This window comes from Phyllostomus hastatus, unplaced genomic scaffold (genome assembly GCF_019186645.2).
Source record: "Phyllostomus hastatus isolate PE091 unplaced genomic scaffold, TTU_PhHast_1.1 phas_contig_254, whole genome shotgun sequence".
NCBI classification, from domain to species: Eukaryota; Metazoa; Chordata; class Mammalia; order Chiroptera; family Phyllostomidae; genus Phyllostomus; species Phyllostomus hastatus.
This window is the reverse complement of record NW_025333810.1, coordinates 10,109,241-10,181,329: the sequence shown is the minus strand read 5'-3', so window position 1 is coordinate 10,181,329 and position 72,089 is coordinate 10,109,241. Positions and strand designations below refer to the sequence as shown.

The 72,089-nt window shown below is 39.2% G+C and overlaps 1 protein-coding gene across 4 annotated transcripts; it reads left to right on the top strand.

Moving 5' to 3' along the window:
* The first annotated feature begins 19,155 nt into the window (after positions 1–19,155).
* TRIM36 (tripartite motif containing 36) lies at positions 19,156–59,654 on the top strand. 4 transcript variants are annotated; one of them, XM_045838000.1, is made up of 11 exons: positions 19,156–19,485; positions 30,623–30,857; positions 39,360–39,380; positions 40,345–40,670; positions 42,735–42,881; positions 48,024–48,119; positions 50,816–51,069; positions 51,299–51,423; positions 54,271–54,561; positions 56,863–57,160; positions 58,756–59,654. In XM_045838000.1, exons 1-11 carry the CDS (start codon positions 19,423–19,425, stop codon positions 59,108–59,110), a joined length of 2,211 nt encoding a protein of 736 aa, XP_045693956.1. In that variant the 5' UTR covers positions 19,156–19,422; the 3' UTR covers positions 59,111–59,654. The 4 variants fall into 4 exon arrangements, with proteins under 4 accessions (XP_045693956.1, XP_045693957.1, XP_045693958.1 ...); XM_045838002.1 differs by lacking the exon at positions 19,156–19,485 and adding an exon at positions 28,408–28,680; XM_045838001.1 differs by lacking the exon at positions 39,360–39,380 and having other exon boundaries at positions 19,157–19,485.
* Positions 59,655–72,089: the final 12,435 nt, after the last annotated feature.

The following is a 72,089-nucleotide window of genomic DNA, read 5'->3' as shown; positions in this document are numbered from 1 at the left end:
TTCTTCCTATCCGGCCTCAGTGCTGGGAAAGGCAAACAGACAGGGCTCCCTACCCAGCAAAGTCCGGTTCCAGTGACCTTTAACGAGCCATTCCCTATGCCAGATCTCATTCCGGTGTACCGCAGGAACCATAAAATGTGCTGCCTGGATCGTCAGGAACAGGAACAAGGGGCGTGTTCCCGTCTGCAAAGCGCCCGAAGCTCTTCGGAGGAGAGGAGAGGCTGTTCGGTTCCGAGTTCCTATCCCTGAGGCAGCAGTAGGTCGGAGACCCCAATAGAATCTCACATATATGGTAGCACTTTTACTACCTTGCCCCTGTTTGTTTTGTTTTGTTTTAGTACATTTTGTATTTTACAGGTTTTAGATTTACAGGACAATTGCAAAGATAAGACAGAGAATTCCTAAGTACTCAGCACCAGTTTCCCCTATTATTCACATCTTATATTCGTCTGATACATTTGCTACAGCTAACTAATATCAATGCATTATTAACTATATGCAGGTTTCCTTAGGTTTTACGTCGTGTCCTTTTCTGTCCCAGGATCCCATCCGGAACGCCACATTACATTCAGTCATCGTGTCTCCTGGCGGTGACAGCTTCTTGACTCCCCTTGTTGACGACTCTAACAGCCTTGAGGAGGACTGGCCAGGTATGTTTTCCAATGTATCTGTTATTTTTCTCATTATTACACTGGGATTATGGGTTTTGGGGAGGAAGACAGAAGTGCATTTTTATACCTTTTTACTTTTAAAAATCCTGTGTCAATTCCTCCCTATCTCCTTTACCTCCAAAAGCTGTTATCATATTGTTAGTGCCTTTTAGGGTCAAGGAAATGGGGCTTGATCTGAAATACATACCTTATTCTGGTATGTGTTACAGGAAGCCATTCTTACCTGACTGGATATCACTAGTAGGAATGGACTCTTTAGAGAGCATTTCCTGAGAGGAGTTTCTTAGAGCCACAGACTTGCTAGAGAGCCAGCTGAAAAGGGGGACCAACCAAAGGCAGCAGGCGGGGCTTAGAAAACAGAGCAATCCTGGCGGTTGACCTGTGAAAAGACACTGTCAGGGATTTTTTAATCCTTCATGCACAATGAAAGATTGGAATGTGGAATGACAAGGGATAAAAATATGGCCACCATCAAAGGCACCTGATCAAAAAAACACACCCATATTCTGTCCAGTGGAGTAAAGGCAGAAAGGGGAGAGTTTGTGAATATGTCAGGTATCAGGCGGTAACAGGGCTTGCCTCCCTCCTGGCTCTGCCTCTGCCTCTGCCTCTGCCTCCGCCGGAGACTTTGGGCAAGTCACTCCACTGTCTGTGCCTCAGGGTGATCATCTCTGAGGGGTGGACAGGACAGTGCTTGCCTCAGAGTTTTGTGGGGCTCTGATGGGACAATATGAGTAAGCGCTTACAGAAGTGCCTAACCAGTAGTGAGATTTTAATACTTATTAGCTATTATCATCATTATTATATTAAGATTGAAATGGTCCTAATCTGAGAAGTATCCTAAAGTTACAATCCTTAGGCTCAGGCTCAGAAGCTTTCTAAATAAGCTATCTGAAAAAAAAAAAAAAAGTGTTCTGGAAAAGATCAGGAAATCCCTGTCTTAAAAAAAAAAAAAGCCTTAATTACCATTCACATGCACCTGCTGGCAAGTGGAGACGGCAGACCCTTAGAGTTTCTCAAGGCCGTGTCTGAGCTCTACTTCTTCGTGTCTTCTCCCACACAGTTTAAACTTGGAATCATGTTCAGAGGGCAGTTAACCAAGGCTAAGTATGCTTTACTGCCTGGGGCCATGGAGATGGAACCAAGCCAACTGGCTCTTACTGGCACAATGAACTTGGACTCTGGCCACTCAGCCAGCCAGCTAATGACCTGCCAACACAAATAAGCTTCAACATGCACCCTTGTTTTAGAACTCTGGTGAGGATTAGAGGAACTCAGTTATCTGACAGTGTTTGGTAATCTGTAAAGTGCTTTTAATTGAGAAGCATTATCAGTGTTCCATTAAGCTCTTTGCCCAGGTCTCTGTGTCTGAAAAATGTGGCATGAGAGCAATGCGGTGATTTCTCCCCTTCATACACCCTTTTCTCTCACAGTCATAATCCAGGTATTATATTATAGATGGTGCAAGTGAATAATAATAACAGACAGGATTCATTGAGCCCTCAGTGTACTGGTTACAATTCTAAGCTCTTTACATGTATTAATTCATTTAATCCTTTAACAACTCTCTGTTAATTGTGTTCATTATTACAGATGAGTAAACTAAGATACAGAGGAGTTAAATGAATTGCTAAAGGTCAAATAGCTACAATGTGGCTATATCAGTTGAGACTGGGTTTGGTTGTATAACAGATAACTCAAATAACAAGATTTAAACAAATCAGAATTTAATTTTCTCTTGAGTAAAAGAAGATGGGAGGCAGGTAGTCAAAGGCTGGAATGGCAGTCTCACCATTCTTAGGGACTCAGGCTCGTCTTTCTTCTCTAGACATCTTGGCACATGACTTCTATACTCAGGCCCTCCTCAGTAGTCCCAGGCGGGCTTGTAATGCCAGGCATCAGAACTATGTTTCACTTAGAAAGGAAGGAGAGGGCCAAAGGGCTTTCCCAGAAGCCCCCTTACAACTTCTGCTGACATGTATTGGTTACCTCCAGCTGCCAAGCTGGGAAGTTTTCTTTCTTTCTTTCTTTCTTTCTTTCTTTCTTTCTTTCTTTCTTTCTTTCTTTCTTTCTTTCTTTCTTTCTTTCTTTCTTTCTTTCTTTCTTTCTTTCTTTCTTTCTCTCTCTCTCTCTCTCTCTCTCTCTCTCTCTCTCTCTCTCTCTCCCTCCCTCCCTCCCTCCCTCCCTCCCTCCCTCCCTCCCTCTCTCTCTCTCTTTCTTTCTTTCTTTCTTTCTTTCTTTCTTTCTTTCTTTCTTTCCTCCCTCCCTCCCTCCCTCCCTCCCTTCCTTTCTTCCTTCCTTCCTTCCTTTCTCTCTCTCTTTCTCTCTCCCTCCCTCCCTTCCTCCTTCCTTCCCTCCGTCCCTTCTCCCTTTCTTCCTTCCTTCCTCTCTCTCTCTCTTTCTCTCTCTTTCCCTTCCTCCCTCCCTTCCTTCCTTCCTCTCTCTCTCTCTTTCTCTCTCTCTCTCTTTCTCTTTCTTTCCCTCCCTCCCTCCCTTCCTCTTCCTTCCTTTCTTCCTTTCTTTTTTAAAGTTGGGCACATTTCTTAAGGTTCTATAAAACAAAAAAGAGAAAATAAATTTTAGACTCATGCAACATACATTACAGTTTCTCCGAATAGAATTGTGGGTTTTGTTGGCAGGTGTAGATAAGGCTGTATTATTGTTTTTATTTTCTGCTTTCAATAGTCATTTGAAAAACAAAAACAAGGTGATGTGTACAATTTTTAAAAAAATTGAACTATACTTAGATTTTCAATTTTCCCTTACCCACAAATTTAGTTACAATCGATGAGATTCTGTAACTTCATAGTGTTCCAGTTATTATTTTAGACTCTTACAATGAAGAAGGAAAGAAAGAGGGAGGAAGAGAGGGAGGAAGAAAGGAAGAGAAGAAGAAAGAAATGGTATTTAGATGCAATACCTTTCTTCCTCATTTTTATCTGAAGACTTTTTCTGCAAGACATGACTCTCAGATTTCCCTTTCAAAGCATAAGTGTCCTATATTAAAGCTTTCATTTGTCTTTTAAGGAAAGAAAGGAAAAGACATTTGAATGAGATATTTAGAGAATTTCTTACTTGAGTTATACTGTACTCGATTTATGGCTAAAATTTTTCTTTTGATCTCAGTTTCTCCAGTTATGTAATCATTCATTTATTCATTCATTCACTAAATACTTGTGAACTGAAAAGATGTTGGATGCTTTATATGTGATAGTCATTTCTGTCTCATTGCTAACAAAATAATTGTGCAGTGTAATTATTTAAAGTTTGTACCTCAATGAATACTTTTACAGTTAAATAGAAAGTATTTCTTTTCATACAGGCAAACCAAATTTGGTATATTTAAAAAAAACTGAAACCTTTTGGAATCATGAGATATGAACATTTCAACTATGTACACATTACACATAGAAAAACATATTATGAATCTTTACATATAAGGATACTAAGAGACAAATATTAACAATTTTCCTTTTAAGAGTAAACAGTGTATTGTGAAATGTGTTTGTGAAATATAGTGCTCTTCCCTAGAGCTGATACAACTCTGAAGTAAATATATTTGCAGAAATATTCTTCTCATTTATACTAATGTAGCCATATTGCTTCTCTAGGGGAATATTTATAAATATTGCTACTGTGTTTCAGAAATGTGTTAGGAAGAAAATCATTGTAGATGAATCTTCTACAATGGAAAATGTTATAATAACGTTTCCCCTGGTAGAATTCAAAATTGTGCATGTCACAGGAAACAAAGAGATGTGAGTTCTGCATCAGAGCCTGAGCCTACGAGGGGTGTCCCAGTTTATTTTCAGCTTGTCCTTAGTCCTGATTGCCTTCTGACACTAGATAAGCCATTCAAACTATTGAATTCTTCACCTTTTGTTTGTCAGAGTACACAGCCAACAATGGCTGCGGGAGAAACCTTAGAGCACCTAGAAGCTTTGGTATGCAGGTTGGAGACCTGTCTAAATGTGTGGCTATGGGGGGAAAAGGGCCATAAAAATCGCTTGAGTCCTTAAAATAAAAAGTATTCACTTCAAATTACAAAAGACAGAGAACCCTCCATTTTAATTACAGATTCACATAAGATGCAGATGAAGTAGAGCAGAACCAGTGGGGAGAAGAACAGCAAGAACAAGTTAAGTCTTACAGGAACAGCAAGACTTTGAAGGAGTTTCTGTGCAAAGACTGAATATAGCAGTTACAAAAAGCAGAAAATGGGTTAATAAATAAATTTCTCAATATGCTTTTCCCATTGTGCCCTTGATCTTATTTACAAAAAGATGATTTTAAAAATTTAAACATTCATACCCCATAGCTCCATTTTTTGCCTTGGCTGGCTAGTTTGTAGTTTGGGGACAGGTGAAAATGTGCCTGCCTCTTAGCCTAAAGCTTGTCCTTCCTGCTCCTCAAAGTCAATGTTATTTTTATAATATGATGCTTATAGAATCTCTTTCTTAGCATTTTTCTCTATTCTGTGAATTTCCTCCCAGGTACTCCTCTCCTCTATAATAGAACAACAGTGCGGGGATCCTAGCAAATACTTAATCAATGACTCAGTAGCCTATATTGGTGGTGTTAACATTCCTAATTTCAGATTAAGGGAGATATGAGCTGTGCAGTCTGTTGAGGAACACTGACACAATGAGAAAGAGGCTTTAAAAGTGTGTCTTGGTGGCAAAGTAGAACAATAGACATACTATCATTTTTGTCAGAGCCAATCATCTCCCCCTTTGAAAATCACACAGCAGCCAATCTTACACTAATTACTACCTCTTAATATATTCTGTTCTTCTCACTCACTGACAGGAAAAACCATACTAAATCTGAATCTGAGATCCTGTAAATTATCCTTCCTCCTTCCTCCCCACAGCTTCCCTCCACCAACACTCACAAAACAAACAACCTTCTAGAACAAATAAGGAACAACAGGAGGATGGCTCTGAGAGCCAGCCCATTTATCTCATTACCAGTGCTCATAAGTAACTCCCTTGATCTCTGGCTTATAACGCCTCACAGGATAATGCACTCAGATCCTTTGGGATGGTAAAACACATGGATGCTTAGCTATGAGGCAGGAGGAAAAATACAAGGTGGACCTTTGCCCCAAGATGATGACTGAAATACTCAGGGGAAGGCCTTTGGACTGGCAAAGAGCAAACTTTGTGACAGAAACACACCCAGACATGATGAGAGAAGCAGATCAAAGAAACTAAAAACGGAGAATGTGGTTAAATTATTTATAATGATGCAGCAGCTGTATTGATCAGAGGGAGTTTCTCTCTTAACCCTACCTTCCCCATAGCTTAAAAAGCTGTTGTCCCCCAAAGAATTATGCCCCAGTGTGAAAAGGGTGTGAGGTGGGTTACTGCCCAGGATCTTAGTTAAGGAAAGACTGGTTATCCAATATAGTTCTCTGATATCTAATGACAAACAAACTGATGATCTCTCTGCATATCTCATTTCCTAGGAAAGAAGTGGTATATCATTTCACAGCGTGCCCTGCAGGAAGAAAAGATTCTGCCCTCCTTTACCAGGATCATATTACCTCAGCATCAAAAACCTAATACAGAATTGAAGCTTTCAAGACATAGTGTGGGATTAGAAGAACATTCACATTTTAAGAATTGTGTACCTTGCTTACTGCTCAGTCTGCACCCCCAGAACACCACCAGGCCCATAGTAGGTAGTCAGTCATATTGAATCAATCAGTGAGTGTAGTTGGCATATTAGGATTCAGTGAGTGGATTTGGGATTCAGGTACTGAATGCCATGTGCTCAGTAGCATGCCAGGGGCCTACTGGCTCTTATGGTCACCTTGCTGGCCATTGCAGCTTCCTCCTGGGCAGAGTCCTGCTTGTAGAGAAATAACTTGTCTTGGGAGACAAGGTTATATGCACACTGTTCCAACTTGGCCATTTGGGAAACTCTAAGACAAGGATCTAAGACAAAGATTGTGTGGGATGAACTTCTGAAGAAAAGAAACTGTGAACAGATACAATGTCCTTTTCACCTCAAGGGAAAGGGGATTTGAAAACTCTGTTCTTAATACTATGGAGGTACCAGCACTCCCATTGGAAAAAAAAAAAACAAACCACCTTTTCTAATGTGGAGGAGAAAAAGAAATATTGGTAGCACCTACCAAGCTTGTTCATTCCAAGAAGAAATCCTAAGCATTTGTTCCAAATGGGAGTTAAGAAGTCTTGTGGGAAAAGTGTGTTGTGAAGTATCTCCATTACAGACAGCTTTGGCTAGTGTGATATAACCTGTCTTCCTAACAGTTAACATTTTATGGAATAAAACCAAAAAAGACGGGTGATAGGGTGAAAAAGAAGGGTGATAGGTAGATGTGCCTAGTTTTTTGGTAATATTTAGGCAGATCAGAGAGTACTAGAAATAATCAGGTTTCAGTTAGAGCCTAAAAATAGCGTCGATCCTAGATTTTCGATAAGAAGAAACGTGGAGCCCATGCACACTCCTGTCCCTCCCATCCCAAATTCCTAGAAATGACAGATCAGATGCTTTTTACTTTGTTTTTAAAATTAATAGCAGTGCTAGCCCTGGCTGATGTGGCTCAGAGGATTGAGTGCTAGCCTGTGAACCAAAGGGTCACTGGTTCGATTCCCAGTCAGGGCACATGTCTGAGTTGCCGGCCAGGTCCCCAGTTGAGGACATGCTACAGGCAGCCATACATTGATGTTTCTCTCCCTCTCTTTCTCCCTCCCTTCTTCTTTCTCTAAAAATAAATAAATAAACATAAAAAATTAATAACAGGGCTGGAATACAGAAGTAGATACTGGGTGGGCCAGAAATTACTAGATGGAGTCCTGAAGTATGCAAAGCAGATGGAATAATGTTAACAGAGATAAGCTGCTATGCAGAAATGGAAATGCCTGCAAATGAGCTGCTGACCCAGAAAGGGTGGATTCAGGGAACAGGAAGAGCCCTAGGCCACTAGGACAAGTGTGGACATTAGAACAAGAATGCTGAAGAACATGTCAGGACATCAGATTCAGTAATGTATTAATAGAATTATATATCATAACCAAGTGGGACTTATGCCAGAAAGGCTCAAAATTGGGAAAAAATTAGTGTAATTCACTCTACTACTAGATTAAAAATGGAAACCATACAGTCATGTAAATAGATGCCTCAGAAGGACATTTGATAAAATACAAAATGTTTTCCTAATTTTAAAAATCTTTTTAGCATACTTGGAATAGAAAAAACCTTTTTAACCCAAATAAAGGATATTATTAACCCAAAGTCCTTATTTCCCCAAATCCTCAGCTACAAAGGTGAACTGTGAGGATGGCTTCCATTAAAGTCAGAAATAAGACAAGAGTTACTGTTATCACTTCTGCTATCTAACATTATACTGGAAGTTCTAACAAATAAAAATAACATGAGAACAAAGTAATCTGTAAATATTGGCAAAGAATAGGGAAAGGGGCCTATATATATTCAGATCAACTATTCATCCTTTTTAAAAATTTCAAGAGTATAGCCCTGGCTGGCATAGCTCAGTGGATTGAGCGCGGGCTGGGAACCAAAGTATCCCAGGTTCGATTCCCAGCCAGGGTACATGCATGGGTTGCAGGCCACGGTCCCCAGCAACCACACATTGATGTTTCTCTCTCTCTATCTCCCTCCCTTCCCTCTCTAAAAATAAATAAATAAAATCTTAAAAAAAAACCACTTTGTTAAAAAAAAATTTCAAGAGTATCAATTAAACTATGAGAAATCGTAAGAGAGTCCAACGAGACGACCAAAAACAAGGTCGACAGACCGCAGCCATAGCCTGCAAACGTACTAGCAGTGTCCATGCATTGCAAAGGGTGTTACTATAGACTAAAGGTGTCTCCTCCAAAATTCATGTGTTCTTGAATACATGCCTCTAACCCCAATGGTATTAGAACGTGGGGGTAGGGGGGGGGGCTTTGGAGGTTGTTATTAGGTTATGAGAGCAGAGCCTCAAGAATGAGATCAGTGTCCCTATGAAAGCGAACCCCAGCTGTCTCCTCCTATGCTGAGTGAGGAGACACGGCTTGTGTCTAGGTGTGAACCTCTTTGTGTTTATCTTTCTAGGATGGGTAAATTAATGTTTTCCATCAAATTAGGAACTTTACAGACATTGTTTCTCCAAGTATTTTCTGTACCTTCCTCTGTTTCTCCTCTCCTTCTCAACACACCCATGCATGCACACACTTGTATATAATCTATATTCTATATGGAGTCCCAAATATGGATATAGCATAAATTATTCAAGCATTTTTTATTAGTGAAGATTAAATTACTTCCAGTTTTTTGCCCACTATAAACAATGTTGCAATTAACATATGTATATGTGTCTCTTTGAAGGATGCTTCTTTAAACAGATACTAAAAAGTGAAATTGCTGAGTCATTTAACATTTTAGTCACTGTTGCCCAACTGCCCTCCAAAATAGCTATATCAATACTCAAAACCAAAAGTTCTTGAAGGTTCACATTTCCTTACACTTTTAGAAAATTTGTACTATAAGATCTCACTTATATGCAGACTCTAATGAACAAAATAAACTAATGAACAAAATTGAAACACAGGCACACATACACAGAACAGACTGACAGCTGCTGAAGGGGAGGGTGGGGGACTGGATGAAGGAAGGTGAAGGGAGGAGTCACAGGATGCACAAGACTGACCCAAGGGCACGACCACAGTGTGGGACTGCCTGAGTTGGGGGGGGTGCTGGGCAGCAGGGGTTAGAGGGGGAAAAGGTGGGGACAGCTGTAATAGCATAAACGTTAAAATGCAATTTAAAAATTTGTATTATGAATTTCTTTTAGTTGCTGATAATTTGATGAATGAATGATGGGATCTCACTGTTTTCATTTCTGTTTCCCTTGTTACTATTGTGGTTGTGTACCTTTTCACGTTTATTGGTCATTTGTTTTCCCTCATTTACAAACATTTTATTTATATACCTTATCCATTTTTCTGCTGGGTTTTTGTTTCTTTTTTTTTCTGTGTCTTTTTTTTACTTTATTTTAATCATTGTTCAATTACAGTTTTCTCCTTTTTACTCCCAATCCAGCCCCCCTCCCAACCCCTCCCCACTTCCCTCCCATTACCACCCTCCCCTTAGTTTATGACCATGTGTTCTTTAAGTTTATTCCCGTGAACCCTTCCCACTGACCCCTGAAATTCCCTCTACTCTCTTCTGTGGGCACTGTCAGCCTGACCTCTATTTCAGTGTCTTTGGTTATATTTTGCTTGTTTCTTTGTTTTGTTGTTTAGGATCCTGTTAAAGGTGAGATCATATGGTATTTGTCTTTCACTGCCTGGCTTGTTTCGCTTAGCATAATGTTTTCCAGCTCCATCCAAGCTGTTGCAAAGGGTAGGAGCTCCTTCTTTCTTTCTGCTGCATAGAATTCCATTGTGTAAATGTACCATAGTTTTTTGATCCATTCATTCACTGATGAGCATCTTGGTTGCTTCCAGCATCTAGCTATTGTAAATTGTGCTGCTATGAACATTGGGATGCATAGGTTCTTTTGAATTGGTGTTTTAGTATTCTTAGGATAGAGTCCCAGCAGTGGAATCGCAGGGTCAAAAGGCAGCTCCATTTCTAGTTTTCTGAGGAAGTTCCATACTGTTTTCCATAGTGGTTGTACCAGTCTGCAGTCCCACCAACAGTGCACTAGGGTTTCCTTTTCTCCACAACCTCTCCAACACTTGTTTGTTGCTTTGTTTATGATGGCCATTCTGTCTGGTGTGAAGTGGTATCTCATTGTGGTTTTAATTTGCATCTCTCTGATAGCTAGCGATATTGAACATCGTTTGGTTTTTGTTTATTTTTTATTGATTTACAGGAGGTTCTTTGTGTATTCTTAAATGTATCCTAATCTGTTGTATACGTTGCAAATATTGTTTCCCCAATCTCATTTCTTTTAACCTTGGTATCTTTGGCTATCAGAGGTTTTCTCATCACCATTTGATTGATCTATGTTTTCATGCTGATTTGAAATGTCCCCTTTATTATTTAGTAAATCGATATAAATCATATGGAATCTTATCATGAGTTTTTATCTAGATTTTCTACTGTTTTATTGGTCTATTTGTCTATTCTTATACCAATTTTTCTAATTTTTATGGCTTCATTGTTCTATTTGCTAAAACATTATTCTTTTATAAATCATCTTGGGTTTTCATGGGCATTTCTCTTTTGAATTAATTTTAGAATTAACTTGACAAGATCCTGTTAAATCCTTGAGAGTTTTATTGTGATTGTTTTGGATTAACAGATTAATTAAAAGATTAAAGAAAGTCATCGCTAACAGACTATCTTAGAAGATATGCTAGAGGAAATCGTCAGCATGTAAGGAAATAGCTATAGATGATAAAAGATGATGAGCATCATAAATGATAAATTTGTGAGTAAATAAATAATGTATATATTCATTTCTTAATTTCTTTAAAAACATGCAATCTTTTGTTAGGTTGTGTAAAGTGATAATTGTAACACTGTATTTTTCACTTTGTAACGTATGTACATAGATGTAACATGCATGACAGTGGAGGGAGGAGAATTGGAGCCATATTGTAAAGTTGTTATATTTTACCAGAATTGAATCAGTATTAATCTTAAATTGTTTGTGAATCATTAAGATTTATATTTTAGTACCTATAGTAACTATTAAAAAAATAAAAATTTTGTCAGAAGTCAACAGTGAAGGAGGCACTGAGGAAGAACAGAGACATATCACATTTTTCCAACCATAAGACACACCTAGGTTTTAAAGGAGGAAATAGGAAAAAAAAATATTGAAGCAAAAAATGGTAAAATATTTAATAACATAAATGACATAATATTTCACCAATGTAAATGTAAAGCTACATTCAGACTATAAGACACACCTCCATTTCCTCCCAAATTTGGGGAGGGGGAGTGCATCTTATAGTCAGAAAAAATACGGTGAGACATGGGAAGCCAGCTTTACCTAACTGATTCATGGAACACACCACCCAACAGCAGAAGACATGTTCCTTTTAAGTACACAGGGAATGTTACTCCCAAATAGATGATATTCTAGGCCAGGATCAGTAAATTACAGCCCAAGGGCCAGCCACCTAATTTTTAAAAAACCCTTTGAAGTGTGCAATTCAGTGGCATTAATTACATAATGTTGTGCAACCATTTTGTATACCTAAAACTTCATCATCCCCAGCATAAAGTCTGTACCCCTTAAACAATAATTCCCTATTCCCCATTCCCTCTAGCCCCTGAAATGTATTTTCTGTCCATATGAGTTTACCTATTCTAGAGATTTCATATAAGTAAAGTCATACCACATTTGTGCTTTTGTATCTGGCTTATTTCACTTAACATAATGTTTTTAAGTTCCACCTTTACTGTAGCATATATCAGGCATTCACTCTATTTTATAGTCTAATAATATTCCATTATATGCATATATCACATTTCGTTACCCATTCATTTATTGATCAACACTTGGGTTTTTTCTCTTTTGATTGTTGTGAAAAATGCAGCAGTATGAGCACTCATGTACAAGTATCTGTTTGAGTTCCTGTTTTGCATTCTTTTGGGCATATACCTACATGTGGAATTGCTGTGTCATATGGTAATTTTATGTTTAACTTTTGAAGAACCACTAAACTGTTTGCTACGGCGGCTGCACTACTTTACATTCCTACCAGCCACGTACAAGTGTTCCAATTTCTCCACATTGTCACCAACAATTATTTTCCTTTTTTTAAAAAAAAATTATAGCCATCTAATAGGTGTGTGAAATGGTAACAGTTGTGATTTTGTTACAGGGTGAAGCCAAGAGGGAGGACCCCAAATGGGCATTTAAAAGGGGGTCTAGAACTTAAGGTGTCCAGGAGATTTTAAGATGTCTCCATCCCCCCACCCAGGGTGTGGGTTGGGGGAAGGGACAAATGGAGCAAGGCCATTGAGATCTGTTTTGCATAGCAACAGCCTTGCAGCTACCCTCTGGCGTGGTCATTTAACATATCTATAGCCTTTGGCTGGTCGCTTAGATATGTTAAATAACTGTGATCATCTCTGAGCCAGGGGAATGGAAGTAACTTCCCCACCAAGACGTGACTGGGGGGCAGATCCCCCAAGCTACAGCGCCTGCGTGGGAGCTCGGAGAAGATTGGCTCCAGGACATGGGGCCACACCTGCCCAGACTCATGATGGCAGCCCAGTAAACCTGGAAGGATATGAATTCTGGCAAGTGAAGCCGAGTGTGGGAGGAGTCGGAAATGAGGCTGCAGAGGAAGATTGGCCGCGGGGATTTAAAACCCAGACTTGGCGGCCATTAGGGAAAAAGCCATGCTGCTTTGAAGGGGGAGAACCATGCGTAGCCCTGAGAAGGAGAGCCATGCGCACCCCTGAGAAGGAGAGCCATGCTGCTTTAGGAGAGAGAACCACGCGGCTTTGGCAGAGTGGGGACTCTCCCCTTCCCGCAGCCCTGAGAGGGAGAACCACGAGGCCAATGGACAGAGTGGGTACCCCCGCAGCTTTAGAAGGGGGAACCACCACCTGGTTTTAGCAGAGATCCCGGCGACTCAGCCGAGGGTGCCGGGTACCCAGGGAGGTCTCCCAGTCGAGATGGAGGACTAACTGGGAAGAACCAGAGGACTGTCTGAGCCATGGACTTCGTTTTCCTTTCCTGAGATACGGTACTCTGGACTGGGCAAAGGGGGAAGGAAGGAAGGACTGTGTCTGTTTGTGGGTGCTTTAAGGGACTTTGGGATTTTTGATAAAGACATTAGGTCACTACTTTAAGTTAGTATAGCATTAAATAAACATTTCCTTTCCTTTTCACGAATCTCTGGCATTGAGAGACGTCTTTCCTCTGGTGGCGGACATAACGGACCCGGGGCTTTTTTAATAATGGTATATTGTCTCAGGCCCCCCTTGTTGTGTTCTGTAACAATTTGATGTGTACTTACCTAATGACTAACAATGTTGAGCATCTTTACACATGCTCATTCAGTTGCCTGTTTTTGTAAATAAATGTTTATTGGAACATCGTCTCACCCATGTGTTTACTTGTTGATGATTGCCTTCATCCCATAACAGCAGAGCTGAGGAGTCAAAAAGATTGTAGCTACAGGTGTGAAATGTGTACTAGCTCATTGGGTCAGGAAAAGTTTGCTTACTCCCAAGTTAGAGCATAAAAAAAACCTCAATATTGTTTTTGAGACATTGAAATTATTCAAAAGATGGTCTCTGTTCAAAATAGAATTATATTAGATATAAACACACAAAAAATGGGAAATCTGAAATATTTAGAAATTCAAAATAATTTGGAAATTAAACAACACATTTCAAAATAACTCATATCAGAAAAGAAATGACAAGGGGAATTTTGAAAATATTTCTAAATGAATGGAAACAAGACAGCATATCAAAATTTATGGAATGTAGTGAACCTAATACTTAATAGTTAAAGACTGAATGCTTCTCCCCTATGACTGGGCATAAGGCAAAGATGTCCATTCCTGTCACTTTCATTCAGTTTTGTACTGGGGGTTCTAACCAGAATGATAAGGCAAGAAAAAGAAATTCAAAGCATATAGATTGGAAAGGAAAAATTAAAACTTTCTAAATTATAGATACCATGGTCCTTGACTTATGATTTTTTTACTTTATGATGCTGCAAAAGCTTTCATTGGAAACCAGATTTTGTGTTTTGAATTTTGATCTTTTCCTGGGCTAGCAGTTTGTGGTATGATACTCTCTCCTGATGATGGGTGTTGGGAACCGCCCTGCCCAGCCTGGTTTTAGAAACTGTAACCCCTCAAGGCTAAGGCTGATTAAATAGACCTTGGGACCATAAGCCATTAAGGAGACAAAGCCTATCTTTCTTGAAGGGGAGCCACCTCTGCCCACTTTTGCTTCACCCTGCTTGGCCCTGGGCAGATGACTAGTTAGCCAATGATGGGTAAGATTCCTCAAAGGAGGGGTGTTAAGACAGGCAGGGTCATGATGGGGCCCTCAGGGAAGACTTGGGGGGCTATAGAAAAAGGGAGTGATGGACCCTCACCCTTGGCTTTGACATAGCCTGAATCCTCATTCTGTCTTCAAGAAGTCTCCTAATCTCTTGGCTGCCTTACTTCCCCCACCTGATTTAAGCCTAAAACAATGCTGGAGGTGGGTGTGACCCTGTGCTGAAAAGGGTGGGTTCCCTAGGGCCATCAGACCTAAGAAAGAATGCTTAAAATCCTATGAAACCTACTTTACTAATACCCTCAGTTTAAATGAGTCCAAGTAAGTGACCCTCAATTTAAGGGTCCAAGTATAAAAGGAGTTTGTTTCCCCAAAGTTTTATGGCCCTTTAGCTATCTGACCCTGACTCAAAATAAGCCCTCAGAGTTCTTTGAATGTGATCTATTGTTTGATCATTATAATCTGACAATGACTGAGCTTTTTGTATATGCCCTGTATTCCTATGCAAATTAAACCCGATAAAAGCCCATTGAGGAACAAGCTCCTGGCCTTTCTCCTTTGAAAGATCAGCCACCTTTCCTCCCCAAGAAGATCATGTCTTGGTAGACGTAGTCTCATCCGGGGTGGATGGGGGGCTCTGCAGGCAAAGCTCCGCAACAGATGGGCAGTGTCAGGGAGCCACAGGTCCCAGTGCATCCACCTGATTGTGAGGATAAACCCCCCAAACTCTAGTGTAGTACAAAATGTGTTCCCTACTTAAGAGCTTTTCAACTTACAATGTGTTTGTCAGGACAGAGTCCCATTGTAAGTTGAGGTGCATATGTAATATGATAAGGAATCTACAAATAAAATCTACTAGAGTAAAGGAGTTTTGCAATACTGCAAGACACAGGTCGCTATGCAGTTATTAGTTGTATTTCTATATACAAGCAATGAAAAACCCAAAAATGAAATTAAGAAATTCATTTCATTCACGATAATAAAACACTTAGCAATACATTTAACAAAAGAAGTACAATACCTCTGAACACTAAAAGCTGTAGAGTACAGCTAAGTGAAATTTTAAAAATCTCAATAAATGGAGAGATACTCTAATATTTTAAAACTAGATCACAAGATGATTGCACAACTCCATAATTTCATAAAAACCATTGAACCGTACACTTACAACTGGTGGGTTTCGTGGCATATAAATCACACCTCAGTAAAGCTGTTTTTTTTTTTTAAGATTGACAATTTCTCCTTTTTTAAAAGATTTTATTTATTTATTTTTAGAGAGGGAAGGGAGGGAGAAAGAGAGAGCGGGAGAAACATCAATGTGCGGTTGCTGGGGGCCGTGGCCTGCAACCCAGGCATGTGCCCTGACTGGGAATTTAACCTGTGATGCTTTGGTTTGCAGCCCGCGCTCAATCCACTGAGCTAAGCCAGCCAGGTGTTTTTCAAAAAATTGATGTTTTAGGTGAATATTCTGGGTTCAGGTGCTAGGAGGCATTTGTATAAGGAAGCTACACTTTATGCTTATACTTTTGAAATAAAAACTATTGAAGTAAATATGAGGGCTTATTAAAACCAAGATCTTTTTGGATTATTCTAGTGTCTAACCCTGACCTGCTAAACATTAATCATTAGAGATTTCAACTTTTAAACCTTCACAAATGAAATTACTACCTGTGTTCGTAGCTAAAAAAACTTAGAATGTCTATCTTGTAAATATTATTTGTTGAAACTATTACATGATATGTTGATTACTATTAGAAGGAGAAAATAGGGTGTCATGGATGAAAATGAAGTTAAAAGCTGTGGGTCAGGTTACAATTATTTCAATAATTGGAATGGCAATAGAGCAGTTATATTGAAAAGTTTTCTCCATTAGATGGAAGCTGGAAATTAGCAGATTTCCCACAGCATGTGACTCTTTGATATTTACTGCTGGTCTTTTCATTGTGAAAAATTCATGTAGCACATAATCCCTCTATTAAATATCTTTCTCTTTGGTGGGGAAGTTTCCCATGTCTCCATTGTGTTATTTTCATGATTTATGAGAAATATGATTTTTAAAAAATGTTTCATTTGGGGAATGAAGTTAGACATTAATCTCTGATATTAATGTCTGTATGATATTAATCTTATTTTGTTCTTAGAAGTGAGAGAAATAATAAAGCAACTTATCTTTGGTGTCTATTAACTGTCTGACCCTGTGTCTTTGAAATCCATGTGTAGAATTTTGGGGGACATTTTAATGTGGTCTTCTTTTTGCATGGCTGTCACCTGTGGAAGGTCTTTACTGCTCCATAGTGCTTTGTGAACATGGACAGCAGTAAGGAGTGGCACATGGCACCAGGCATCTGAGTAAATGCTCAGGACCAGTCCAGGTTCTAACTTCTGGACACCGATATGGATGTGGGCAGCTCTGCTCCCTGCCACTGCAGCAGCTGATTCTAAGATCTGTACCCCTACCTCTGTCTTGGTCTTGGGTAGGAATCCAAGCAACTGATAAAGATATTTTGCTTGGAGTTTTCCCAGTAGCAAGTGATCAGGTGGACAGATCGTTTATAATAGCACTTTTTCAGGGAAAAGGAGATCCTGGAGATCTTAGCATTGAGAGCAGGAAGGGTTAGATATCATTATGTTAAAAATCAGCCATTTTACAGAACATAAAAATGAAACCTAGGAAATTGACTAGACCTACACCAGTGGTAGCAGAAACTATCAATTTCCCACCCAGTATTTCTCTCCCTTTTCTTATAACAAATCTTTGATTTTGTTTAGAGTAGCAATCAATGTTTCCAGAGTAATAACCTCCTAGACTTCCTTGCAGCTAGGGGTGGACATGTGACCCATTTTTCACAAGGGATCAAGTGGAGGTCATTGGATGGGGTTTGGGGAAAGTTTTCAGGGGAAATATTTTGCTGATATGCCCCTTTTTCTCTACTTTCCACCTTCCTGCTTGTAAAGCAGACATAAGATTACTTGTTCAGCTCTAACACTGTGATTCTTATCATGGGCCAGAAGCCATTCTTGGCATGAAAAACTTTCACTTTTAGAGTAATCTGTCAAGTATTGTAGGGAGGAATCCATTCATAGCTACAGACCTCATCTGAATTCTATTATTTTTCATTATGAAAGCAAAGACCATGCACATGGTTCTACAGAACTTGGGAAGGACAAGCAGCTTCAAAGCAAAATGCATTATGATTGCATCTGCTCCAACTTATCCTCCACAGATGAATACCCAGCGCATTAATTTTTGCTGCTTGATCTAATAGACTATGCGGACCGAGGCGGAAGGAAAGCAACACATTAAGAGGAAGAGCAAAGTTCTGGTAGAAGAACAGTCAAGGTGAGATCATTGGACATTTAAGAAGAGATGTGCAGGAAATAAAATTATATACTTTTGGACTTCTGGGCCAGAGAGGAGAAATTTTAAAATGACCAAAAGAAGAGGCAAACAAGAAAATCCTTGTCTCATCAAGCAGGCAAATGCCTATGCTCCTGCAAATCAGGTCATTTCCACACTGCACCCTGCCACTGATGCTGAACCCAGGGCAAGGCTGCCAACCTGCTGAAAGGAAGTGGTTCACTCTGGTTCACTCTCGTAGTAAATCTTGTTATTTGTGTCTCATCTAATCATGGATGGCAGGGTTTTTTTGTTTTTGTTTTTTTTTTTGGTAGAAAACCTCAAGTCCTTTTCTCTTTCCACCTTTTTAAGAAAGGTAAGACTGCCTACAGAGGAATAATAGACTAGATCTGACTTTGTTCAGCCAAGTTTTCTTTTCAGGAGAAGCAAAGACTGTCAGGTATGAATGAAGCAGGAAGACTGAGAGACCATTTCAGCTGCAGCCTCCTAGGGGAGCTGCTATTTTAAAAAGAAGTGTAAAATGTGAGAAACATGCACTGAATGTTTAACTCAATCCATGAAACAAGTAACTGGAAAGTGAGTTAGTTGTAAGGGTGAGTGAGAGCGTTTGTCCAGGAGACTTGCTGGCAGGAATGCTTTTTAATTTTTTTTTTTTTAATTAGGGGAAGGTTGAGTGTCAAGAGAATATAGAGATACAATCGACCTTACACACTTAGAGTGTTTAAAATACAATCCTTGTGTTTGTTCTCATCTCAGAAGCGCTGGGCTTGGTCTTTGTTACCTATTGGATTTCAGGAAGGCTGACTTGAGATGCGGCGTTGCCATTTCCTGGGCCCTCACTTATTTTTTTTTTTCTCTTTTTTCCGGCGCTGGCAGCCAGATCCTTTGTTGTGCCTCCTCTGCATTCATTCTCTCTGCCCTCGCACCTCCAGACAGTGTGATGGGGGTTTTTCCTGGGCCTCCCACTGGGAGCTCCGGACGTGCACCTCCCCGGGCATCGGATAAAGCACCGATTTAACCATCCAGTGGGTGTCAGGGCTCGGTCCGCTTTTGTGTCGGTGTTTGTCTCGGCGGCGGTCGGACCGGCAGGAGGCGCGGGCCGCGACCCCCGAGGAGGCGGGGCCTCGGCGGGGCTCCGCCTGGTGAGGATTTCACGGCTGCCGCCGCCCTGGTTTGTTCCGTTACCTCGCCCGGCCCGGACCGCTTCACCCAGAGGCGAGCACACTAGCAGGGGCTGCCCAGGAGCCCTCTATGGCCGTCCTCCCAACCAGCCCCGCTTTTTGCTTGTTTCCTCGCTTTCTCATTTTTCCTGGTTAACAGCATGCTGGCGGGGCGTTAGGCAAAAGTCAGACTAAAAAGCAGAGAAAAAGAAAAACAAAATTGGACGCACCTGCCTAGGCCCTCCAGAGTTTGTGAAGGGCCGTAACCATGTCTGAGTCGGGGGAGATAAGTGAATTTGGCTACATCATGGAATTGATAGCCAGAGGAAAGGTAAGTGCTGGGGCGCGCAGTGCGGCGGCCTGGGCACCCACCTCCGGCACTACCTGGCGGGTAGCTGTGGGTGCCCCGCTCCATTTCAGGGCGGGGGCTGGGATCCCGGTCCGCGCTCTCAGCGCGGGCGTCCCAGCAGCTGCAGAATGCAAAGTAGCCGCCTTTTCTTTATGACGCGGCATCTCTGAAATGAGCCAACTGGAGCTTTCCGGCGCGTCTGGGGCCAGCTGGGCGACGGGAGAGGCTCCCGGGACCGCTAGGGGCGAGCGCTCAGCGTGCATCCCGGGGAAGAAGGGTCGGGCGTTGGCCAACGGGACGCTCCTGGAAGCACCTAGGGCTGCCCGGGCGTGGTGACTTCGAGTGGGTAACCTCTCCCGTCCAGATACCAAACGCGGGGTGGGTGGATCCCAGCTGCCGGTGGCCAGGCAGGGAGGGCGGGATCTGCTTGAGCGTGAAGTCCGACCGTGTAGCTGGTAAACAGGGTAGAACCTTTGATCGCCCCGCCTAGGCGTTTTCAGCCTTCCTTCTAAAGTCCTTAGCCTTGCCCCAGGCTGCGAACCTTTCAAGCAGACTCCTTCTGGTGGGGAGGGGGGAAATGATAAAGAGCCAGATTTCAGCCCAGCACCTGTCCCGGAGCCCTTTCCAAATGCAGGCTGGCGCTGTTGGTGGCGCCTCACGACCACGCCCTCGGCCGGGCCAAGTGGCGCCGCGCCTCGGTAGAAAGCCTTGCGAGAAGACTTGCCTCCGCATAGCTTTAGAGAAACTGCCCAGAGAGGAGCCTAAATCGTTTGCAGAAGGGAGGTGTCGGGAAAAGCAAAGGCCACCCGGTGCGCGGTCCGCTGGGATTCGCAAGAAAAAGCAAGAAGTGGGGGGGTCTGCGTTTGCCTTCTGCACCTGGAGTTTTGAGAAGAGGTGGTGGCACAAAGGAAAAAGGACTCTCCTCAGAAAGGAGGATGATTCTGCAGGCCTGGTGTGAGCACCTGAAACTTGAGTCTCATACATCACTTATCTCAGCTCCGCGGGCACAAAGTCTGGAGTGGGGCAGACAGTCTTGCAGCTGGGAAGCCGGTTTAATGCACTTAGAGGCTAAAATGCCCTGGGCGAACTGTGTGCCTCCCTGAACGAACTCTCCTGTTCTGCACACATGAAATCTCCTCATCTGGAATAGAATATTTATTAACATTTCGAAGGTGGACTGCCCCTAGCAATGACAGCCCTGGACCAGAAGTACAAATGGAAGACCCTTTTTCCTTGTTCCACTTTTCTTTCTACCATGGGCTCCACCCTGCACCTCCAGGGGTCTCCCAGTCACGCATGGAGACAGACACCCTGGCCAGCACATGCAAGTGCCTGGTCGCCACCAATAGTCTGCCGTTGGCTGCCCCCAGGCCTAGGGTGCATACCACATCCCTCTCTATCCTCTGCAGGGCCTATCCTGGAGAGAGAAGTCCAGAAGGAGTGCTGGTTCTGAGTGAGGAGGCCCGCAGCCAGATGGCCAAGACCCAACCCTCAAAAAGCGCACAGCAGGACCGTGGTGCAAGAGAGCTCTGGCGGGATGGGGGCGGGGGAAAGAGGAGGCAATTTGTTGATTACAAAATAAATGGACCAGTCTCAATTGAGAGGTGAATTTAGTTAGGCCTGTGGTTCTCAGACATTCTTCAAGTAAGCCAGAATTGTATCAGTTGACTAATACTTATATCTTCAGCAGGTAAAGCTTTAAATTCTGAGAGAATAGTAAAGCTTTAAATTCTGGGATCTAGGGATCTGCATGTTGACACCTCAGGTGATTATAAATCACACGGGTAAATTTCCTGTAATGGGGAAGGAAGTAGGTCAAAACCATTAGTGAACCCTTAAAATTTCTTATGGTAAAGTCAGGTAAACAAAAATAAACCTCTCAGAATTTGCAATGTGTTTACCATACTATGCTCACTATAATGAAAAAGCAAAAGCAAAATAACCTCCTTTCATCTACTGAGCTTCTCTGCTTCACTCTCTATTTAGGCTTCAGCAAGGGGCCTGCAGCAAACAGCATGCTCAGTTGACTGCCAAAGTTATAGAGGCTGGGTGTCCCTGTGAAATCCCTGAGTTTGGGGAGCAGGCTGCTCTCACAATAAACTTGGGACAGTTCCTCCCTCTGACTTTTTTTTTTCTTGGTGGTGGTGGTGGTGTGTGTCAGTAATAGCCTTCTAACTATTTTGACTCAAGCTTATTATTCCCTTCCCACTGTCCTCACTGCCTCCAAACCCCAACTCTATTTAAAACCCTCAATTTGTGTGTGATTACACAGTGAACACCAAATACCTACCTCATTGAATATTAGCCATGGAATAGCAGAACTTTGAGATTTACTTGCTTTATTTTCCTTTGAGGAGTTAGGTTCCACTTTGTAGTTCAGGTTTGCAATGTAAGGAATAAGGTGAAACTGATCTAATTACACCAAGGTGGCTGAGTTAATGGAGAGCAGAGGCCAGTCATCCTCTTGCCCCCTTTCTCTCCCTTCCAAGTTGAGACCAGTGGGTTGACCATCATGATAATTTCTTTCACTTTTCTCTGATGGCTTTAAAATATTACTAAATTAATATGTGCTTGTTCAAAATGTTCAACCTTTCCAGAAAGTTTTGCAGAGCAAAAGGTCGAACTTCTCTCCCACCTCCAGTTCACTGCCTCCGCCCTTGGCAGCAGGTTGCTGCTGTGTCTATTGTAAATTACATTAGCGTGTTGTTTGTTCTTTGAATGTGGGAGGTGAGCCTTTCATCTTAAGGTAACCTAAAACCCACAGGAGAAACTGGATGGATGGGCTTATTTTACTCTATTGTGATGATGACTTTAATATTTAAAGTACACAGTGATCCCTGCCAGTGTGGTCTTTCTGCTCAGCAAACAATACACTCTAAGTATGGTTAAAACCTACGATAATTCTCAAGAGGTTTAAAAATCAATGTAAATGGAATTCCTTACATTTCACTATCAGAGAAATTTGTATTTCTGGAAGCTGTTTTTATGTTTTTAACTTGTCTCTTTGGACTAAAAGAAAGCTTTCCAAATCTGTGGTCAATATCTATTGGTCTCTAGAATAATTTGCCAGGCTAGAATTATTTATCATGTTCATACACCTTCCCCTTCACATCGTTATACACTCTTCTGGAGTCATATAATGAAGATTCAATGACAAAGATCATTGAAGAATTTAAATTTGGTATAACTCTTTATAGAGTATTTAACATATATATATATTTATGTATAAATAGCCAGAAAGTACTTCATATTTCTCATAGTTCAATAATTACTGTTCAGATACTTTCAAAGAGTACAATTGTTTCAGCAAAATAAAAGAGGCTTTGGAATGTTACATTTAATTTTGATAGAGAAACAGGCAATGATTCCATTACTTGGTGAATTATTACATTTAACTTTGAACATCTTTTAGGCACAAAAGACTCAACTTTTATGAATCCAAAAATTGACTTTACACTTACACCCTGAAAGATTTAGGTTTGTAAGATCCTCAAATCTAGACTAATATAAAGTCTTAAACATCTCCTGGGATCAAAACCAAAATACCATGAAATGGTTTGTTTCAGAAAGTTCAATTGATAGTTGCTCACACAACTGAAATCTAAACTGGATGATAATACTAAGATTGTGTTCATTGCAAAGTGTTCTTTAAAAAATATTTTTTATATCTTGAAATTGGGTAAAATGTGTGAGTTATGGAGGTACAGAAGGCAAACAAAAGATTTTGACTGAAACAGTGTCATTTGAAAATAGCTAGTTTCATAAAACATTATTATAATTTTCCTCTGATGTTTTTGCTACATTGTTTAGAAGAATAACTTGAAAATATATCTCTTAAACTACTTAGTAAAAGAATGTTTAAATGAGAGTTTTGAGTGAAATTATAAATTTCATGTTTTATACTTACCTGTGGGCAAGTAAGGGATGCCAAGCTGAGATCCAGATTTGAATCTGGCTCTTTGGAATTTTATGTAATCATGTGACTTACTTAGTCTGTGGATGGAAGTGGGCAGGAGTTATGGTTGCTACATGTTCCCTCTGAAGGGAATTACACCTATTTCACAGGGTTATTGCAAGGCTTAAGTGAATGTTTTATTCACTTAAGTTCCTGATACTGTCATTGACACATAGTAGGCCCTCAATAAGTGCAAGCTATTGCACATAGCTACTATGACAACAGGGTTGGGTCTTGAGACACCTTATTTCCAAACTGATCATTAGCAAGTAGAGGTAGAGCTGCCAGACAAAATACAGGGATTAGAGTTAAATTTGACTTTCAGATAAATCAATAATTTCTTTAGTATAAGTTTGTCCCATTCAACATCTGTTACATACTTATACTAAAAATAATTTCATTGTGTATCTGAAAATGAAATTTAACAGGATGTCTATCCTGTTTTTATTTGCTAACCCTAGCTATCCTAAATGTAGGAATAGTAAAATAGGGTTAAAGAGACTTGCTAACAACCTTCAACAATTACCAGTGTTGTTTACCTGAAGGTGGCCGAGAGACTCCTTGGCCCACCAGGCATTCAGCCAGTATACTCCACCATTAATGGGAAAATGTCTGCCAGAGCAGCGCTGTGTTCCTCATATCCAGTTTCAGATTGTTGGTTGGTGCTACCATTTAGCAGATAAATACCTACTAGATTTTCTCTTAAAACAAACCAGAGTTTGAATGGATGGGAAGATAAGGCTTACCAAATGTTAAACAGTGTATGAAATGAGAGTACGGAGTCATATTAAACTGAGTAGTAACACTCTTAAGTGCTAAAGGAGTTTAGAGTGTGGGGAGCTAATCAATGAAAACTACACTAATGAGGAAGGAGGCTTTCTATCTGCAGCTTGAAAGATGAGTAGGATTTGGCCAGGCAATGGAAATCTGAACTTTCTGGCTCACTGGACTCCCTCCCCTGCGGTTGTGCCCATAGAAACACTTTATGACAGGTGAGCTTGGCCTGTCAGAGGCTTGGGTCAATAATTAATAAATGACGTTTATTGTTCCTTCACCTTGAGTTCCTGATACCCAGCAAAGTAGACAGTGCCCGTGCCACTGTGAAACCCAGTGATTTAATTCATTGCCATCTTCCTTATTTCCCCTAAGTTCAGAACTCTCTTAATTTTGTACCCAGGTTGTTCAATGACTATAGGTTCTCAACAGGGAGCAAAGTTTAGGCACATGTGGCCATATCACCTTGTTACTTCTTGTTCAGGACAGACTAACAGTATGTCAACAAACTCTGGCTGTTCGATTTCAGACCAAACCGATTAAGAGCCAGTGGTGCCTCACAGCACTTACTGAAATGTGCACTATGGTCATTAGGACTTGATTCTGCCAGTAATTTAATCTTTTGTTCATATTAGGAGTCAGTATGGAAAGAGACCTGGTCAGTTGACTGCATAGGTTATAGTCTCAAGGGTAACCGGTTTATGTTTTAATGTTGGGTCAGGAACATTTATTGAGCTTCTGTTTTACCAAACTTGAATGGGGTGTGTGTGTGTGTTTGGGGGGTGGCAGTTCTTGGCAGGCGAAGTAGGAGAAAATTGGTGACATCCTTCCTTGACATCTTGGACTTCATGAAGTAGATAGATGGGGGACAGCTCATGCCTCTGTGACAGAAGAGCAATTAAACTACGTCAACAAGTGCAAGACGCCACAATGTAGGCAAGGGTACTAAAGGTTTGCAGACTTGGCAGGTGGGTGTTAGGTGTGGAATAAATAATACGCTTCTTTGTGTTGAATTTTGACCCGTATTTTAAAAGAAGTATTGGAAAAGGAGGTACTAGGATACTCCAAATTAAAGAGGTGTAGGCACCAAGAGAGAGCATATGCAATGCAAATTAGGATAATGATTAAAAAAAATACAGATCTTTGACATTATTCCCACTTAAAAGCCTTCAAAAGATTCTTGACATCTATGGAAAAGAAGCATGGTATTCCAGGCCTTCCATACTGTAGCAGACTCATTTTGTGTTATTACAAGTTTACCTCTCTGTCCTCCACCCCTGCTAAACATTTAAATATGTTCACATGCACATACAACCCCTATTATATTCCTGTACAAAGTTGCTTGTTGTCCAGGACCATAGATTTTCTGCCCCTGTGCAAATGGTTCTGTAAGGGTACTGACTTACACATATGGAAAGTCATTTGTAAATACCTCATCGATAGGCTATTATTGTAATCTATAGGCATGGGGAGAGGAGGGTCAAAGTAGGCAGGGGAATTAGCAGTGAGTTTGAGAAAGGAGAGAATGTGAGGAGAAAGTATTTGAAGGCTAATCGGAGGTAGGGGGAAGGAGAGAAGAGAGTTACCCCCCCCCCCCCCCCCGCCCCAGGATTTTAACTTGAGGAACTGGGAAGGATCTTGTATCTTTGGTAACTTGAAGACTGGAATGTATGGATACTGAGAGAAATGGATGAGATGACCCAAAGTGTGGCAGCCAAGGGAGTTAGAAATGACCAGGGAAGTGGGAGAATGATGGTTTAGACCGGTGATATTTGCTGTCTTGTTAACAATATCCCTCCTCACCCTTTTGCTTTTAAAAGTATATGGATTAAATTACATTAAAAAGTTTCTGGAAGTAAAGCACATTATAAAGTACAAACAATTTAATGCTGAGTGAAAAGTCTTCTATACTGGACTTCTTCCCCTTACTACTCTGCAATACCATTATTTTTGGCATGTGTGTGGTTTATTTCAGAGTTTTATTTTTAGTCACTTATTTGCCTATATAAGCATATATGCCTGTCTTATCATTTTGCCAGTGGCAACATATAGCATTCATCTCGTTTTGTACTTTTTAAAATCACTGTAATTTTAGAAATCTTTTCTCATCACTACATTTTAACTGCTGCCTAATATTCCATGGTATAGTATATATTATGGATGTATATTTACAACTTTTGATAGAACTTGCAAACTTTCCCTTTAAATAAACTGTACCAGGCTACATTGTCACAGAAAAAAAGTTTGAAAGTACCTAGTTCCCCACATTCTAGCCAAGTGTAGTAACATAATTTTTGAACTTTGAGAATCAGGTGGAAAATGGTTTCTCGCTGAAGTTTGATGTGCATATGGAAGGGCTTTCAAATTTGTGTTCAGCCAAATACTGTCCATACAGTTTTATCTTTAGCTCCTGTTAATGAAGCCTTCTAATCTCCTTTACTCTGTTAACTGCTAGTTTTGGACCACAGCACTATTTAGGTGTGCTGATGTGTGGTTACAGCTAAAGGGGAATTATTTGACCCAAAGACCACTATGAAAAACACAGTGACCAGTATAACAAAGACCAGCATAAAAACTGATTTATAGTGCTTTTTAATGTTTGAACTTTTAAAAATCTATGCAAGTACATGGCATAGTGCCTGTTACATGTAATTAAATTTTGCAGGCATGCATTATTTTCCTCCTAGTTAGGATGCTTTCGAACTTGTGGGAAGAGAGGAACCTTTCTAGCATGTGGGACCACACAACAGGCCTTAATGCGGATCAAAAAAGTCCTGTCTTTGCTTGGCAGGGCGTTCATTCTCTCTGCACCTCATCTGCAAATTGAGGGTTTCCGTTAAAGACAGTCGCTATGGTCCCTTGCTGTTCTTAACTGTATACTGCTACACCGTTATTTAATTGCCGGGTTGGAGAAGAGGCTACCCCTGCTGACAGTGCTGTGGAAAGACAAAAGTTTGCACAGCCAGAGACTTCTCCCAAATACAAAATAAAGTGGGAAGCATTACAAAACCTAAAGGGGATGCTGCGCTCCAGTTCTGTGGTCACTTCACCTAGCTGTTCAGAGCGCTTGTTTTCTCAGTCATAAATATGCTCCAATACGGCTTCCAACAATCCCATGTTAATTTTTTCCCCATCTGCCTTGAAAACAAGATAGAAGAAATGTGCTTGAGCTGTGGCAGGTGAATGTTACAATCCTACTCCCCGGATCTGTCGAAGACGCACCTTAACCCTCGGCCGGCGCCCACCACGTGGGTACGTGGGTGCCGGAGCGGCTCCGCACCAGCTGTCCTGATTTCCCCGCGCGCTCGGCCCAGGATGGGGGAAACTGCGGAGCAGCTGCGGGGTCGGAGGCGGGGCGCTGACCCTAGCCGGGGCGGGCGCTCCCTTGCTGCCATCTCTTGAATTCAATTCCTGTCCAGCGCCAGGGAAAGGGACCCCTGCTATGCGGTCTGTCCTGGCGCCACTTGGCAAGAACGTGTTGTGCGTGTGGAAAAGCAGAACCAAAAAAGCAGCATAAGAGTGGCTGTTGAGCACTACGGGAGTGTTAAGTTCACGCTGTGAATCGGCCGGAAGAGGAGGAGGAGGAGAGCGGGGCGGGGACTAGGACCCATTAGGGGAACCCCCCGGCCGGCCGGAGAGGGGAGGTGGGGTGGGTGAGTTCCCGTCCCGGGCGCCTCCGCAGCGCGGGGTCCTGCCGTGTTCGGTGGGACGGCACAGGCCCGCCTGCGCCTCGCCGACCGGTCTAGAGTCGGGATGTGTGGCTTGCCTGTGATGCTTGGTATCGCGCCTTACCAAAGAGCAGGGAAAGCAAAATGAAGCTAAGGGAGCTGTCGGGGCCAGAGGCCAGGGTTGTACACTGCCGCTCAGCATCACACCCGCCCCGCCGCCGCCGCCCTCACTTTCTCCCCTCAGGGGCTTCCTACCCCCCACAGGGCGTGACGGGCTTGTGCCTGGGTGGGAGCGAGGGGCGGCGGCGGGACCCCACCCCACGCCACGCCCCTGCCCTGCTGCTCTGTCGCCTGGGGGCCCCCTCGACCTGTTGCCCCTCCTCCTTTGTGCGGAGGGCCCTGTTGCCCGGGTGACGGCCCCGCCCCACCTCCGCCCCGCCCCTCCGCGACGCCGGAGCTCTAGTCTCCACTCCGCCGCCCGCCCAGCCGCAGTCCGCAGTACCCGCCGCCGCAGCGGGCCGCTGGCTGAGTTTCCGGGGCCGTCGCAGGGAGCGAAGCTCCTCTCTGCGCTTGTGCTTTCATTCGCCCTGGCCTCTGGCCGCGTCGGTCCGCTGGCCGGGTCCGGCTGACCAGCTCACCCTCCCGCTCCGAGCCGAGGCTCCACGGCCGCTGCAGGGACGCGCCCATCGGACCCTGCCAGACTCTGGTCTGCCGTTTGGACCCTGCTGTTAATGACACCTGCAAGGAGGCTACATGGAGGGGGATGGTTCAGACTCGCTGGTGAGCGGGGCAGAGGAGCGACCGCTCCACGCCTCGATGGCGGCGCGCCAGGGTGCCTAGGTCTCTCTTCCCTTAGCGCTCAGCTGGGAGGGAGCCACTCCTCCCGAGGAGCGAAGGCTGCCCTGTGCTGGTGGCCTCGCTTCCTCTTCGCCTTTCCCGTCCCGGGCCGGGTTCTGCAAGCCGGTGCGCCCCCTTTTTACCCCTCGGAGGACTGGACTCCGGGTCAGCTGTGTCCGGAAGAGAGCGCAGCTCGGTTGCGGTTGTCGCCCATCTCAGCACCTGGGGGAGTCCGGGCGGGGCTTTTTAATGGGCTTCAGGTTGTAGAATTATATCGCTTTGCGGAGTCTGGTGCCCATCGCTGCGCGGGGCGCGTGTCCCGCCGCCCTTTGTCTGGGAGCGCGGTGGGGTCGGCGCTCGAGTTCCGTTCGGACCCCTGGGGGCTCCCTCTGGCAGCTGTTCGGCTACCAGTGATTTTGCTTGAAGGGGGATAGTCAATTCTTAAGAACTTGTTGGTTTTCTGTCGATCCTCATTTATTTTGAAACAGCTTAATTGTGGAACCACCACATCACATTTCTCTTAATCAGATTGTTTTCCATCAATGAATGTATAATGAACACTAATTTACCTTTTGGGTAAAAATTATTTTATATCTATCGTGCTTAAAAAGCTTGTGTACTGTTTCATGTACAAGAAAAATGGAAACTAATTTAGATCTTCCAGTGGGAGATAAACCTCCCATAAAATGGGGTGTGAGAACCTATCTTGAACATTCAGGACAATATTTTCCTTTGAATTAAGGGTCAGTTTTCTTGTACAATGAGATAGGATGTAAATGGTCTGTGATTTAATGTGAATTGTGAGGTGTGACTGTTTTCCAAATTTACTAAAATTGTGATGTGTTGTTGGTTTTTATTAAATATTTGTTGAATGATGCAGCAAGAAACACTGCAAAGACCCATTGAGCCAGCTGGCTGTAGTGCTGTTGTCAGGGTTATTAAAGCACTTTGTGTTGCTTTAGGGGAAATAGAAATAAGATAGTATACATTTTTATTTAATTAAAGGAAGTGACTTAATTCAACTCTAATATTCTGTATATTTCCAGTAGTTGAAATAATTGTACAAGGTTATGAGTACTTTAAAGTTGGACTGTCACTAAAATTACTTGGATTCATAGCCCTTGAAGATTGATATACATGGGGAAAATTGGCATGGGAAAACTGGTTATGGTTAAAGTGTGTTTCTCATTGAAAATAATGCAAGCTTGTAGTATCGAAAGCACTTACAATGGTCCCTTCTAATCCTCTACACTCTTTCAATATTTATAAAGTGCTATTAAGATAACTACTTTGATATTGCAACAGGAGATCCTCAAGCATTTTACCTACATTACAGTTGCAGCATATGAAAAATGGTTACATCTAATGTAGGAAATTGCTGATAATTCAGCTTGTCAATAGATTTCAAGTAGGGTTCCATGAACACACTGGCTAACCTAGTTTTGAGCAGCTCTTGTTATTTGTTACTCACAGAGTTAATGTGCTAAATAGGAAAACTAATTCTTAGTGCTATATTCTTAATTTTTATTGAAGTAGTCTGCTTTTAGGAATTCCCTGAAGTTCTAAGTCAGTAAATTCGTGATGGTTTGAATAACTTAATAATTGATGAACTGTTATGGTCCCCTAATATTTTCTGCCAATTTTTCCCATATTTCAAATTTTACCCTATCATGACACCTCAGTTCTAGGCTATTGGGTGCTGCGAAGGGGAGTGATGGTGTAGTATTTCATAGCCAGAAAGGAAGTTCAGATTTCAAAAAAGAAATCTATTTCTTAATTCTTTTGGAAAGGTAAACACATGTACTTACAAGAGGTCTAAGCATATTAATATATTTACCCACTAAGAGCCTCTGGTTCTGATTTCTTTTTCTTTTTTGAATTTAAGGTTACCATTAAGAATATCGAAAGAGAACTCATTTGCCCAGCATGCAAGGAGCTGTTTACCCACCCGTTGATTCTCCCTTGTCAACACAGTATCTGTCATAAATGTGTGAAAGAACTCTTGCTGACACTTGATGATTCATTCAATGACGTGGGATCAGACAACTCCAATCAGAGCAGTCCTCGACTTTGGCTCCACTCCCCTAGCCTGGATAAAGTCGACCGGATTAACAGACCAGGTAGGTGGTAGAACAATTGGGTCAGGGAGCTTCATTGATAACTGTGGAAGGGAAATTCCTTCTATCATTTTCAGGGTTAATCTTTCCAGGTGAATATGTTAGAATTGTAGTTATACAGAGGCCCCTGCCCCTTTTAAAATGTCAAAATGAACTCTTACCGACTTTTGGAATGCACTTAAAATTGGGTATTGAACACCAACTTTGTGTTAAACTCCTTATTGTGTATTTTAGGGGAGGTGTTCTTGCCCTGTGATATCTTTTACATGAGGGATGAGTGATGGATTACTGAAGTACTTACTAGGGAAACATCTATATATAGTAATATGTAAATAAATATACAGAATAAGGGATGAAACTACATAGTGACTACTCCTAAGGATTTTTTTAGAGGAATTATTTGGTATCATTTTATTCTACCTGAGAACTTTATTTTCTTCAGCTATTTTAATCCATTTTTATAAAATAAAGATTTTGAACATCAATTAAATAGTAGTAGAATTCCGTAGTCGTGATAGAAGTAGATCTAATGAGATGTATAGCACACATACTGTACATTTATTATATAGCCAATGTTTGAATTGTTTCCTGTTGGGATATTGTTACTTTTTTCTGGACATCCATAATAGGATTAATATAGATCTAAATTAATTTGAAATCACTGGGAACAGGGCCACTGAAAAATTAAGGAGCGAGTGAGGACCAAAATCAGCAATGAGGGCCTAGGTGGGGCGGAAATGCCACAGTGTTGTGTGGGCACTGCTTCGGTGGCCATAAGCACCAGACCTCAGGGCCTCCACTCTGTCCAATTTGGGCTTTGAGGTTCTCAGTTTAATCCTTCACTCTCAATTTCTTCCTCATATAGTATAGGAGTAACTTTTTAATCTTGTTTTTTTTTTTTTTTTAAAGAACAACTTTTCTTATCAGAAAAGAATCTCTCCATATTTACATTTTAGAGAATGCCACTTTTTTTGGTCCATGCTGTGATATGGAATCTCCTTGGATGATGTCTATGTCTTTGAGCTCCATTAGAGAGTGGATAAGAGTAGATTTGTTGTAAGACTAGTATTATGCTATTTTAAAAATATGTGTTTTTCTTTAAATGGTAATAACTAGTTACTTGGAAGATATAAAAATCACATGTGTACGGTCATGGGCTGCTGAATGATGGGGGTACATTCTGAAATCCCTAATCAGGCAATTTGGTGCTGGTGTGAACATCATAGAGTGTACGTACACAAGCCTATTACACACCTGGGCTATATGGTAGAGCTCCTTACTCCTAGGCTACAGGCCTTACAGCATGTTACTGTACAAAACAATACAAGATTAAATCAAGTACAGGAGATAATGTTGCAGTCAAGAGACATGGAAAACATGAGGTGTATACGGCTACTGCCAGTAAAACATGGCATGCTGTTTTACAGAAGACTTTTTATAAGCAAAAAGACTATGGTCTAAAATGACAGTAAAAAGTATAGTACAATAAATACATAAACGACTAACATAGTTGTTTATATTATTAGCTAGTATTATGTCCTATATGTAATTGTATGTGCTGTACTTTTATATGACTGGCAGTGCAGTAGGTTAGGTGACACCAACATCTCCAGATACACATAATGCATTGTGCCACAAATTAGGATGGCTATGACATAAAGAGGTGATAGATATTTATAACCCTATGGGACCACTGTCATATATGTGGTCTGTCCTTGACCATAATGTCGTTGTGCAGGGTGTGACTGTGTACAAAAAACAGGAGCACTAGGTAACTTGTGGGAGTGCAGGGAGTATGAGGTGGGAGAGGGTTATGCTCATTATGAAGTCATCACTTTTATTTCTCTCCCTGCCAGCAAATTGGCACATGGGGAAGAAACACAGTAACAGCTTGAAATCATCCTACCAGATAAAACTTGATATTCCTAGATCCTCATTGGCTAGTTAGGGACCCCTGCTTGATTGACCAAGGAAAATTCACTTTTTGTAAATTAATATTTAGCACAGACCATTGAAAGGAATTTTACTTGTGTACTAGTATTTCTAGTTATGATTAGATTGAGCTCACCTATGTATTTTATAAAATTCTGTATTTAAGGTAGGCTTCTAATCTTAAGATTTGTTTTATATGTGATTAATATGAAGTAGGAATGCAATATAGGTGAAATATAGTTAACTGTCTCTGTTTTCAGGAACTTACTGTCACAGTACTCAGTAAATGTTTAATAAATACGTGTTGAGCAGATGTTAAATGACAAACCTCTGCTGCAGGGTTTGTTGAAAGCATGCTGTAACGGCTTACATTCAGTAATAATGAATGTAAGGAGATCTTACATCCTCAGGAGAACAGAAGATCTAGTCCCCCACACTTTATTCTGTCTAGATGAAAAGTGAAATTACTGAGATGTTCCTCCTCCTTCTTTAGGAAGAACTTGATTAGTTAGGTTATGTCCTGAGGGAGGAAGTTAGAAAACTTTACTGTAAACCACAGTTATGGGAAATAAGAATATTTAACTTGGAGAAGGGACCCTTGCAGAATATGATGGTGGTTTTGTGGGAAAGAATAGTACACTATATATCTTCCCAGCAAAGGTTCCCGATCAATGGACAGATGAAATAAAAAGGCAGATTACAGTTTAACAGGAGAGAAAACAAACACCTAAGGCTGTCCAAAAATGAAACGGGCTGCCTAATTTTGTTGGGTCACTGTCACTAGAAGTGTTTAAATTAGAGGTCAAATTTAGATGCTACAGGGGTGAAATAGGTCTATTAGTGAAACAGGGCCCAGAAAAATAAATACAGGACTCTCTTTTGTTTTGCTTCTTTGATATAGGCATAGGAAAATAAATATTTCATTTTCTCATTAACTCAACTGCTGCAGAAAACCAACAGCCCAAGCGTCAGCAGCCAGCTGGCTCCAGGCTGATGCTGTTGGAGACAATGGGCGTGGCTTGGGATTGCGGAGACTGGAATGGGTGCCTTGTCTGAGGGGGAAGTAGCCACTTGACACTAGTGAATGATCGTATGGGTTTGGGGGCCCTAGATTGTTAGATTTACTGTTTTTCCCCCCCAACAAAAACCTGATAGTGGTTTTGATGCCAGATCTGTTTTTTAAATGTTGGTAGTCAATTCAAATTATTTAGAAACACCATACCAGGTCAGTATAGGGTCAGGGCAGCCAAAACACATCTTAGACTCTGACTCATCCAGCATTTGGGCCATCAGTGTTTGGAGTCTTTGTTTTAAACAATGGATGGGTGATCATCTTTTGCAAATATCTTGGGGGTGGGTCAAGCCATTTGATATATTATCTTCTATGTATTCTTCACCCCCAAAGTGCTGTGCTTTTTTGAGTACCAGTTGCATTCATTCATTTGCCAAATATTTGTTACCTGCTGGCTATAAGACATGGCTAAATGCTGAAGAGTGAAAACGATAGATCCCATCCATCTTTTTCCTTAAGAAGCATATAGCTTAATATTGTACATAGAGCTTCATAAGAGATGCAATAAATAGACCGTAGTCCTTCATCAAGAACATATAAAGTAAGCTAACAGATACAGATGGAGCATTTAGAAGGTGGGAAGTCTCCAAGAACAGCAGTAAATCCTGGAGGTTTATAGCAAATGAATGCAAATTTTAGCATTTCCTATCTCACGATCACCAGTTTTAAAATAGTGGAAGTCACTTCCTCCATTTATGGGGCATTAGTCTCTGTAACTTTTCTTTGGATAGATTCAAACATAAATTCTCGGGTAGGTAATTTTCGCTTTTTATCTGGCAGGTTTTGTTTTTTTTAATTTAAGTTTTCATCATTTAGGCATGCTTGGGAAGGAAATCAGAGACCCTATTCTGAGTACTGGGTGTGGGAGTAATAGAATTCTAAAAATTAGTTTTGCCAGTGTTAATTAAGGGGTTGAATTAGACCTGGACTGTCCAGCACAGTAGCCACTAGCCACGCATGGCTGTTTAGCACTGAGATGTGCTAGTCTGACTTGAGATGTGCTGTAAGTGTAAAACACACACTGGATTTTGAACACCTAGAAATAAAAGACTATAAAATACCTCTTCCTAATTTTTATGTTGATCACATTTTGAAGCAATAGTATTTTGGATATTTGGGTTAAATAACACATGTTATTAAAATGAATTTCAACAGTTTTTAAAAATTTAGCTACTGGGAAATTTAAATGACATACATGGCTTCCACTTTTGGCCCACATATTCCTTTGTTGTACAGTATTGCATTGGACACTTGACAGATTAAAAAGAAAGGTGCCTTGAAGGGAGTTATGGTGTATATAAAAATAGCATATCAAATTATGTAAAAATAAAAGAGCTATATTTCTGTAATTTTTGGTCATATATATATATATGCAAGCTTTTTGTATTTAAAAGATATTTTGTATTTCCTTTTGTCACAAAGATACAGTTTTGGTAATGTTTATTTACATCAGTAAAGAATTAAACAAAAGATGCTTGATTTTATTTGTATTTGCAGTAGTTACCAGAAATATGATTGTTTGTTTAAAAATACAACTCTATAAGATACAGTGTAGATCTCTGAAGTGCTGCACCAATAGTGATTAATTCTGAACTCAAAGATAGGTTTGATGGCTTCATGAATACCGTGTATACCAGGAAAAACACATTTTTTTACTGTTAATTCAATGATTGTGTTATGTGCAGGACACAGTTACTGCTTTATCTTTTGTTAACACGTTGTGAATCTTCTCTTTGAAATTAAATTCTAAATCCAGCTTTCTGTTCATTGTTCACAGCATCACAACGGAGATCTTTGGGGTGGAGAGGTAGAATGCTTTATTGCTTGTGTGGCCGCAGGCAGCATAGTGTTAGATTTAAATGAATAACCTGTGTAGATAAGGTTTTAAACATCAGTGGTCAAGTCTTCAAAATTCTGTGGAAAATGAATAAATTGGGCTGACATGAATTAAAGGTCAACAGGACTAAATTTCCAAACAAATTCTGATGTTTTTAAAGGGTAGCACTGATTGTTAGTGCTTGCAATTTTGTCAATATACATGACAAAGTATTTTTAAAGAAAATAATGTACCTCTGTTATTTTTTAAAATAATGTTAATTTAAAAAGCCTTTACATTTATGGAGTGGAACAAAGCTTATGGAGTGGAACAAGCTTATGTTAACAGCCATATTGCTACCTTGGGGAGGTTAAATAAGTCAATGCTTGCTTCTGTGTTTAAAAATTTGCTTAAAGATGTTGAGAATTTTTGTAGTTAAAAATGGTCTTTGCTTGTTTTATGCATATGGTTCTTTTCTTTGTTAATGTTTTAAAGTATTTGAGTTGTAACATTGGGGTCTTACCCATTTGTGGGTAAATAACATACACTGCTTTTTAAGGCTTTCTGAAGTATTTCTTTCTATATAAAAAGATGGGCCAGTCCATCTTATTTTTTAAAAAAAAGTTTTTTACTTACTCCAGTTGACCTTTAAAGTAAAATTGGCTGTGTGTGTGTGTGTGTGTGTGTGTGTGTGTGAGAGAGAGAGAGAGAGAGAGAGAGAGAGAGAGAGAGAGAGAGAGAGAGAGAGAGAGAGAAATGCTGGTGATACCTTATATTTTATTGGAGAAAATAAACATCTGAAATGTTATCCCTTTTCTGTCTTCCTTATCTTCCTCCACATGCTTTGACTTTAAAATCTTACAGTCACTACTAGAAGCCACATATAATCTTTTTTCTTACAGGCTTTAGTGCAGGGGTGTCAAAGTCATTTTCACTGGGGGCCACATTAGCCTCATGGCTGCCTTCAAAGAGTCGAATAATTTTAGGACTGTATAAAATGAAATGTAACTACTGCTTAGAAGAAATCAAAGAGTTAAGGAGCTAAAATTAGCCCTGGCTGGTGTGGCTCAGTGGATTGGGCACAGGCCTGCAAATCAAAGGCTTGCAGGTTTGATTCCCAGTCAGGGCACATGACCTGAGTTGTGGGCCAGGTCCCCAGGAGGGGGTGTGCGAGAGGCAACCACACATTAGTGTTTCCCTTTCTCCCTCTCTTCCCCTCTCTCTAAAAATAAAATCTTTAAAAAAAAAAAAGAGTTGAAAGTACATTCTGTTTTAGTGAGTCTCTGAGAATTTTAAATATTGAAATATAGCAATTAGGAGGAAAGGTAGGAGCAATTTGCTTTTTAAAAGTTCATTGCTTATTATCTGTTTTTGATTAAGTTAGTAGTTGAGAAAAAGGGATTGCAAGTTGAAAAGACTAATAATCCTCAATAATTAAACATAACTGGTAGGAATCAGATGGTCAGACTGTGCAAAAGAAACACTAGGGTAGCGGTATAAATATCAACCCATTGCCAAACACTGAGAAACCCAACGTGAACGTCCAGGGTGTGGAGAGGTAGCCCACTGACTGCCATGCCAGGCGGTAACATCGGGAGGTTGTTTCTAGCTGGAATGTGGGAGAGCATGCAGCTAGCAGAGTTTCTGTGAATCTGTTATGTATTGACTCTCTTTGTTTTGAAATACTTTCTTTTCTCTTCATATTTAAATGCTGAAACATGACTGAAAGCTGACTTTTGGGGGGATTTGCTATAAACCAATTTGAAGATATTTTGGAGTCTTCATTTTTAAATTATATCAATTTATACTTGATTTAATTTGTTCTTGAACTAAAGTTATATGGGCAAAAGAATTGATTCTGCAAGATGGCAGTATTCCAATCATTTGTGTATATTATTGACCCCACAAATGTAGTTTGACTTAAAATTACATTGCTTGGCCTACATCACTACCGTACCTTTCTAAGCCATTATTACTTTTCTTTTTCATACCGTGCTATTGAGCAGTATTATCCAATGGAACTTTCTACAGTCATGCAGATTTTTGACCCTGCACGGTACAGTATGGCAGCCACTAGCTACATGTGGCTCTTGAGAATTTGAAATGTGGCTGGTACGACCTCGGAAGTAAATTTTTAATTTAATATGAATTAAATCTAATTCCAATAGCCATATTTGGCTAATGGTTACTAACTATATTGGACAGCAGAGCTATAGAGAGTAAAAAGTTAATTCTATTACGTTTTATTCTTAGTTCCACTCCTTGATTTTTCATTGGATTTACTTCCCAGAACATCCTCAGATATGTCCTATGTTCCTTGCTGCCCTGAACACATATTCTATTGGTTGTTTTTATGAAAACAATGGTAGAAATCAAAGATAACCAAAATAAAAATATATCAGTTCTTCAGCATTTGAAAAAAATTCAAGTGCTTTTAAAATCTGTTTACAAAAATAGATAATGTTATTAAATATTTCGTTGTATTTAAGAAGTTTATTTTGATGCTTTATGCCTTACTTTTTATTATAAATGTAAGTTAAAAGAGGTTTACAGAAAAGGGATGAAACTTTTTTTAAACTTTTGAACATGAAGGCCAAACTTTGGGCGTCACTAGTGTACACGTTAAAGCATGATTTAATTTTACTTTATCCCATTATTCAGTGCATCACAACCTTTAATTCATAAAACCAATAATAACCCATTTTTTAAAAAACATTGACTGTTGAGATTAGTTAACTATTTTAATTTCTGTCACCTAGTTCATGTTTGAAAGCATGCAATTAAATGTGAATTTCCATTTGTTTAAACTTGACCACTGCACTGTATCACTTCCAGAATTATATGGCTTGTTTTTTCACTGAATGAAATTTTCATTGGCATGTGTTTTAAAAACAGCTTTGCTGCTTATTTTATTATATGCCTGCTATGTTGTGAAACATCTTGGACTATATTGCATGCTTTTATAATTAGTACAAGAATGCATTTTATGTAGGATTTTCAGATTTTTATGGGACAGCTTTTTTGGTATGCTTCTTTCTGTGTGTTTAAAAATGTAAAGGTTAAAATATCCTTGATGGAATATTAAAAATATTCTGCATATTTGTTGTGTAACTAGCTTTCAGGGCCCAATGCCATCTAGCATGTTGTGAAGTCATCCTAAATGAATAACCCTGGGAGCTGATTGCCAAATTTTACCTGTACATATATTATGCCAGGCATTTTTTAAGACAGTCTTTTCAGTGATAATGTTACTGTGCCAGGACAACGTTAGCATAGCTGCTTAAAGACCTTTTCTAATTGTGGTATACTAAGTTTAACCATTCATTTTTGGTCTGGATACATGGCAGTATTAAAAAAAGGCTGTAGTTTAAGAAGTTTGTGTTTATTTTTAGGTAGTTCTTTTGTGGGTAACCAAGATTACATACTCTAAGAATAGGTTTATAAATGAGAGGAGGGACTTGGTATGCATGCACCTATGTTAAATGGACAACCCTGGATCCTTGTGAACCTGTGGGTCAGGATTGCCATGTTACGGTTTGTTTGTTAAAATGAGGATAATATTGATAATAGTGTGATGTTTAAGGTCATTCATTGTATTGTATATATACCATAAAATTATTTGTAATAGTTCTTGGTTAACTTTTGGCTTACTGAATGAAGTAACCTCAATGATTCTTTTTTTCAGGTCATAAGAAGATACTAAATGGTTGGTCTCTCCTATAGTCAGTCACTAGATTCTGGGCCTATGAATGAGCTTTTCACTCTTACTGATTGCACTCAATTAGCAAATGATTTGGCCTACTGAATTTTCCCAGATAAACAATACTACGGGGGAAGCCCTCTATGGCAGTGGATCTTAACAATTTTGTGGTCACATATTCCTTTGAGAATCTGTGAGGATTATTTAAACAGAAAATATGCATAGGTATAAATATGCAAAATTTGCATACAGTTTCTAATAGTTTGGAAAACTATTGGGATCTTTTGGAGCCTAATCATGGAGCCCCAGGTTAAGGACTCCTGCTTTTTTATGTATGAATCGTTTTTTAGTCACATAGCTCACATTGTGTTTATTTGAATGGAAGTCAAATTCCTTTGGATATGATATATAAAAATAACTATAAATGTTAATTATATAATTTCAAAAGATCCTGACCCTGTGTAGTATTGTATTATACAAGGTCTGGCACAAATAACACCCCTTTTTATTACAAAATCCTGTGCATGTAAGTCTGTAACATAGCAATATCACACTCAAGCACACCATATGACATTTTAGGTCAAATGTTCAAATTAAAACTAGAAATTATTACACCCATATTATTACCCTACCAGTCACACTCAAGCAGGTGTTACTTCTGCCAGACCCTGTATATTTTGTCCATATATCTGTTTGATTTAAAATGGTTTTTATGTGGGATTTCCTATAGAATATTTTTCTCTTTGGTTTTAATAACTTTGGTAACTTGGGTCTGTCTTTTACTTACCAAGGGAAAATATTTTTAAAAAAGCATTTCAAAATACAGATTGATTCAAAGGGAACCACTTTGAGCATTATAGTTTTGGAATATATTTGTAGATATATATTGTTCCAAAACATCATTATTTTTTTCTTCATTTTATTCATTTTCTTACTGATGTAACTAAACAAGGACTTACTAATCACGCAGGCTGGAAGCGCAATTCACTGACCCCCAGGACAACTATTTTTCCTTGTCCTGGCTGTGAGCATGATGTGGATCTTGGAGAACGAGGAATCAATGGTCTCTTTCGAAATTTTACTTTGGAAACTATTGTCGAGAAATATCGGCAGGCAGCCAGGGCAGCCACAGCCATTATGTGTGACCTTTGTAAACCACCACCTCAAGAATCCACAAAAAGTTGCATGGACTGTAGTGCAAGCTACTGCAATGAATGCTTCAAAATTTATCATCCTTGGGGTACTGTAAAAGCTCAGCATGAGTATGTGGGCCCAACCACTAATTTTAGACCCAAGGTAAGTGAAGTTTTATTGTTAGAATATTAAACAATATTATAAAAGGAATTATTGCATTCATTTTAGAATTTGACAGTAAGAAAAAATAACTTTAAAAGCCTGTACAAGAAATTAAGTCCTCATAGGTAGAGTTATTTAGTGTGCTGCTAAACATACCCATGGATTAGAAGTATAAATAATACAACACAGCACATGAATGTTCATAATGGTAACTCGGAGGAATGGAAGGAAGGTGATCTCAGACATACTCCTTAAAATTAAAATGGTTAAAGTTGAAAAGCTTTTGTGTTTTAATATGACAAACCCATAATTGTCTAAAAGTTACCTAGAACTTTACTATGAATAAATTGGTGTAATTATAGCCTAATATTCTGAAGTTCATGATATACCACTTAGTATCTGAAGTAGAATTTGTATTTCTTAAATATTCTGGGTAACTTCTATAATAATGTTCAGAAGAACTTTATGTACTGTTAGTCCTGCTCTGTGATTGAAGGGCAGAATGATTTTTTGTATCTTCAGTTACACTGCTTTCTGATTTTTGTAGATTCTCAATTAAAGTTTTTATTCCTTACAATTTAGCTACACTATATTAAAATCTATTTATATTATTGAGCATAAAACCTTTAATTTGTAATTGAAAAATGGGAAAAAATTCCGAATAGTCTTAAAATTATGAGCTAATTATTTAGATCGTATTAAATAGTGTAGTAAACTGTAGATTCAAGCAAACCTGTGCTTCTGTGTTTTGAATGACTCTTTTTCAGACTACATCAGTGTAGTAAGGTTTATTAAGTAGTTTTCAATCCTGTTATGTTCCTATGTCATTTTAAATGCTCAAGGTCATAGACTTCTAAAAATTTATGACTTCAACATGGTGTTTACTGTTTCATTTTTAAATTAATAAATTGATTAATCCCATCATGAAAGAACCTATGATTATTGAATAAATTATACTAGGCTTGGGTTTTATGAGTTAAGAATTCATGAGATTTTCAGTAAAAATTTTGAATATAAATTGCAGTCTTATTCTTTCTGTTTATAAATAAAAGATTAATAAGAGAACTAAAAAAATGAGAATAGGTTTTATTGAGAAAAATCTTTTTTTATCTCAGTTATGTTATTCAATACAGAAAAATTCTAAAAAGGTTATTCTATAGAATAGTTGCTTATAGCTTTGAGTTCTTATGATTATTCCTTGCAGAAAGCCAAACTTTATATTTTATTTTAAATGTAGTGACTTTGAGAAGGTAGAATCTTGGACATGGTAAAAATTTGAAATCTTTTCCAGTTGTTTTTCTCCAGGACCAGCACATCGGTATTAGGACTTTCAAATTGAACTTTTTTTTTTCTTTCTAAATTATCACAGCAGCTATGATTGCTTCAAATTTAAACTGTTGGAATCATGGACACCTTTTTGATTTTATCAATAGGCTAGTCTAAAGGAATCTCTCCTTCCAAATGAAAATAGTTATTTTATGTAAATCTTCAAATGTACCTCTGATGATAGTTTACTGAGTAAAAGATAATTTAAGTAAGAAAAACACAATTCTAGGCTTGGTCAATATGTGTGCAATTAATATGTAAAAACAAACTTATCTGGAAGCTTGTATCATAATGCGTGCCAAGACTCTCCCAGTAGCAGATTTCTTATGAGGATAGTGAGGCCTGGTTTCTCACGCGTTATGGTGCCTTCTAAAAATACTGGTTATGATCATTGACAGTTGCCTCGTCAGTGCTGTCGGAGCCTTTCTAGCTTGGTTAAATGCTCTACTTAGGTCTGAAAAGAATTAAATTTTCATTAAATTTTCACCATCTTATCACCAGGTTTAGAGGAAGTAACATCTACATACTTAATTGACTATTTGAAATTGAACAGTAGTAATTCCAACATAGAGAATTTTCATATGATGTGCCAAATGTTTTTATTTCTTCTTACACTTTTATTCATTTAAATGGCTTGAGTTAGTGATTTTTCTAAAGCAGATCTTTTGTATTTTGGGAATTTGAGTAATATGCAAGCTATGATGACCCTTAATCACACTTTTATTCTTCACTCAATAGATTTTAATGTGCCCAGAACATGAAACAGAGAGAATAAACATGTACTGTGAATTATGTAGGAGGCCAGTTTGCCATCTCTGTAAGCTGGGTGGTGATCATTCAAATCACCGTGTAACCACTATGAGCAATGCCTACAAAACCTTAAAGGTAGGACTTGTTTATTTTGGAACTAAATTTTGATTCTTTATAACTTTATTTTTCTTTATGCCTTTAACTTTTTCTCTGTGAAATCAAGACTTGTTGTGTGGTCTGTTTTACCAAAATGAGTTAACAATGTAAACTGTTAATTAATGGTCTACTGATACCAGGTTGTAGGATTTTTGACCAGGCTGTTTTTTGTCATGCTGATGTGCTGCTGGTTCTGAACTCTGAGGAAAGATACTTCATTATAATCCCCAGTGAGCCCAATGCCTGTGACATTGTGTGCATGGGAATGGCACACTTTGAAGGACAGTAACTATTTTAAGACACTCGATTCTTGTTACTTGCCTATAGAATTTTGTTTATTCTGGTGGGATCCTCACTGGCTACAACTGAGTAACTTCCTGTCTTTTAACCTTACATATAGCCTTTTTAAAACAGCAAAGTGGGCAGTGGTATAATACTGTCTTTTTGTTTCATTCCTTTTTATTTTAAACAATATTTTTAAAAGGAATTAAATCAATGCATAAATCTACCACCCATTTTAATTTTTGTTTCCTTTCTATCTTTAATAATATGTATATGTACTTTTGACCCAAATTTAATTTTTATTTATATATACAGTTTTCTATTTGCATTTTATATGTCTGTCATGCTCAATGTTTTACATTGAGTATGTGGATTACAAGTATAATTGTTTCATTGTCATTGTATATTACTTCTGTCTGTGTCATTACTAGGTTAGTTTTTTTTTAATCCTCACCTGAGGCTATGTTTATTGATTTGAAAGAGGGAGGAGGGGGGAGGAGAGAAAGAGAGGGATAGAGAAACATCAATATCAGAGAGAAACATCAACCAGTTGCCTCCCATATGCACTTGTACCCAGATCAAATCCAAAACCTAGGTATGTGCCCTGACCAGGTATTGAACCCACAACCTTTTTTGATGTATTCTCCGACCAGCTGAGTCATCTGGCCAGGGCATTACTAGGTCAGTTTTGACTGATATTTCTCCTCATTTTGATTTGTATTCCCTGCTTCTTTGCATGCCTGGCAGTTTTTGATTGGCTGCCAGGTACTTGTTGGGCACTGGATTATTTTTGTGTCCTACAGATTCTTGAGTTTTCTTCTGGTATGTGATTAAGTTACTTACTTGGAAACAGTTGTTCCTTTTGGGCCTTGCTGTTCAGCTTTGTTAAGCAGAACAGAGCAACACTTAGTTCTAGGGCTAATTTTAACCAAACTGTTGATAGAAAAAACATTCACTCTTCCCAATGCCCAGTGAATTTAGTCTGGCTGGTAGTAAACAGGCACTATTTCCAGTCTTGTGTGAGCTCCTGGAATTGTTCCCTATAATCCCTTTGGGTGATGCTTTCCCTGGCTTCTGGCAGTTTTCTCCCACTGGGATTGATCAGCACTCTCTGAAGAAGTAAGGGGAGCCCTTGGACATCTCTGGAGTTCCTTCTGTACCCTCTGTTCTTAGGAGTCACCCTTTACAAACTCTGGCCTACCCGACTCTGCGTCATCTTTTCAACTCGTTGGAGGCTTGGCTCTGTTTGAGTTCGTCTTGGTACCTGGCCTTGGCAACCTTCTCCAGACAGTCAGCTGGGGGCAGTCATAGGCTGGTCTTGTTAACCATCTCTCCGAGCTCTTTGTTCATGTCCGGTGTCTTCAGAGCTCTTGCATATTTTCTGATGGCTTTAAAAAATTTTTTTCCAGTGGGAGAGAGAATCTAGTCATTGTTACTCTATTATGCCTTCCAGGGGTGTAGTACCAGTATTTGCTAATTAAATTTAACTTGGACGCCTTTTTTGTTGCGTATTGGTTTGGTCTTATAGCAGTTGTCCAAAAACTTTTTTACCTGGAGTGAAATCTTTGACAATAGTATACACTGAAGTTATTCTTTACATTCTGTTATTTCTCTCATATATATTTAGACTTTAAAAAAAATAGATTCCATAATGGATTTTCCAACCTCCAAAAATGGTAATCAGATTGCCTTAGAGCTTCTTCCTTTTCACTTGGTTTTAGATTTTTAAGCTGGAAACTGCATGATACAGGCTATATTATTATGTTCATTTGTTGAAGCAGGAGCCAGGCTCCCTGTCTGTGTCTTTGTTTGACCTGGCTTATCATGCAGGTAAACTGTGTTAGAATGTGTGGCCTCTCAGAATTATTACCAACTTGTTTTGTGGGTGGCGGCGCCCTTTCGGTTCTGGAAAGTGCTGTATTACTTTTGGGTGAACTGGCCTAAATAGTTAATAACTGAGAGGAGTCGGTCCTGTGACTGTCTTCTGTTAGGTGACACCTGTATTTTTTTTTCTTCCATATAGTCATCTCTCCTGTTAATCTCCAGATAGACAGAAGTATACACATGTAAGCACTTAAAATGGAGCCACTGCATTTATAGCTTGCCTTTGTTCGCTGACTTGCTCTTCCAGAAGAGGGACTGACTCAGAGTTCTTCCCACCTCCCTCCACTGGGAACCCAGTTGACTCTTCCCTCTGACCACCTAGCACTGCTAAGGCTTTGCATGAAAAGGGGGCCGCAGTTGAGTGTTCACTGTTTTTCCATCAGTCTGGCCGCACCTCAAGCCCATGCCTCTCCTACTTTGGGTGTCAGTGGATTTTCTAGGATTTTTTTTTCAACTTCTTACACAACTGTGCAGTTTCTCGTTAAGGAGAGTTGGTTGTTAGCGCATCTTAATAGTCTACTCTGTAGTTATATTTACAGTAGTTAGTTGACATTTTATGGAGGAATATTTCTTAAGGAATTTTTCCTAGTTTTATTTTCCTTCATTTCTATAAATTTCTAGAAGGGAGTTAAGAATCTTGTTCAGGTACTGTTATTTCATTTGGATTTATGATTTTAGACAAATGCTTAGAAAGTAGGACCTAGCAAAGAAGAAAATGTAAACATCCCTATAAATAGTACCCATTGAATGAGAAAGTAATGTAGCTGCTGTATTTTAGGGTATGTGAAATTTATCGTGAATAGTATTGCTGTGTTTGCTGACATAATTTGATGCTTGACTAAAGTGTATTAATATATAACTTTTCTTCCCAACACTTTATTCTGAACATTTCAGACATATAGCAAAGCTGATATCACCTTTTTTTTTTAAGATATTTATTTATTTATTTTTTAAATCATTGTTCAAATACAGTTTTCTCCTTTTTGATATCACCTTTAAAATTACATAACTCATGAGCATTAGGGACCATGCGGGTTATATATTATTCTCCCAGCCTGCTCACATAGAAGGTATTTGGAGAAATTATTGAATGAAATTCTCTTTCTTCCTTTTCCTTTGTTTTGTTGATGCTAATGTTTCTTTGGCTACCTTTGACCCAGGGCCTGATTAAAAGAGGGAGGGAGTGGTTCTCAGACTTCGGTGGGTATTAGAATCGCCTGGAGCACTTGGTAAAACTATGGACGTCAAGTCCTCTCTGACTTCAAAGAGCTTGGGCCTCTGCACATTTGATTAGTTCTCAGAGACTGATGCGTACCACACTTGAGAACCGCTGCTCCAGAGCAAAGCTTGTGAGCAATTTTGGGGTCGTTGAGTGGTCAGCCTCTGACCAGTTCCCAGAGAACTGCTGCTGATACATCCAAAGGAGCTAAAACTGCTTCCCCTACTAAATGAACTTCTTGGAGGTAGGAGCCATAGTTTTGTTTTTATGTTTTACTTTATCTGCAATTCCTGGTGCTTATACTTTTTGGAGGCCTATGAGTAAGTTGACAATGCTTGTTGGTTAAAATACACCTAGCCTTTAACACAGACTGCCTGGGTCTGAGGGGGCAGAGAAGACCAGAGCTGTCTCTGATAAGGCTGTTACTAGCCAAAGACTTTGAGTGTTACAGCTTACTGAGTGACCCCAGTGCTCTTGGACCTTAGACTGTATTTCTGAATTCCATCATCTCTTCTTCTCTGGCCTACCTTGTATTTCTAATTTAAGCTGTGTTAGAACCAAGACCTACTTCACTTTAAATGGCCAAATTCTTTTCCTTGCTACTGTAGCTAAAAAGAGTGCCACCATCTGCACCCTATACTTCTGGTCCTACTTAGTATGGTTTGGATAGGGACATATGGAAGGAACCACAGTGGGTTCCAGTTCAGTTACTGACTGTGAAATTTGTACTCAATGAGCTTTGTAAACTGCTGGGTTAAGACACAGGATTTTCTGAAATCTTATTCCTGTACCTGATGGTTCTTCCTTTGTCTGTCCAGTGAGCGATCAAGAAAACTCACTGTGTCTGACTTCCGGGTGTTCCAAAGAATTAAAAGTGGATCCTGTCAGAGACCTGTCACTTTGATTTCTGTCTGTGTTCTCTCACCCTGTTACATGGTCTGAGTAAAAAAATAGGAAGGTGAAATATGCACACTAACTTCTCAAATTCCTGGAAGTTGGGTCTCTGTGCCTCTTTTTTTCTTACTCTCTTATTCATGTCTTCATGAGAGACCAAGAAATGCTCAGATCCTATAAATGCTATAGCTTGGAAAGTGTTTTCTGAATGTTCTTATTCTTATTTAAATTGAATACATTTGTCTGTTTTAACTTTGTACCATGGTGCTTCAGGATTTTTTGTCTTGTATTGTTTCTTCATATACTTTAGGTATATACATATTATTTTTTTCTGGGATAGAGTGGGGATCTCACCAAAACCTATGATGTCCTATCTGTGATAAACTATACTAATTTCAAAATGGCTACTTTATAAACCAGTTATTCAGTAAGCTCTGGAAGCGTAGTGAGCTCTATTTTTTATAAATCTGTATTTGCAGTATTATATATTATATAATTATTTAAGGAATACCCAGGCTGAGATGGGCGTTGGGATTGCTTTGGAAGGGCTGTTGCTGCTGTGTGTGGTGTGGGTGTGGGCGGGGAATGTGCATAATGAATTATAAAGACTGGCGGCGGCCGCACTTTTGGGACCTCTGGTCTCTTTTTTCCAGCCTGCTTCTAATATCTTATATATACTTGGGTCTCTATGCTAAAGGCCAGGAACTATTTACCCTGTGTTAATCACTATAATCATCATAGCCTGTGCATCATAGTCTAAAGAAATACTGTGTAAAAAAAGAAGATTCTGCAAGAGCTGTGTTAAACTTCTATTTCTGTTTGTTACTAATATGTTCCAACAGGAAAAGCTTTCAAAGGATATTGATTACCTTATTGGCAAGGAGAGCCAGGTGAAGAGGCAAATTTCTGAACTAAACTTGTTAATGAAAGAAACAGAGGTAAGTGAGAAACTGGTTTGCATTATCTCGATAACTGTTTTTTAATTCATAAAATTTTGGGGGTAGTATATGAGCTGGGAATACAAAATTAGATTTCACTTGTGCTCTTTTGGGACTAAGAAAACGAATGTGAAATACAAATTATAATGCTGTGTGATTAGTGCTATGGTAGAGGTATATGATTAAATAATATTAGAGCACAGAGGAAGGAATGATGAACTCTTTATGTGGCAGTTAATGTCTCTAAAGTAGTAATGTATGGGAAATGACAGCTTTTGCAGTTACCTGTATTTTACAAAAATCAACAGATCATGTTTGAAAAATGTATTATCTATGGATAGAACCAAATTTATTTAATATTCCAGATGTCCCTAAGTATATATACCTGATTTATGTTCATTAAAAGACATGTATTAGAATGTTCATAGCTGCATTATTTGTAACATCCACAAAGTGGAAACTACCCACATGTTCATCAGTAGTGGAATAAATATAAGCCACAGTGAGTGATCTATAGCTGCGTGTAACAGTGTAGGTAAGTACTGCAATAATATTGAAAGATGTCAGATAAAAGGAGTATATACTATGTGATTCCATTTATGAAAAGTACCAAAACTGGTGAAACTGGACTATATTGTTAGAATTCAGGATAAATGTTGTTGAAGACGGTGAGGATTAATGCCTCGGAGAGTTGGGGTGGCGTTGGGGGTGCTGGTGATGGTTTTTTATTTCATCTGGGCGCTGGTTACATGGGTGTGTTCGCAAAGATTCATTCATTAATCTCTACACCGACCTACATTTTCCTGTTTGTATATTTCAATAAAAATATAGAAAAATTAATAGCATTTAAAAAACATGGTATAGAGGACAGGATTGGGTTATTTTAAAATTACAAATATCTTTCACTGATTTAATGCCTGTTTCTTTTGTCTATGTGAAATAAATTGAAGAACCATTAATTCCTGATCACTGTAGAAGTTATAATTCAATATAAAAATATCCTGACTGGTATGAGACTGTTAACTTCTTAAAAATTTTTTCAAAGATGGGTTAAAATTATTGAGAAGTTATGTATTAGCACTAAACTGCCAGTATTCCTTTTGTTTTTAATATTCTTTTTCTGATATTTGATAATTGCACTCACTACCCCTAAGTAAGTGGTTTTTCCATGTAATTTAAAAATGGAATTTTCTTATGTTTTTGTCTGATTGGTATAATTGCCCAACACACAGCAAGTTACCACCTGGGTCCTAGGTTTAATGATCCAGGTTGCTTCAGGGACTGTCTCGTTGGTCGTTTCAGGTTGGTTCTACTCTGCTGGTTCTCAGCCATGCTGCCCTTCGGAAATAGGGCAAGCCAGTACATGTTTTGGAGTTTTTCGTTCAGTAGGTTGAAAACCGAAGAACTCAGGCATCAAGTGTTCATGTAGACACTGATGCCATGGGATCCTGGAGAAGTCATTTAGTTTCTTTTTGTACCTTTTACCTAAGCAGCATTTGTAGCTTCATCAGTAAGGATTTTCGACACTAGAGAATTTGTCTCTATTCTTGACTTTTACTTAGTGATGATTGTGATACTGTCTTTTTTTAATCTATAATCATACTTAGCTGGAGAAAATATCCATTTTGCCTGCATATAATGATATTTCTGGTTTAATGTTTTAATAGGTCAGTGAAATACTACCCAAATGTCACCACCCTCCATCTTCTCCCATCACACCCATTAAAAATAATTTGGCTGTTGGTGTTAGGAAGCAGAGAAGGGAATCTGGAAGTTTTTTTTCTCTCATTACAATAAACATTGCCCAGCAGTCATTGGCAAATGCACAATGCACTTCTGTAATATACTGTCAGCTTTTAAGAATATTCTTGGAGACTTTTTCCTGTTGGCCGCTGCTGAAGACCTGTTATGATGAGTGCTTAGGAGGGCTGTGGTGGTTTTATTTTCAAAATCAGGTTGACCTCTGATTTTATTGACATGAAAATGTTTACTACACTTGTAGTGCTTACTACAGATAGGATCTTTTTTTCACAAAGTGGAGGAATACTTATGTTGTACAGTGAAAATAATGTTTATTAAGGGTATGTGACATTGTGGTGAGCATTTTATGTAAATAAATATTTTTCTGTCTCCAAAAAATAAACCTATTTCCAGTTTTCAAAAGAGAAAAACTCAAGCATAAAAAATTTAATTAATTTGCATAAAGCCACATAGGATTTAATTACCATTAACTGATACTAATTTGAAGAATTGCATTTTTGTATCTTAGCAAAGGTTGTCCCTTTTACTGAGTTCCATGGCTCTGTTTGACTTTTTGAAAAAACCGGGATAGGGTAGAAATGGTAAAAAAAGAAAATTACTTTAATTAGAAGTAAATTATTATCTCCAGAATTGTCTTTTCCCATGTCTTTAGTTAAATCAGTTAATTTATGCCTCAATTTTCTTTGTATACAAATTGAAGGTTATTTTCTTATTTTAAATATATTGTTTATTGTCGAACTTTGGTGATTAAGTTTCAGGAAGGTACAATATTATAAAACTACAATGTATGTCTAAATAAAGGTTACTAATCATTTCTTGATGCCAAATTTCAGAATCAGACACAATTTATTTTCTTTATAATGTTTGAGTTTGTTTTATTGAATTTGGTTATTTTGTGAGAAGACATTAGTAATGCTTTGCTTGTTTTATAATAGTGCAATGGAGAAAGGGCTAAAGAAGAAGCAATTACACATTTTGAAAAGCTCTTTGAAATTCTAGAAGAGAGGAAATCATCTGTTCTGAAAGCAATCGATGCTTCAAAGAAACTCAGATTAGACAAATTTCAGACTCAAATGGAAGAGTATCAGGGGCTTCTAGAGAACAATGGACTTGTGGGATATGCTCAAGAAGTGCTTAAGGAGACGGATCAGTCTTGCTTCGTGCAGACAGCCAAACAACTCCACCTCAGGTATTTCCTTTTAACCTAGAATCTCCTTAGTAGTGTCATTAAATGCTGCTATATATTCCACAGCAGCACTGAGTGGTTTCTTCACAATGAAGTTGGTTGTTACGTGAAACACCTCTTGTTTCACTGTTAATGCGGAGTGGTTTTCATTTGTTAAGCACATCGAAGACACTTGTTTAATTTGCCTTTTTATCAAATCACTGTTATGTAAAATACATTTATTTCAATATAGAATCCAGAAAGCTACGGAATCTTTGAAAAGCTTTAGACCTGCGGCTCAGACTTCTTTTGAAGACTACGTTGTTGATACATCTAAACAAACAGAAGTTCTTGGAGAATTGTCCTTCTTCTCTAGTGGTGAGTTTTAATCAAGGCAAAATCATACTCATTTAGTCTGAGTTTGCATTGCGTAGAAAAAACACAAATTCTCTTCAATTGAACATTATGAAGCAGAATCTCAATTGCCTAGAACCATAGTATCCTAAAAATTGTATTTATATTTTTAAAACTTATTTTGTACACAAAACTAGTCTATTGCTTTGTGTTTTTAAACATTAGGTAAATGGCATTGATAGTATGTTTCCTTTTTGTGAGTTCCTTTTTGAAAAAATTAACAAATATTTGATCATATACAAAGTTCTGTTTTAAAGCTATATTTTAACTTTCTATTATTTCATTATATAAATCATTTCTCTGCTGAGAGACAGTTGTTTCTGTTTTGTCTCACATTTTAAACAATGCTGTGTCGAACATCTTCTACAGTGGTTGTATGTGTATGTGAGTTTCTCTAGGGCAGAAACCTAGCTATAGCCAGGCTCAGAGTGACTCAGATGATTAACTGTTTACCTTGCTATATGAGCTTCCTAGGGCTGCCAAAATAAATGATCTAGAGTAGGTGCCTTAACAGAAATTAATTTTCTTACAATTCTGGAGGCTAGCAGTCTGAGATCAAGGTGCTGGCAGGGTTGGTTTCTTCTGATATCTCCTTGTTGGGCTTGCAGATGGTCATTTTCCTGTGTCTTCACTTGGTCTTCTCTGTACATCTGGGTCCAAATTTTTTATCAGGACACCAGTCATTTTAGTCATATTGGATTAGGGCCCACTGTAGTGACCTCATTTTAACTTAATTACCTTTTTAAAGACCCTCTCTCCAATAAAGTCACACTCTGAGGTTCTATGGGTTAGAACTTCACATGAATTTTTTTTGGGGGGGCAGGCACAATTCAGCCCATAAGACTTGTTTATGTTTGTGTTTTGCTGCTCCCCAGCAGGGACTTCTTCCTTTCCTCTTTTTTCCTGACCTTTCCATCCCCCTTAGATTTCTCTTCTAGTGATGGTGAGCAATTTCGGTCCTTAGAAGGGCGTACTTTTAGTCTAATTACTATACAGGGGTACATGTATAGATCTGTATATTCAATCAAAGAAAATTTGTCTTTTTAAAAGTTAAAAATGCTGAAGGATTATTACTGTGCCTACCTTTCTTTTCCAATCTATTCCTGAATCTCCTTTCAGATATGTACTTATCTTGTGTATTATGACTGTCTTTCTTTTCTAGATAGATATTTGTTAATCTTTCAAATGCTGATTCTATTACTTCATACCTTGTACTCCCTCTTTTTCCAAAAGGTATTGGTTTTCATATACGCTAGTTTACTTTGTGGTACAAGGTCCTTCCTCCCCTGGGGATCCCAAAACAGTCTTTGGAAAGATGTGGTGGAGGCCCAGTAATCTTGGATTACCCAGTGTGTAGTAGTGGAAAGACAGCTCCCAACTTCTGACTGATGGGTGTCTCCTCCTTTTTTCCTGCATGCATATTTTTTTAGTGAGTTTTGTTTCAGAAAATAGAAGGGATGTTTGGTGGGTTGTACTAGTAATGTTCTTTTGTAACTAGTGTTTTCTTTCTTTTCACTTTAGGGTGTATTTTGGATGACTTTCTAGATCTCATTATGGTTGCATAAATGCACTGTACCCAGACATGCTTATACATTGCTGCATAGAGCTGGGGGATAAGAAAAAAAGGGGGACTCCTACTTTTCCATTTCATGTACTTCTCTGTGATTTGATAAAAATGTGTTTGTTTATGTGTGTGTGTGTGTGTGTGTGTGTGTGTGTGTGTATAACTTTTATAGTTTATACACCATATGACCCAAATAGTTAAACTTACTGGAATTTATTCTGTGGAAAGGATTATGGGTATGCACAAAGATTTAGCCGTAATATATTTTAACCATTTAACAGAAGCATGTTTCTGAAGACAGTTAATGCCAGTACATCCATTCAGTGGAATACCACTGCAAGAAAAATACTGGCAGGATCTACACAAAGTCATTATCTTTCAGTTACTTATCTTTGCATATTTTACATACTCTCTAATTTTCTTATAAAAACCATGTTTCTACCAAGAAAAATTTATTTAAATTGCTTTGCAACTAACTCTAGGAAGAAGATACGAAAGAAAATTGTGTAATGTTTCAGTGAAGTTTTTTGCTATATTCACCAAACTTGGATTTAAAAATATTTATTCAAATAATTGTTTATAGGAAGACACAGATTATCATTTTAAAGTTAAGGGTTGTTAATCAGTAGGTGGAAATTGATGGCATACAATTAAAATTTTTACTTATTATGTTGCAGAATTTGAGTCTTTAAAGTTTTGCCTTATTTTTCATTCTCTTTTCAGTTTTAAACATAAACATGCCTTTTTAGTCTCTGTTTTATTGTTTTTTAAATTTTTATGGTAAGAACACTTACCATGAGAATGTATCCTTTGAGCAGATTTCCAGTGCAGCACAGTGGTTGGCGAGGCCCGTGCTGTACTTCAGGTCTTGAGAGCTTATTCATCTGCTTAACTGGAACTTCATGGCTGTTGATTAAAAAAGCTGCCCATTTATCCCTTCCCCCAGCCCCTGGTAACCAGCATTCCAGCCTTTGACTTTATGAACTTGACTGTTTCAGAGACCTCGATCATGCTGTCAGTATCCGTCCTTCTATGTTGGGCCCATTTCACTTGGCCCCTCTGCAGTGTCCACTCCTGTTGTCGCATATGCAGGAATCGTTCTTTTTCTCACACACAGAATTATAAATTTAGAAAATTGGACAGTACAGAAATGATTTAAGTATTGTTAATACATCATTTCATTAAGGAAAAATATAGGTTCTTTAATGATATTCTAACATTGTTTTCTATGTCATAATTTTTTTCAGGAGTAGATGTGCCAGAGATCAATGAGGAACAGAGCAAAGCTTATAACAAAGCTGTGATAAATTGGCACCATCCGGAAAAGGATAGAGCTGATAGCTATGTCCTCGAGTATCGGAAGATTAATAGAGATGAAGAAATGTTGTCTTGGAATGAGATAGAAGTTTGTGGCACAAGTAAAGTTATTTCAGAACTTGAGAGTAACTGTAAATATGCTTTCAGAGTAAGAGCCTACAAGGGTTCAGTGTGCAGTCCTTGCAGCAGAGAACTGATTCTTCATACTCCTCCAGCTCCAGGTACTGTGACCGCAGGGAATAACAACAGCATGGAGTTGGAACATGTCGCTGTCTGTGAAGACCAGCAGTGATTTAGAAATGGACTGGTTACGTGAATTTTGCCATGTAGGCTAAGGAGAGCATTAGATTTTTGACTGATACCAAATAAAGAGAAACATGAAAGGAAGACATCTGAGGGAGCAGGGCTGTTAATTTGGGATTAAAATAGCATAAATGCTACCTTATAAGTTTCAAATAGTATAAGTCTATGTTTTTTATTAGTTTATAGAAATCTCTGGAACATGGTTTCTAGATGGATATTTAAAGATTTGTTGGTATAATGTGAAATAGAATTTTGATTACACTGATTTAGACTTGTCTGAATTTTCTAGTGCAGTGATTCCCAGCACATGTGGATGTGTTAGAACCAGACGTATGGCTCTCTTTCCATGTTAGAACTCCTCCTGCCCAGCTACCTCCCCTCACCCTTTCAAGTTAAAACCCACTGATACTGCTTATAGAGTGTCTTTGGATTGCTGTAGAATGGGAGCGATTTACAGTTCGGCTGACGTTCACGACAACATCCGCATGGACAAGAGACACTTAGACCAGGTTGGGCTTGTTGTGGTTCACAGGAAAACGTTTTCCCTGCCGGTCATTGCCTTGGAGTTTCTGTCAGCTGGTCTTGGGACTGCATTGCCCCTGCCCATTTTCAGTGGCTCCCGTATCCATATTTTGTGCAGTCTCTCCTCCTCTTTTTGTGCAGTGTGTACATATCCACTATTTTCCATACACATTGTGGCAAATTAAAAAAAAATTAGGATGCAAATAAATAGGGTTGGTTAAAATTAGTTTTCCTGAATCCTAATAAAATCCAATAGAGAGTTTTAGGATGGATTTGCAGGAACTAAATAAGTATTTAATTGTTCATGCAGCTGCCTTTTCCAGTCTCTGGCTGAAAGTAGGAGAGAAACCTGAAATAGCTGCTGTTTCAGTAACAGAGTGGAGGTGAAGGCGGAAAGGAAGTGTTAAAAGTTGTCTTCCTTTTCTCTGAGAGAAGCCATTGTGAATAGGGTGCCCATTTAAACTTATTTTGCAAACTGGAGGCTTTCGAGATCGAAAGGAAGCGTGACTTACCCTGTCGGGACAGTAGGCATTGCTGGGAAGAGTGGTCAGCTGCACATGGAGAATGGTTTTAGCCAGAAGACAGTTTCACAAAATGTGGCATAATCAAGTTAAAATTTACCATTTTAACAATTTTTTAAAATCGTTTAAAATTTGTTTCAGTTACAGCTGACAACATCATTCTATTAGTTTTGCGGGTACACCCCAGCGGTGCACAGTCAGCAGCAGCCTCAGGTGCACTAACAGTGTTGTGCAGCCGCCACCACTCACATCTCCAGAATTTTTCGTTTTTTTCCAGACTGAAACTCTGTGGCCATTAAACAGTGACTGCCGTTCTCCCTCCCAGCAGAGCCTGGTCATCTCTCTTCTGCTTTCTGCCTCTGTGAATTTGCCCATTCTAGGTATCTCACATAAGTGGATTCATATAATCCTTTTGTGACTGGCTGATTTCAAGGTTCATCCGTGTTGTAGCATGTATCAGAATTTTCTTCCTTCTGTAGGCTGAATAATATTCCGTTTGTATATACCACATTGTCTTGATCCATTCATTTGTTGGTGGACATCTGGATCGTCCCCAGGTTTTGGGCTGGCAGCCAGGGCTATGTTAATGGATTTGAGTTGATAGAGACTTATGAAAAGTGGTGTTATCTCCATTCTCTAGTTGAGGAAATTAAACTTTCGGTTAGACTGTAATGAAATGCTTGAGGAGAGATTCACACCCATGTTTTTCTGAACAGAAAGCCTGTGCTTTCTTTTTTTACACTGCACCACTGTTATGCCTGTTATATTGAAGAATAAGGAAAAGATGTTATTAAAATTGCTATTTTTCAAATTTATAAAATTTGTAATAAATATTTAAGAAAATATGAAAATGTTTACCCCTTTATTTTGGGGGTAAAAGGCAGATACAGTAGTATGAAATACTTAGAATAGACTTGCTCTATCTATTCCAAGGAACCACATTCATACATTTTCTCATATTTAAAATATTTTCTTCTGCCTTTGAGGTTTCTTAAGATTTTCAGGTACGGAGAATTTGCTGGAAGTTATTTCTAAGTTGGGGTTTTGGTTTGTCATGGTTTGTTCTAGAGTAGTATGGTACATCTTACCTCTTTTCAGTAATATCTGTTGGAAAAACCATAAATTACAAAACTGCTAATAAATATTTCTCAGACTAATTTTAAGTTTTATTTATAGTTTTCAGTTTCCTCTTTGATGAAAAATGTGGCTACAATAATGAACACCTCTCGTTGAACTTGAAGAGAGACCGTGTAGAGAGTAGAGCTGGATTTAATCTTCTGCTTGCTGCGGAACGAATCCAAGTGGGTTGTTACACAAGTTTAGACTACATCATTGGAGATGTTGGAATTACAAAAGGGAAGCACTTTTGGGCCTTTCGTGTGGAACCGTATTCATACCTGGTAAAAGCGGGAGTTGCTTCCAGTGATAAACTACAAGAATGGCTCCGTTCTCCCCGGGATGCAGTTAGTCCAAGGTACATTTTTTTTATTGATCAAGAACTATAATTCTTTTAAAAGTAAACATGCTTACTTAGCAAGGTTAGATTGAAAATAGATCTGGATTTACCTATTACATTTTCAGTACATTTCTTAGATTCAGGAGTTGGGCTGTGTTTATGCAGTTGGCTAAGAAAATGAGTCAGGTTTCTTTATTCACACAGGGAAATAATGAGATTTAGCGATTAATTTATGATGCCATGAGTAAATAAGTCTGTTTTGGGTACCTCTTGATTATGCTATAGCTTTGCAGTTTTAAATTTTGAAAGTCTTAACACTTACCTTAATTCTGTGATAAGAATCACCCACCTGTATGTATAGTGAAGTGCCTCTTAATTGCCATACTTCGCAATTGATACATGTTGTTCTTTTGTTTGGGACACAGTATCTTTAAACGTCCCATCAGTGCTTTACAAAGTTAGGTCATGGCAGACATGTTTCCACAGCAAAGAATTTCAATTTGTTAACAGATTGACTATTCAGTGGAGATTGGTTTAATTTTTGTAGATGGTGTAAGGTGAACTAGCTCAGACAAATAATGTTTGACCACTTACATGAACAAAATCTCAGGTTAATTTGAATGATAGGAAAAATATTTACACAAAGATGGGAAATTGATATAACAATGAAAATTGTATTAGAGACATGGTTAATTAAACATAATGGCATGTACACTTGATAGAATGTTAGTATTAGTATTAATCCTATTTAAAAAGTGTGTAACATGAGGAATGTTAGTAAAAAAGACTAAAATGGTTGATGTCATATGATCACAAATACATAAAAAGAAACTGCATAGAAAAAAAATGGAAGGAACTTGATGTCAAAATTTTCTGTAAGCTGCTACTGCTTTATATTACAGGGAAAAACCTCTTCATAATGCTTCTTCACATTATAGATCCATGTAGAAATCTCAGTTGGGAAATAGAGTTATTTGGAAGAGAATGAAACATGCTTTTTTCTTCTATATTATTATGCAGTGCCTACTTGTTATTTTTAATCTTCACCCAAGGATATATTTGTTGATTTTAGAGATTGGAGGTGGGGGAGAGAGACAGAGAGAGAAACATGGATTGGTTGCCTCCCATATGTGCCCCAACCAGGGATCGAACCTACAACCCTTTGGTGTATAGGACAATGCTTCAACCAACTGAGCCACCTGGCCAGGGCTGTTTATTTAGTTTTTAATTCCTTGGATCAGGGCACACATCTTGGTTTTGTATTTCCTTACATATGGTTGTACACTGTAAGTATTAAATCTTTGACAGGTCCTTCAGTCCTTGTCCTCCTGCTTTATTTTTGATAGGCCAGAGTTATTTTTTAGGGTCTCATCTGTGTATATATTTAGGTAAAAGTGGGTGATGTTTTAAGACAGAATTTGGGACAAGTGTGTTGGTATAATTCTGAATGGCAATGTGTAATCCTTATGGTTTTATTTTAATAGAAAGTTTTTGCTATATAATTTATTTTAATTTTAAATCAGTGTGTATTATCTTATAAAATGTTTCAAAGATACTCGAAGGCCTGTGGATAATGCTACAGATAAGATTCTACTTTGTGTGTTGTGTTTTAGATATGAGCAAGACAGTGGGCATGACAGTGGAAGTGAAGATGCCTCTTTTGATTCTTCACAACCCTTTACATTAGTTACTATAGGCATGAAGAAATTTTTTATACCCAAGTCACCTACTTCTTCTAATGAACCTGAAAATAGAGTTCTTCCCATGCCAACAAGCATAGGGATTTTCCTCGACTACGATAAAGGCAAAGTGAGTTTCTATGACATGGATCACATGAAATGCCTTTACGAGCGCCAAGTGGACTGTTCGCATACGATGTATCCAGCGTTTGCGTTGATGGGCAGTGGAGGAATTCAACTTGAAGAACTCATCACAGCAAAATATCTAGAATACCAAGAGGACATGTAGTTTAAGCATCTGATGTGACTTAGAATGAAAAAATGTAAGCAAAATAATGCCTTGGTGTTAACCTTCGTAACTAATTACATATCATCTAAGTATTCTGTCGCCACACTTGTCTTCTGTGTGTTTCTTCTTCAAAGATGGAAAACCTAAACAGCCTTACCTCCTCCGTGTCGCTTTTCTTTCTGCCTTTCACAAATAGTTAACACGGTCGTATCTTCCTTTTTTATGAGCAGGAAACCTAATTTATTTATATTAGCTGGTGTTGCTGATACTTACATGCCTGTTGTTGTGGGAATGCAGACAAATGTATTTATTAAGTTTTTGTGTTTGGTTTTTCAGTTTTATATCATGTTTATGTCCTAAGATGTTTTATAAATGCCTTATGGATAGAAATTAGTACCAAGCATTGTGTCTTGTATTTGTTTTTGAAAGGACAAGAAAGGTATAGATAAGGAAAAAGACCATAAAAATGGTAATATATTTAAATGGAAAATTATGTATTTTGAGATGTGTAACAAATATTAAGAATATATTGCCTAGAAAATGAGCACTGCTGTTCTTGTTCTTTTTTTTTTTTTAAGACAGACTGTATTCTTGAAGACATTTAAAAGCATTTTCTTAGCTGTGATGTCCCTTCTTGCAGGAAACACAAAGTGGTAGACACATTAAGCTCTTCATTTTATGTAATTTTTTCAGAAAAACTTGTCTTTAGGTTTTCTTAGTTGCGTTATGAAAATTTTTGCACTTAATTGTTTTTCGTAAATGTTAATGAAGATACATTGATATTTGTCATTTGTTGTTTTTATCCCCTCTTCAGATCTTCATTTTTTTTTTTTGAACACATATTACATATCTGATTTTCTGGTTTATGTTTACATTTTTAAAAAGTTCATGATCTATTTTTAGTGTAATTAAATATATTATAAAATGTGGAATGACTAACTGGTCAGCTGTGTGGCATTTTCTGTGGCTCATTGATTGGTAATGAGCATTGGAAATAATAACCAAGTAAAAGTACAAATTTAATTATTGAAGAGTAATAACTAAAATCATAATGACTGTGTATCTTAATGTAAAGAATTACTTTATCTAAATTTTATGTTCATTTTTGAGACATGTTTTTTCTTAGGTTGTTTTTAGACTGGTTGGTTTTTTGAAGTTAAAATGTTAGAAACTAGATTTACGCATGTTAGCCCTCATCATTTGGGAATACTTTTGACATGTTGAAAGAACTCTTAGGCCTTTTCTTTTTTTTACTATGTATTTTTCATAGAAATCTCTTATTCAGGTTAGTGGCACAAAATTAGTCCCCTACCCTGTACCACACGCACACAACCAAAATAGAAAATGCTGTGGAGAATTTCAGTGTGGTGTAGGCTTGGTTACTGCCCACTGATGAATAGCAGTTTATGACATGGGCTAAACTAAACAGAAACGCAGTGTTACGTAGATCGTGGTGCAGTAAAACTGCTGAAGTCACATGTGAAGTAAAGTTTGATAGTCTCAAGCCTGGGTAAGCACATACTGTGTAGACAGTTTAAATATAAGGCTTTAGTAGGAATAGGAAAGCTGTTTAAAACATTGTATAGTTGTATATAAATCGTTCTTGATGTCTTTCATTTTTTTTTAAGATTTTATTAATTTTTTTTAGAGAGGGAAGGAAGGGAGAAAGAGAGAGAGAGAGAAACATCAATGTGTGGTTGCTGGGGGCCGTGGCCTGCAACCCAGGCATGTGCCCTGACTGGGAATCGAACCTGCGATGCCTGGTTCGCAGCCCGCACTCAATCCACTGAGCTACGCTAGCCAGGGCGACGTCTTTCATTTTTAATAAAAGTTAGAATTAAGTCAAGTGTAATCATTGGAATCTTCATTGCAGGAATTCTTAGTATGTCTATGTGGAAAATGGAAGCCAATTATTCACAGAAAGATGTTTAGCTGAATATTTTAACTTAGAGCTAATTTTTATATAAAGTTATTTCGGGTATTTAATTATTAGCTTTAGTTCTTATGGAAGTGATCATTAGGAAAGCTTAGCATGAAATTAATTTACTCCAATTAATGCATCAGTTTGTCTAATTTTTCTGATTCATAATAGATCAGATTCTGATTAGATGAGTGGCGCTTTAGTTCACATTTTAACGTTGGGCTACGGGGCTCTCTGGTCATTGTGGTTCTTTGTGGATCACGGTGAAGTGCTATTAACGCGTGACGGGTCTTCATTTAAAAAGATAAATAAAGGAGATTCAGAGCTATCACTAGGATACTGTGTAATAACTTCTCACATTTACTGTTGCTTTTCTTGAAAGTAGTAAGAGCCAGAGCTGTCTCCAGGGATTGAACACAGTCTGGTCCTGTTAAATCTTTTGCCTTAGCCCATCATCTGATTCGGCTTTGAGAGTGTGTGCCATGTGGAAATATAATCAATTGTTGTACTGCTACAGAAAACAATTGAGAACTAGTGTTTGAGGCAAGAATACTCTTAAGAAGTTATATTCTACCACATAAATTTGCATTCATTTTAAAGGTGTTGGAGTAACATCCTGAGACTTGAGGTTTTTCTTGGGACTCTTTTGCTTTAATAAACAAACCTGAAGGAATTTAAGTTTTTAAAGTTTGATTTGAAACTACTTCATTTCACAAAAAGATTTTAACTCTTGCTATTTAAGTCACTGAGCTGTGAATTAAGTATAAAGTGAACAAATCAGTCTAGCTAAGTTCCTGTTTTTAGGTGCTTAATTTCAAAGGAGAGATGATAAAAACGGAAGGGACCAAAGAGCATGTGAGGTGGGAGCTACCGTTAGATTTGATCAGGGAAGCCCCTCTGAGGGGATGATGCAGTTTCGACACCTGAGTGCAATAGACTGAACATAAATGCACAAAGGCTTTGAGATAGTAAATTGGTGAGAATTCTGGCAGGACAGAGAATTCATCATGGATTCATCAGCTAAAAAGTTAATGAAAGGATTGCTTAGAGATAAGGGCAACCTAGGAGGAAGAAACAAGCAATGGTGAGCTGTGGAGAGACTAACCACAGCCCAAAGCTGTTACTGCCATTAGAGCACTGAGGACAAAGGGAAAGAGTGACTAGACCTCAGGGAGAGTGAGAACATTAAGAATGGGTGGCTTGGTGATGATGAACTCCTTTAGCTTTACACGTTGTCTGGGAAGCACTTTATCTGCCCTTCCATTCTAAATGATAGCTTTGCTGGATAGAGTAACCTTGGTTGTAAGTTCTTGCTTTTCATCATTTTGAGTACTTCTTGCCAGTCCCTTCTTACCTGCGAGGTTTCTTTTGAGAAATCAGCTGACAGTCTTATGGGAACTCCTTTGTAGGTTACTGTCTCCTTATCTCTTGCTGCTTCTAGGATTCTCTCCTTATCTTTAACCTTTGGCATTTTAATCATGATGTGTCTTGGTGTGGTCCTCTTTGTATCCATCTTGTTTGGGACTCGGCTTCCTGGACTTGTCTATTTCCTTCACCAAATTAGGGAAGTTTTGTTTCATTATTTTTTCAAATAAGTTTTCAATTTCTTGATCTTTCTTTTCTCCTTCTGGCACCCTATGATTCGAATATTCGTTGGTGTGTTTCAAGTTGTCCCAGAGGCTCCTTACCCTATCCTTGTTTTTTGTTTCATGTTTTTAATTCTTTTTTCTTCATATGAAATATTAAAGGGACTTAAGAAAAAAATCAAAACTATGAACATTAAAATAATAAATTCATAACTATCAACAATTGAATCTAAAAAACAAGCTAAGCAAACAACCAGAACAGGAACAGGATCGTAATTATGGAGATCATTTGGAGGGTTATCAGTTGGGAGGAGGAAGGAAGAGAATGGAGGGAAAGGTGCAGGGATTAAGAACAAATTGGCAGATACAGAATAGACAGGAGGGGTGTTAAGAACAGTATGGGAAATGGAGAAGCCAAAGAATTTACATACATGACCCATGGACGTGAACTAAGGGGGTATTGCCAGAGGGATTGGGCGGTACCCTCGGAGGGGGGCAAAGGGGGAGAAATTAGGACAACTGTAATAGCATCATCAATAAAGTATTTGTTTTTAAAACAACAGGTTGCTTGGTGGGAGTTGGGATTGTCATGGGACGTGCAGATGTTTCCAGAGATGTGGTACCAAGGCAGAGAGGGAGTCAGAAGTATCCACCTGATCTGATCTGCCAGGGCAGCCTGGTGACCATGCCCAACTGCAAGCCAGCCAGCAAGGGCTTTCTAGAGATGCAGACAGCAGGGGCCACCTTCCTGGGGCAGAGACGGGGAAAGCGGGGACCTAGCAGTGGTTGTGGGGGGGCATAAATGGAGAATAACTGGCTCAAGTGGGAAGGAGTTTGGTGTATTTGTGGGGGGAGGGAGGCTATTGACCATTTTGCTGACTGCTTAAATAAGAATATTTATACTGTTCTGAATTGTTAAAACACATTCAGAAAGAAGACTTAGAAAGCTATGCGCCTTTATTTACCCTTTTACTTACTGGTATTCCTCTCCCTGGTTAGTCATTCTGTGCTCTGATAATCTGAGGCTAATTGAGTTGCTTCTGTTCTGAGTTTGTCATCTTTCGTTTGAAATCTTCTTTTGTAATAGAGAAGAATAATTAAGTTTGTGGTTAAGAAAAAGTATCCTTAAAGTTCTGACTAGACTGGTAGCTGCATGTAAAGTAAGATTGTAGAATACTGTTAAAATGAAAATAAATTGAAATGTGTTGTGCATGAATTAGACACCAGTCTGCCTGCGGGTAGTTACAAAATGCTTTTAAATAAAATTATTTTATTTTCCCCCTAGATTCCTTTATTTAACCTATCTGAACTCAATGCTTTATTTTATTTTAGATTTTATTTATTTTTAGAGAGAGGGGAAGGGAAGGAGGAAGAGGGGGGGAGAAACATCGTGTGTGGTTGTCTCTCACACACCCCCTACTGGGGACCTGGCCCACAACCCAGGGGTGTGTGTGCCCTGACTGGGAATCGAACCAGAGACCCTTTGGTTTGCAGGCCAGCTCTCAATCCACTGAGCCACACCAGCCAGGGCTCAATGCTTTATTTATTAAATATTACTACTGCTTGCTTTTGGAAGACCTAAAAAAGTTCCTTGGTGTTTATGTTGGTATGTGGTTCAAATGCAGTTCGAGTCTGTGCTAACTAGCCAGATTATATGACTGCCTCTAGAAATCTGCTTTCCTTTTTTGTACGTCTTGATCTCCTAAGACAAGAGTTATTCTTAGAGTTGGTGTCTTTTGGAATAGTAATAACTGTCTTGTAATCTTAAGACTATTGGAACAAATTGATTTTCTAACTTTCTTTCCTAGGATGAGTGGTAAGGACTATTAGCTTTTGTAAAAGTATTTTATATCTTTTCAAAATAATATCTATATATCTGTGTATTTCCAAAATACCTGTATAACACCTTAATTTGTTTTCCCCATTTGGATTCTTTGTACCCTAGAAAGTTCCTGCATTTTTTTTTAAGCAGAGCATCTTTGACAATATGGAAATAATTCCTTGGGTTACCAGTTCTGCTTATAACCTTGACATGCAAGCATTTGAATTCCTTCTTGAGTGCCTTGAACTGTTTTGCCTTAAACCTTTTGAGTGATAGGGAATTTCAAAAACATTTTTAAAGTGTAAAGGTTGGTACATTGCCATGCATGTCAACAGGGTGACTTAACAGTTGGTTAAAGATTTGGGGGAAAGACGAGGACTCCATGAGCAAATAAGTCTGGGTGATATTTGTTAAGCAGTCAGATATTTTATTTTTGCAGGAATTCTGTCAGCATTTAGTGCCCATTTGACTGTAAATCTTACAGCGAGAGCATTCTAAGGAACGCACTGGCATAATACTTATAGTTAGTGTGGATTTTTTGTTTGGATTTACATCTGAGGTTTTTCTTAATTTAATAGATATGTGATCTTAGACGAGTTGTTAAGCTGTGAGCTTCATCTTACCTGTAAAATAGTTCTAGTGGTATGTACTTTAGGTGATTAGATAATGTATGCAAAGGACTCAACACAATGCCTGGTGTGTTAAACCAGTATATGGTGGCTTCACATGTACATCACTAGCATTTCTGAAAATAGTATTTAATCTCATAAGAGATCTTTCACAAATGATGAGAATGTACTTGAATACAGAATTGTACTAAGGGAATCGTAAGTCATATGTTCATCTGCTGTTATTTGCTTATGATGCCCAACACCAAACTGGAGAGATACATGAATATTTAATTGGAAGTATAATTCAACCAGTCAGATAAAAATTAAATCCAGTTTTCTGTGAAATCCAGATAGTTCAGGTTTCTTTCTTTCTCATTATGTAACTGAACAAGACCTCATAAACGGCACGAAAAGGACTTAGGAGGCCCCTGTCATGTGTCATTCTGAGGTTAACCTAGTCCATGATCGATTTCTCCTTGGTTCCTGAAATCTGCCGATGGTCTTGGTGATTAAAAAGCTGCAGGTGCTGTGGAGCAGTGCTTCTGAAGTGTTAACGTGCATGAGTCACCTGGGCATCTTGTTAAAATGCAGAATGTAACAGTAGGGCTGAGGTGCAGCTTGAGAGCCCGCATTTCTCACCAGCTCCAGGTGAAGCCAATGCTGCTGAGCTCAGATCACGGCGGGGCGGGGGGCGGGGAGGCGCTGGGCTTCAGAGAACCGCAGCATTCCTCCGGCATGTGTGGCGGGGGAGCGTGGAGAGGAGGTACCAGAGTATACATCATTTTTTAGTGAAAATTTAGCAGGCTCCACTGGAATGGGAACTGTCGTCTGACGTAGGCCTCCTGATATTTACAGGTAAGGCCAAAATTATCTCTTAAAGAAGCTTTGATCCTCTTGAGTACTGGGGCAAACATTTAATTGAAACGCCCCCAAGTGCTGCGTCATTCAGTGAGGCATACCTCAGAGACGTTCTGGGTTTGGTTCCAGACCACTGCAATAAAGCTAGTATTGCAATAAAGCCAACCATAATCTCTGCCTGGTGTCTTGTCTTCAGTTTGTAAATACACATCTGTGAAGCACAGTAAAGCAGAGTGCAATGAAAGGAGGGCTGCCTGCAGCAGAGAGTGTGGGCTTCCCAAACTCAGAGCAGGGGTTATAGGGCACCACCGCCATTTACAAAAAGCCCACCGTGGTTTGTTTTACGTTTCAGCATGTATCTTCCAGACTGTGCCTTGAATAGAATTTGCTTGATCCTCCTGACCCTTAGTCCCAGATAAACTAAAATGAGTTAATTGTAAAATATATCCACAATTAGCTAAAAGGTTTGTTAGGCTTTATCATTTCAAAAGTTTACCGTTTGTTGATTACTATATTCCAGGAACTATGCTAACTGCTTTATGTCGACCTTACTATAATTCTAATAAAAACATCCCAAAGAGGAGTTTACCCATGCAGGTGAGGAAGCTGAGTGTCCAAGAGATTAAATAACCTGTGTGGATCTCAAAGCTTATTAGTGGCCGGGCTGGGATTTGAACTCAAAATCTAAATGTTGAATTAATAACCAGCCTTTCTATGAAAACTCACTTAAATATTGAGCAATGTTTGCCACACAAAATATTGTTTCTGTCATACTTAAAAAACAAGTTTTTAATGACTGCATTGTTGGATAGTCTTTGGTAGTCTTTGCTCTTACAAATAATGCTTCAAAGAATATCCTCGGTAAAGGGTTTTAAAATAGCCACTCCAGGAGGAATGTCTCTATATGTTTTGTTTCCTCATCTGTAAATGCAAAAACACCTATTTTGTAAAAAGCAAAAAAAAAATTGAATGGCTTTCTGTCTCTGGGCAGGGCACACACTCCACCGTTTCAGGGCATCTTCACGTCCTTGTTACTTGCCCTGCCTATAAAGCCTTTGAGTTTTTCAAGGTCTACATAGAGTTTTGAAGATACATATAGGGAACTGGAAGGTGAGAAATTCTGATTTTTAAAAACTAGCTTTACTGGACTTATGTTACTACAGTTGTCCCATTACCCCCCTTCATTCCCCTCCACCCTGCACACCCCCTCCCACCCACATTCCCCCCCTTTAGTTCATGTCCATGTGTCATAAGTTCTTTAGCTTCTACACTTCCCATACTATTCTTGCCCTCCCCCTGTCTATTTTCTACCTATCATCTATGCTACTTACTCTCCGTACCTTTTCCCTCCTCTCTCCTCCTCCCACTCCCCTGTTGCTAACCCTCCATGTGATCTCCATTTCTGTGGTTCTGTTCCTGTTCTGCTTGTTTGCTTAGTTTCTTTTGGTTTTGCTTTAGGTGTGGTGGTTAATAATTGTGAGTTTGCTGTCCTTTTACTATACATACTTTTTAAATTTTCTTTTCTTAGATAAGTCCCTTTAACATTTCATAAAATAAGGGCTTGGTGATGATGAACTCCTTTAACTTGACCTTATCTGAGAAGCACTTTTTCTGCCCTTCCATTCTAAATGAAAGCTTTGCTGGATAGAGCCATCTGGGATGTAGGTCCTTGCCTTTCATGACTTGGAATATTTCTTTCCAGCCCCTTCTTGCCTGTAAGGTCTCTTTTGAGAAATCAGCTGACAGTCTGATGGGAACTCCTTTGTAGGTTACTGTGCCCTTATCTCTTGCTGCTTCTAGGATTCTCTCCTTCATTTTTACCCTGGGTAATGTAATTATGATGTGCCTTGGTGTGTTCCTCCTTGGGTCCAACTTCTTTGGGACTCTCTGAGCTTCCTGGACTTCCTGGAAGTCCATTTCCTTTGCCAGAATGGGGAAGTTCTCCTTTATTACTTGTTCAGATAAGATTTCCACTTGTTGCTCTTCCTCTTCTCCTTCTGGTACCCCTGTAATTTGGATGTTGGAATGTTTAAAGATGTCCTGGAGGTTCCTAAGCCTCTCCTCATTTTTTTGAATTCTTATTTCTTCATTCTTTTCTGATTGTGTTTTTGTTTTCCTTCTGGTCCATTCCATTGATGTGAGACCCAGCTTTCATTCCATCACTATTGGTTCCCTGTGCATTTTTCTTGATTTCACTTATTGTAGCTTCATTTTTTTCATCTAATTTATGACCAAATTCAACCAATTCTGTGAGCATCCTGATCACCAGTGCTTTGAAATGTGCATCTGATAGGTTGGCTATCTCTCGGTCGCTTAAAAGTACTGATTCTGGGGTTTTCATTCTGTTTGAGCCATCTTTTTTTTTTTCCTTTGGTCTGGTTCCTCCTATTACATATGAGGGGCGGAGCCTTAGGTGTTCACCAGGGCGGGGCAACCCCAGTCACTGGGTTGTGACATTGTATGTAGGGACAGGGTCCAAGAGGGAACAATGACGGTCTACTCTCCTTTGGACCTCAGTCCCTTCCGCTGCTTCCCCCGAGCCAACTGGTATCCTCTAGTGCCAATTCCCATGTGGGTGGGCTTGTGCACGCCATGGGACTTTCCAAGGACCTCTCCTGTGAGGCTGGGAGTCTCTCCCTGTGCCTCAACCCCCACAGGTGTTTTCAATCAGTGCCCCAAGGCTCTATTTCCCAGCGCTGGGATCCTAGGTTGCACACAGTGCCTTGCTTCACAGTTGCTGCCTTGCTGGGTCTGCCAGTTGCCTCTCCTCAGCCAGAGTCTCCCAGCAGCCACTTGCACACTCAGGGTCCACCTGCTGCAGTCTTGCATGCCCGGGATGCCTTACACGCCCGGTCCCAACGCTCTCTCCTCTCCGTGCTGCAACCCTCCTACCAGTCTGGATGAACAGGTCTCTTAACTTCTTGGTTGTCCAACTTCCGTACAGTTCAATTTTCTGTCAGTTCTGGTTGTTATTCTGTTTCTAAACTGTTGTCCCTATGTTGGTTGTATGAGGAGGCACAGTGTGTCTACCTATGCCTCCATCTTGGCCGGAAGTCTTGGACTCTGCCTTTAAATGGTTTCAAAGACAAGTATAACTCTGAAGTTGGTAATACAAATGGATTCTGGTGGTAAGAAGTCATATTTGTAGGCAGTTTGAAGATTTGGATCTATTCTAAAATGCATGGAGTTATTATATTTCAGTTAGGGAAATCCCAGTATCTACAAAGTGTAGAATTGTTCTAGGCAGTGCCTTCTCCAGTTAGTAGCAGAGATGTGTGTGCTTTGGTCATGGTGCCCCATATCTGACTTTATTCACAGTCTATAGCACTCTTGACCGTCTTCCTTATAAGTTGTTTCAGAAAACAGCTTATATTTTAATGTGTGAATAGTCTCATTTTGGTTCTATTTGAGATAGTTTCCCTAACTCCCCCAAAGATCTTTTGCTTCTATAGTTTTAACTCAAACAGGAGCCACAGTATCCCTCGTTTTTCAACCTGTCTACAGTTCATCTGTACATAGTTTGAGAATTAAAATTACTTTATACTTTAAAAGGCTATTTATGGAATTGAAAAGGTTTTCAGTGTCTATTAACCTTCTCTCCATATCTCAACACTTCACTTATATATAGTTTGATTTAGAGGCAATAGGAATGAAAGGAGCATTGATTTAAAAGAGATTACATTGTACTTTGTACAAAATATTTTGATAGTGAAAGTAAATGATTTGAATTCAATTATTTCAATCAATTCAAATAATTTAAATAATTACTCCTAATTAATGTAGGAATGTAATTGACTGACCTGGACCTAATTTATGTACTTTCATTTTCTTAGATTATGGTGAGCAATGAGTTTGACCAATTTTCCCCCCAATTGGCCATTTTTCTAAGGCTCTTTCTAAGTTTTTCCAATTGAGATACCCTGTGAATAAAGACATGAGACAACCTTTCGCATTTAGAGGCCTGTTGATTTGGATGTAGACATCCGAGGAGGCCACACCTCCATTAGTAGAAGAGATGAGTGCAGTATGACAAAACAAAAACAAAAGCCATTCAGGCTAAAGGATTCAGTTCTTTCGTGCATTGAAATACTAACTGAATTTAGGCTGGCCATCCTGGTCGGCCTAAGAGATTGGATTGAAAGCGTGAGAAAATTAGTTACATGTGGATATCTTAAAACAAATGTTAAGTCTTTAGAAGGAGATCAGAGGATGTAGATAATTGCATTTTTCTCACACCGAAATTCTGGGCTAGGATGTTAACTAACTTTGGATCATCTGTATTTGCTTTTGGGGTTTTAGGATTTGTCATTTCAGTCCATGACCTAGCACTGCTGACCATGTGGAGCCCTGACTCCAGCGTCCTGACTCTGTAGGCACTTCCATGTTTGCAGTGGCTGCAGTAACCACCCATTGCCAGTGGCCCTGCAGTTAGTTTTTCTCTAGCCCAGACCTCTTCTCTGAGTCCCAAACTCACTTACACATAACTGCTGCTTAGCATGGTGTGATACTGTGATTTATAATAAATACATGTTTGGTCTTGGTCTATTTCTGACACAGAGCTCCTAAAATTCTACCAATACCCTAGGTGCAATAAAAATGTCCTTTGTTGTGTTAATGAGGTTACTTTTGGAAAACCCCTAGGTCACCTAAGGGTAGGTGCTAGTTGCTAATGGAGCAACCAGGTCATTTGAGGATCGGAGCCTTCAATCCCAAGCCCAACCTCTGGGGAGGAGAGGGGCTGGAATCAATCTCCGATGGCTAGTATTTAATCAGCCATGCCCTGTGTAATGCAGCCTCCATAAAATCCAAAAAGGGGTGAGCCTGGAGAGCTTTGGCACTGGTGAACAAGAGGAGATTGGGGGAGAGCGGTGTGTTCAAAGAGCTTGGAAACTCCACACCCTTATCCTGTCCCTTGCCCTGTGCATCTCTTCCATTTGGCTGTTCTTATGTTGTGTCCTTTAGTAAACAGGTGATCTGTCAAGTAAACTATTTCTCTGAGTTCTGTGAGCCACTCTAGCAAATCAGTCGTGCCAAAGGAGAGGGTTGTGGGAACGTCTGGCTTGGCCAAAAAGCAGTACAGTTGACAGCTTGGACTTACAATTGGTGTCCAAAATGGGGGGTGGGGTGGGGTCCAGGTAGACAGCATCAGTATTGAGTTCAGTTGTAGGACACCCAGCCGGTAGGTAGAGATGTGCTTGAATACATGCTGCTCACAGGTACATTGAAATTGGGAGTAGAAGAATCCTTATATAGACACATGGTGTCTCAATGGTACTTTAAAATTAAGCTGCAATTTCCCAGAGCTCTTTGACCCTTGCAAACTAGGCAATTCATATTAAAAGAAGAGCTATTAAAAACCTTTTAAAAGAATGGTGGGTCAGAGAGAATTTACAGGATCCTTTTGGGATGCTCAGTCACTCATCTAAGTGCACCAGAAAGTCATCAGCAACTCACCATACCACTTCTGAAAGCCTAATAACAAGTCATCAATAGGGAATAATGGCTTCTATGGTAAGTCGTCCCCACCTCCCTGCCTCCTGTCAGTGTCACTTAGGTTCTGGCTTAGTTGCTGTCGGGTTTTGCCAATGAAGTTCTTGTTTGGCGTGCTCTTTGAATCCTCTGCCTAGGGATTGTGCTGCAATGTGAAGAATGCTGGAGAGGGTAGACTTGAATTCAAGTTGCACATCTGCTCCTTATTAGGGAGTGACCTCGGCAAAGTTAATTCCCTCCCACCTTCACAAACTGGGAACAGACCTCAAGTTCCTGTTTCTCTGGAAGCCCTGAGGTTTCTTTACAATTCTCTCACCCAGCGGAATTTACTCCTTGGTTCCTTTCCATTACATGAGTGTCTCTCTTGATCTTGTTAGATTGAGGAAATGAGATTTTTCTTTTTTTTTTTTCTGGTGATTTAACAATTTTATTTTTTGAGCCGGACCAACCAATTCCTTAGATTAGATGTAACAAGATGCCCTTAGCTTGTTGTGTTGCTTCTATTAATAGTTACCTTGGAATTACCTCTGGAAGTGAGTTCAGCCTGTAGCTTGCTTGGCATACAGTGTCTGGCTTATGATAGGTGCTCAGCAAATTCCAACCCGATCAGCCTGTGGTACAACTGTCGTAATGTCAACATTAACAACTAAATAATAATGACTCTTAACCTGTACACTGGGAGTCCTCAGAA

Bases quoted from the DNA above. Each gene is read 5' to 3' on its own strand.
- TRIM36 (XM_045838000.1), top strand. From the start codon at position 19,423: ATGTCTGAGTCGGGGGAGATAAGTGAATTTGGCTACATCATGGAATTG. The intron at 40,671-42,734 runs GTAAGTGAAGTT...TTCACTCAATAG, and splicing joins CCACTAATTTTAGACCCAAG to ATTTTAATGTGCCCAGAACA. The intron at 51,070-51,298 runs GTATTTCCTTTT...ATTTCAATATAG, and splicing joins GCCAAACAACTCCACCTCAG to AATCCAGAAAGCTACGGAAT.